This window comes from Bubalus bubalis, chromosome 15, assembly GCF_019923935.1.
Source record: "Bubalus bubalis isolate 160015118507 breed Murrah chromosome 15, NDDB_SH_1, whole genome shotgun sequence".
NCBI lineage: Eukaryota > Metazoa > Chordata > Mammalia > Artiodactyla > Bovidae > Bubalus > Bubalus bubalis.
The window spans coordinates 5,282,781-5,354,869 of NC_059171.1; the positions used below are offsets into that span (position 1 = coordinate 5,282,781).

The following is a 72,089-nucleotide window of genomic DNA, read 5'->3' on the forward strand; positions in this document are numbered from 1 at the left end:
TGTGAAGGGGTGTCAGTGACTTACAACAAAAAAAAGAAATTCTAAATGGCACATGTATTAGCTGTGATTATAATACTTCTTACAATTTTCATTTGTCATTAACATTGATCAGAAAGAGTTGCACAAATGATTCATGCAAAGAAATCCTTTGGTTTGAAAGGTCGACTTTACCTTGAGTAGAACCTAAGGAGGGTTGTAATTTAATATTTGATGACTTTAGTAACAGTAGAAAGATTTTAATTTGGTTCCTCAAATATATCTCAGGTTTCTTATTAGTATATAAACATGGAATTTAATTTTGAAATTGTCATATCAGGCAACCAGAGTTATAGTCAGGACATTTTTTTAAATGATTGAAAATATACTCACAGATTGACAGTCAGTTCTAAATACTAGCTTCTAATTTCCATTGTACCTTTTCTTCTTGACTGTGTGACATGACACTCAGGGCAGGGAGCCCGGGAATAGGGATTGAACTCAAGCCACCAAAGTGAAAGCACTGATTCGTAACCAGTGGACCAGCAGGGATTTCCCATCCATTGTCCTTTCCTGAAGCATTTTAAGAACTTCGTTTTTCCCTGACAGAATTAAGTATCAATCCTTTCTAGAATAACTCTGAAAAATCAATAAACCTATTAATTGGAGGGGTCTCTATTCATGGAAAAACAGTGGGTAATAGTTAGTGAGCGCCGAAGAATTGATGCTTTTGAACCGTGGTGTTGGAGAAGACTCTTGAGAGTCCCCTGGTCTGCAAGGAGATCCAACAGTCCGTTCTAAAGGAGATCAGCCCTGGGATTTCTTTGGAAGGAATGATGCTAAAGCTGAAACTCCAGTACTTTGGCCACCTCATGCGAAGAGTTGACTCATTGGAAAAGACTCTGATGCTGGAAGGGATTGGGGGCAGGAGGAGAAGGGGACGACAGAGAATGAGATGGCTGGATGGCATCACTGACTCAGTGGATGTGAGTCTGAGTGAACTCCAGGAGTTGGTGATGGACAGGGAGGCCTGGCGTGCTGCAGTTCATGGGGTCTCAAAGAGTCGGACGTGACTGAGTAACTGAACTGAACTGAATAGTTGCTGTAGTGTAAAAAACATTACAATGCATGTTATAAATGATCAAAAAGTTTAAAACATCTATCCTCTCTCTTTTGTAGAAAATTAAAGTTAGTTGGGGAAACGAATCCTAAATTCCTAATTTAGCTGAAATAGTCAATAACTGAAAATCAACTGAAATTTTAATTGCAATCTTATTCTGTGACTTCATTTGTTTGCACCATTGCTCTTAGGGTGGGAAGAAAGAGCTGACAAGCAGCTTTCTAGAAATTGTTTAGTAAGTAATTCATCTTTTCAAAAGTATCCAGAGCATCAGTGAGTGAGATAAATTCTTAGGATAGCAAAACTGAATTATAGATGTCTGCAGTGGGTAATCCTGACTTAGCTGCTTTCTTTTTCTCTGTGTAGAATTGGATTTTAGTCACAGCAGGCAACTCTGACTTGCCTTTGGCTCTGTTATTGAAATTCATTTTTGAAGGGGGTTATATAAAGTATAATTTATTCCCTGGCCTGGAATGCTTGGGATATAATGCAGACAAGAAAAAATAGTTTTGAGGATTGATTAATGTCTCTAAAGATACTGAAGAATATCTCATGGTGCTTTGTGTTCTTATAGTTGTATTTGTGAATGTGTTTTGGTTGTAATTGATCTGCATGTCTCATGTATAAAACGGTTCAAACTGACGATATTCATGCATACTAAGTCGCTTCAGTCGTGTCCGACTCTTTGCAACCCCATGAACTGTAGCCCACCAGCCTCCTCTGTCCTCGGGGTTCTCCAGGCAAGAATACTGGAGTGGGTTGCCATTTCCTTCTCCAGGTATAGTTTAAAAAATAGATTACAAGGCCATTGTGTGTTGTATTAATAGCTTAACTAAAATAAGGATATCACCCCCTCTCCCAGTTACCACTATTATATTCTCTACTTTTATGAGTTTGTCTAATTGAGGCATCTCATATAAGTAGAACCATGCAGTATTTGTTCAATAACTGGCATATTTCACTTAGCATAAAGTCTTCTAAGTTTGTCCATGATGTCGCAAGTGGCATGCTTTCCTTTTAAAATGCTGAATAATATTCCATTGTAGAATATGTGTATGGCACGATTTCTTTATCTGCTTATCTGTCAATGGGCATTTGATTTATTTCTGTAATTTAGCTAGTGGATAGTATTGCAAAAAACACAGAAGTATAGATATCTTTTGAAATTCTGATTTCAATTATTTTAGCTGTATACCCAGAAGTAGGCTTGCTAGATCCTGTGATAGTTCTATTTTTAACTTGTTGTGTACACATCATATTGTTTCCATAGCAACTTTACCGTCTTACATTTTCACCAACAGTGTAGAAGGATTCCAATTTCTGCACATCCTCCTCAACACTTGCTGCCTTTTGTTCTCTTTTTTTTGTTTGTTTGTTTTTTTTTGATAAAATAGCCATCCTGACAGATGTGAGATGATCTTGCACTATGGTTTCAATTTCCATTTCCCTGATGATTGGTTATGTTCATACCTGTTGGCCATTTGTATATCTTCCTTAGAGGAATGTTGTTTCAAGTCCTTTGTCCATTTCTTAAAATTGGGTTATCTGATTTTTGCTACTGAGTTGCAGGAGGTTCTTATATATTTTGGAAATTAACCCTTTATCATTGCATTCCTTTGGCTGCCCTGTTTTTTCCTGTTGCTTGTTTCCTTTGCTGAACAGAAGTTTTTAAATTCGATCTCATCTCACTTGTTTACTTTGTCTTTTGTTGTCTGTTCTTTCGGTGTCATAACAAAGAAGTCCTTCCCAACCCAATGTTTTCTTCCAATATTCATAGTTGTATATTTCAGGTCTTATGTTTAGGTCTTTAATTCATTTGGAGTTTATTTTATGTGGGCTTAATTCTGGCTTTTCTATTTTGTTTCATTGGTCTATATATGTTTATGCCAATACCATATTGTTATAGTTATTATGACTTTGCAATGTATTTTGAAATCTGAAAGTGTGATGTCTTCAGTTTTGTTCTTTCTCAAGATCACTTTGGCTATTCTGAAGTTTTTGTTATTCCGTATGAATTTTAGGGCTGGTTTTTCCCCCCTATTTTTGTTAAAAAAAAAAAAAGTGCCTTTGGGATTTTATTGGGGCTAGTATTGAATTAGTAGATTGGTTTGGATTATAAAAACATTTTAACAACATTATTGTCTAATGGGCATCCCTGGTGGCTCAGATGGTAAAGTTTGCCTGCAATGCAAGAGACCCGGGTTCAATCCCTGAGTCGCGAAGATCCCCTGGAGAAGGGAAAGGCTATACATACCATTATTCTTGCCTGGAGAATTCAGTGGACAGAGGAGCCTAGTGGGCTATGGTCCATGGGGTCACAAAGAGTCAGACGTGACTGAGCAGTTAACGCATACACACAAGTCTTTTAATAAACAAATACAAAATGTCTTTCCATTTATTTGTTTTTTCTTTAATTTATTTTTTTCCTTTCTTTAAGTTTTTTCTTTAATCTTTCATCAGGGTTTCATAGTTTTCTGTCTGTAAGACTTTCCCCTCTATTTGATGCTATTGTGAATAAGATTGTTTTCTTTCTTTCTTTTTTTTCTATACAGTCAGTTGTTAATATAGAGAAATACAATTGATTTTTGTATATTGATTTTGTGTTCTGGAGCATTTCTGAATTCACTTATTAGTTCTAACAGATTTTTGTTTGATGGCTTTAGGATTTTCTACATATAATGCTACGCCATTTGCAAAGAACTGGCATAGTTCAGATGCCTAAGATCCTGGGGGAGAGGACACTTCCCTGCAGGCAGTTTGGCTTTTGGAGGCTTGGAGAAGGTGTAGCCTTACTATAAAATAATTAAGAGTAGGAGGGGCTCAGTAACTTGACTAAGTGAGAAAGGTGCAGATACAATGAATTTAGCTGAACTCTCTCTGTTTGGACTAATCTCACATGTAAACTTGGCTGGCCCCACTTTGGTAGGTTGCAAGAATGTAAGCATTCTATAATCTTTATCTAGTTTGTCTCAATGTCTTGATGAAAAGCATATACTTCAAAATTCAGTGACAAAACCTTTTTAACCTAGTATGCTGCCTTCCTTCAATGCGATGTTTCTCTTTTGAGCAGCACTACTCAAAATTCTTGCAATGATTTATTGCCTTTCTAAATTTCTTATCTCCCTATAAAAAATTATTACTGTGTCTCCCCATATCTTTCTCTCTGACCCTCTTCTGCCAAGCCTCTTTCATTCAGCTGTTAAGACCAGTACTTTCCAGTTCAAAAACAGGTATATTACAAAAGGTTACTTTAAAGTTTGTTACTTGGAATCATAATGTACAGGGTCTAATAAAATTAATGGTTGGTTTTCCAAACTAGCAAGCAAATGTTTACTTAATCTCTAACATAGTTGTGGCACTGTTCATTTGCAATCAAATGGAGAATAAGGCAATGTTATTACAATATTAAACTACAGGAATAACTAAGCAAGAGAAAAAAACTAATGATACTGAATAATAAATAGTGATATATGCATTAACATTTAGTTTCATTAAAGAAGCATAAGGGAACATCTTTTGTGGAGATCATAATAAGGTTAAATTTTATTATTATGAATAATTTTATCTAAAAATAATTAGTTCTCTTTTCTTGATATAAATTGACCCAGGTCCCACTTTATATCACTCGGTTCCTTTTATTTTGGGGGGATCTACATGGGCTTGGAAATAAAATAAGCCTTCTCCCATAATTGTGGATTTCTAATATTATTTTCTCTCTATATTCCTGCACCCAAACCTGCTGTCTCAGCACAGCCTGAATCTGGTTTCCTTGAAAAGGCAAAGTAAAAAAGACACTCTGGGCAAGCATCTCTCAGGGTTCATGAGTTTCCTGAAGATCTAGAGGCATCACTGGAGAGTGATTCACACACTCTCACTGCCCCAACTCACTCTTCACAGTCTGCTCCCTTGAAGAGCTGTCTCTCTGCATAGGCGGATCCCAGGAAGTACCACGACCAGTCCGGTGGTCAGGTGAAACAGACCTCCCCGCGTGTCAACTTCCAGAACAACTCTCTCCTCCTCCCACCCTGCTCCTGCCAGGTGGTCCCCCACGGGCAGCCCCCTCTCTCTCTGGGATCGCATCACTGCTTGGGGTCCTTGCCCTGCAAGCCCAGGCTTGGTAAGAGCCCCTTGCTCCTATTGGCTCTGAGATATTACCCTCCCCGTGGACAGTCCACAGCTCACCTGCACTTTCTGGAGAGTCCCGTTGTTAAACTCTCATCAAATTAGTTGGCACATGACTCTGTCTCTAGCCATGACTCTGGCAGAAGTGGGATTATACTTACCAAGTGGCCTTTGGGTCAGAATTAGAGCAAATCACATCAGGCTAATGTGAAAAGACTTTTTTTCTGTAATAAATATCTAACAAATAGTTTTCTCAGGCTATTGAGCTTGATCTTCTCAGTTTAGCAACTTGGCAATGAAAAGGAATGAGGTAATGATACTGAGAATAAAGTACCATACAAGTGAACCTTGAAAACATGATGCTCAGTGGAAGAAGCCAGTCACAAAAGATCCATGTATTATATGACTGCATTTACATGCAAAGTCCAGAAGAGGTGAATCTATAGAGACAGAAAGTAGGTAAGTGCTTGCCAGGGTTTTTGGGGATGGAAGAATGGGTAGTAATTGCTAAAGAGTATAGGGTTTTTTTGAGCTTTCCTGGTGGCTCAGATGGTGAAGACTCTGCCTGTGATGCAGGAGACCTGGGTGTGATCCCTGGGTCAGGAAGATCCCCTGGAGAAGGGAATGGCAACCCACTCCAGTATCCTTGCCTGGAGAATCCCATGGATAAAGGAGTCTGGTAGGCTACAGTCCATGGGGTCTCAAAGAATTGGACATGACCGAAGAAATTTAGCACACACACAGGCGCAAACACACACACACACACAGAGTGAGCTGAACACCAATTAGTGACCAACACTTTCACTTTCACAGGGTTTTCCTCAGGGCTAGTAAAAATGTTCTAAAACTAGATAATGTTGATAGTGACACATCATTTGAATACACTAAAACCCACTGAGTTGTACACTTTTCAAGAGTGAATTTTATGTTACATGAATTATATCTAAATAGAGCTGTTATTTATAACTGTGTCTCAGCAGAGATCAAAAATCCATTTATTTCACTCCAGTCATAATATAACTGGACAATTTTTGGTTCTCTTAAATTATATTCTAACACAGGCTGGGTGAAAATCAGTATTCATATGTTTGATATTTTTTGTTCTTATGGCCAGTCTATAAAGGGCTTGAAGGTAGAGGCACTTATAAAGGAAGAATAAGTGGGAAAAATATTTTATTCCAGTTTTCAGTCAACTCTACCCTCATGTCCAGGCAATTGTTGGAATAAAACTTTAGACCCCTGGAGAAGATCTTTGACTTTCCTCCTGGCATTCACCGTTCCCAGTCCTCTGCTTAATTTGTGCAGTCTTTCCAAGACCATGCCTCTAAGGTTTGCTTCTGGGGAAAACCAACATTCTGAACTGTGATAGGAGTTTCAGATTCCAGCTTTAATCCTCACTTGGGCAGATGAATGTAAGCAAGTGTTACACACAGTCTAAGGCCAGGGCCAGGGCAGGCAATTCTTTCATAGCAAACTTTCTGAAAATCAATTGAGAGAAAACTCATTGAGTCCAGAATGTTGGTTTCTGCAGGAGCAAAGCAAGTACTCATCTAACCCAGAGGGAGACTCAATTTGAATGAACGTGTAAACAGTCTTGGGGGCTTTGCTGATAGCTCAGTTGGTAAAGCATCCTTCTGCAATGCGGGAGACCTGGGTACGATCCCTGGGATCCTCCCAACCCAAACAGTCTTGGAATGGAACATATCTGAGTTACCTGCCATTAACTGACTTTAAAAGTCATGATGAAAGCTGAGTGCTGAAGAATTGATGCTTCTGAACTGTGGTGTTGGAGAAGACTCTTGAGAGTCCCTTGGACTGCAAGGAGATCCAACCAGTCCATCCTAAAGGAGATCAGTCCTGAATATTCATTGGAAGGACTGATGCTGAAGCTGAAACTCCAATACTTAGGCCACCTGATGCAAAGAACTGACTCCTTTGAAAAGACCCTGATGCTGGGAAAGATTGAAGGCAGGAGAAGGGGATGACAGAGGATGAGATGGTTGGATGGCATCACCGATTGGATAAACATGAGTTTGAGTAAGCTCCGGGAGTTGGTGATGGACAGGGAGGCCTGGCATGCTGCAGTCCATTGGGTCACAAAGAGTCGGACAGGACTGAGCGACTGAACTGAACTGAAATATCATGAAAATGAAAGCCCATCTGACGACCTTTAAAAATTCAAGTCACTGACTTCAAAAGTGTTCTCTGTATTTTTATGGCACAGGTAACCCAGTGCTCAAATTGGGGGCAGGGGAGAGGGCTCTCTCAGGAAGGTTTTTTTCATCTTTTGCGAAACAGCTGAAAATTAACAAGCTGATTTCATCTGAGATTCAAGCCTGTGCACAGCTCTCGCAACATTCATTGAAAGGCATTTATAGCACAGAAGGACCATCTTCAGACCAACTGATAAGAAGAAAGCAAAAGCCATCACACCCCCTTCACGGGCATCACCGTCGCATTTAGCAGAGCAGCTGGAAGAGACGCTGGGCGGAGCGGCCGCACGAAACCTCAGTCCCTAAGCAAGAGCTTTGAAGAAGAGCTTTTGGGGAGTAAGAGGGCAATTTTGGATCAAGAAGACTTCAACAGTGCCTGTTAAAATTTTATGGAATATTTTGTTCCCCTTTAGCCACATCTAAGACTCCTAGGTGACTTTCCGTCATGAGGGATTTGCAGAGCAAAGGCAAATATGTTAATGGAGAAAAGATTTGGGGTCAAAGGTAACAGTGACCAAAAAAAGTACTGGAGAGCTTTCAGGCAAAAAATAAAACAGAAAATGACAGCTCTCATTTCCTGAACAGAGAATAGTGACAAGCCCCAGGAGAACCAAAAAGCGCTCTGGGTAGAGAAGATCATAGTTTGCTACTTTTTGTTTTGTTCAGGATTAAAATGCAAACTAAGTTTTGTTTAGCATTTTATTAAATCCCTTAGAGAGTTATTCCTTGCAATGTTTTTGATTCACTCAAAAAAGTCAAATAATGTTTTTTTTTTTTTTAAAGAGAGAACTAAAAAGCAGAGGCTTTATTCCATCAGCTACTAAATAAAGACTCCCCTTAGGGTACTTTTCAGGAAGTCTGATCAAACTGTCATCTTAACAAATATTTGAATGATAATATTTCCTTTAAAAGAAGAAACTGGTGGTCAGTTTATCCTTGGTATTATGAAGAGGTGAGTGTATGAATCAATAGATTGTGATACATATATTAGGAAAATTGGTTATCTTTGGGTTAAGGTGAAACATTACATTTTGAGTGTGTTTTAAGTTATACAAAGCTTGATTGTGATTTGCAACAATATGTCTCAGATTTTGTGTTTTTTGGGGAGGATCAAAATGTTTAATGAGTTCTGAGTTGATTTTTGAGACTTTAACAGTGTTTGAGAGTTAGGGTATAAACACCTGAAAAAGAAAACCATTTTATTTTGTCTACAAGTTTTTCAATTCACAAACTATTTTACCTCCAGTGGGCCAAGAGGTGGCTACATTCAGGATTCGGGAACACTGGAACTTCCTACATGATTATGATCTTTTCTTTGCCTGTAACAATTATGCAAGTTTGAAACAATCCCTAACCACTGCAGTACTTATCAACTTTCTCCCTTTGGAAAAGTGGGAATAGCCCTTGAGATCCTGCATTATTTTTGTGTGATCACATTCCAGTGGGAAACAGACACTTAGCCAAACTTACATCAGCGCTTCCTATAATAGTTATTAGAAATTAAGTACAGGAAAAAATGTTGCTATCTCTTGCATTTTTGTGGCTCTGTAAAAAAAAAAAAGAAAGAAAAGATATATTTTGACTCTTCCTTTCCACACTTTCCCCCGATTGCAAATATTTTGAGCAAATAACGACATGTTGGCATTTGATCATTCTTAAGACTCTACTCTAAAAGAAATTGTACCATGCTATACTCGTCTCCTAGGGCTGCCGTAGCAAAGTGCCACACACTAGGAGGCTCGACACGACAGACGTGGATTGCCCCACGGTGCTGGATCGAGCTCTCTCTGACGCCCAGAAGGGGGACTCCTTCTTGCCTCTTCCTGGCTTCTGGGGGTTGGCCAGCCACCTCAAGCATTCCTCGGCTGTAGGTGCATCGCTCAGGCCCTCTGTGGTCATGTGACATTCTCCCTGTATGTCTTATCGTCATCCTTCCTGTATATCTATTTCTGTGTTCAGATTTCCCCCTTTTATACACCAGTCAAGTTTGATCAGGGCCGCATCCTAGTGGCCTCATTTAAACTTAATATTCTGTGGAAAGATCCTACTTCCAGTTAAGGCCATATTGTGGGGCTAAATTGTCCACATATCTTTTTGATGGGGACACAATTCAACCTATAACACACATCAGCTATACAAATGTATGAATAACCACAGCACACAAGGTATTATGCTCAGATTTAAGGAATACAACGTTTGGTTTATAGCATCAAAATTATGTGTACCTATGGGAGCAGGATGTGAGTGTTGAGATAAGTGAAGACGAATCTGGTCTCATAAGTATCTATGCCCCCTGACTGGTGGTATCACTGGTGGTTCACCAGTCAGCTCTCCATCCCTCCCGAGAGTTAAGTAATTGGCCTCAGCTTGGAACTGGTCACTGGAGTCAGGATTCCGATTTGGACAGTCAGTCTGAGTCTTAGTGCTTGCTCATTCCAGAGTCCTAGCTTTTCATTTCACAACTTAAGAAACTACAGCTCAAAGAAGAAGCCTTTGGAGGAGAGTTACCAAGCCTCCCGAGGAGCGTTGGTCTTCGTTTCCAGGCTTTAGGTGTTAGCAGATCTCTGTGCATCTCAGGATTTCTGATCAGTCAATTAGTAGAAGTGAACAGTAGCTGTGAATGTTTCTTCATTCTATGTTTTTCTGTTCTGCCCCCTGATGACACAATGAACTGGCTTCAGTAACTATTTCACACACACACATCCCCACACACCCCACATACATGCAAATGCACACTTTCACTGCTGCACTTACACATACTTACAAACATATAGATGCACACACACACACACACACACACACACCCCTTTCCTTCTTCAAAGCCTCTGCCCATAACCTCTCTATCATCAAGAATATGCCTCATCGAGTCCTGGTCCACTGATGTCTCAGTTCAGTTCAGTTTAGTCGCTCAGTCATGTCCAACTCTTTGTGACCCCATGAACTGCAGCATGCCAGGCCTTCCTGTCCATCACCAGTTCCCGGAGTCCACCCAAACCCATGTCCATCGAGTCGGTAATGCCATCCAACCATCTAACCCTCTGTCGTCCCCTTCTCCTCCTGCCTTCAATCTTTCCCAGCATCAGGGTCTTTTCTAATGAGCTAGCTCTTTGCATCAGGTGGCCAAAGTATTGGAGTTTCAGCTTCAATATTAGTCCTTCCAATGAATATTCAGGACTAATCTCCCTTGGGATGGACTGGTTGGATCTCCTCGCAGTTCAAGGGACTCTCACCTCAGTCCAATTCCTCAGAAACGTTTTACCAGGTTGAACTAAGGGGTGACCTCTCCCTGAATCTCCACTCTGCAGCTCCTGCTGGGCCCGGGGCTGGGAGAGGGGCACCTCCTCTGTGCTCGTCCCCCTACCCCCAAGTGCCCTGGACAGGCTCTGTTCCTAGATCTATCAGCCTGCTTCTGTGAATCATTTCTTGGTCAGCTTCTTGAGGGCAGACAGTAGGTATTAAATCACTCCTAGTGCTTAACAGAGTACTTGGCACATAGTTCCCCTTAAACAGCATGTACTGAATAAATGAGTGAGTGAATAAATAAAGGAAGGGAAATGGAAAATGGGATGAAGCTGGGAACTGACTGCAACCACTAAGCTACCTTATCACACCTAGATTTTATTAAATGGGTCAGAAGCAATTGGTCATATATTTTAAGGGTATTTTTCCATCTGCTCAGCCAACAGACTCCATGGATGAGCAGAGACAGAGGGATTAGGGTGAGGACGGGGAGCAGGGTCTGTCAGAAGAGAAGCCCACTGGTCAGAGACTACATACAAACGTTCCCCTTTTTTGCGACAGTGTCCCGAGTCAGGTTGAGGTAAGAGTTAGATGGAGCCCTGAGGCAGACAGCTGGCGTTTGTCAAGTGGAGTAAAATTAAAGCTTTGCTTCCCTCCATTCTCAGAACAAAGCTAGTGGCAGAAGCTAAGCTCTGCTGAAGTAAAGAGGTAAGATGATCACTGCTGGGGTCAAGCAAAGCTTCCCTGGATGTACTTGCACAGGAAGGCTCCTTGGGGGTCAAAAAGGGAGGAGGCACCACCCTAGACTAAGTGTGGACATACCCCCACAGGGCTTCCCTGGAGGCTCAGGCAGTGAAGAGTCCACCTGCAGTGCCCGAGACCTGGGTTCGATCCCTGGGTCAGGGAAATCCCCTGGAGAAGGGAATAGCAACCCACCCCAGTATTCTTGCCCAGGAGTCCCATGGACAGAGGAGCCTGGTGGGCTACAGTTCATGGGGTCCCATGGAGTCAGATATGACTGAGCCACTTACACCAACCCCACAGGCTTCTGTAGTGGAATCCATCTTAGCAAAAAGCTGCACACTCATGTTGGGGAGGGTCCTAGGCCCAGCCAGGTGTGAAAAAAGAGAATATAGTTGGTCAAAGGTAAACAAACACCTGGAAGGATTGACCTATAAAAACGATTTATTTATGTAGGATATTTTAAAAATCGGAGTATGGGCTTCCCTGGCAGTTCAGCAGTCAAGAATCTGCCCGGAATGCAGGAGTTGTAAGAGATGCGAGTTTGATCTCTGAGCTGGGAAGATCCCCCGGAGGAGGGCATGGCTACCCACTGCAGTATTCTCGCCTGGAGAGTCCCGTGGACAGAGGAGCTTCGTGGGCTGCAGTCCCTGGGGTCGGAAAGAGTCAGACACAACTGAAGCGCTTGGCACACACACACGGCATGCACATGCTTGCTTTACAGTGTCGTGTTCGCTTCTGCTGCGCCACATCGTGAACCAGCTGTGTGTATACATACATCCCTTCCTTCGTGGGCATCCCTCTCGCCTCCTGCACCCCTCGTTTAAACCTCAGGGGTACCACACTCCTCATTCAGGACGCCCGCGGTCTTCTCCAAGTGTGTATTTCTGCCTTATTCTGCCTTAATAAACTGTTTCTCCGTGTGCTCTAATGAACTTTGATCTGTTTCTGCAGCTTTTGCCTCCTTGAGACATTTTTGCTTTCAAACCCGGGCAGGAGCCAGGGCCCTTTGCTTCTAGCCCTTGCTGGACCCGCAGCTGGATTCAACTCCTCGGCAGGAAAAGAAGCACCTGCTTCAGGACCGCCATCCCTCTGAGAGCAAGGCGAGAGGGCACCGGACCCAAAATGCGGGGTCCCACGCGGCTGAGGAACACCTGGAGGGCTACCCGACAGTTTTCCTGTCTTACGGGGAACATTTCATCTCCACGTGTATGAAAATAAATGATAGGAGAGGAAAAAAAACAAACAAACATTATGTAGTGACGTTTGGAGCTGTGAAGTAGAACGTTCTGAACTGCGGGAAGAAAGCTCATATAACCTTCAAGCCAACCTCCTCTCCACTGCTTGGCAAAGTATGTTAGAGACATTTTTTTTCTTTTCCAAGGACTTTTACAAGTGGATTGATGTTAGACTAAATCAGACTCTGGACTGCGCTGCCAATTTTTGCTGCCTACTCATTGTGGGGGGTGTGCAGTAATTCTAATAAAAAAGACTGTCTATTGAGAAGTAAGGTTACAAAAAACATTTTGAAAAATTGATCATGCATTAGAAAAAAGCCTAGTTTAATGTATTTTTTAACCACACAGAGAAAGGCATCCCTTTTAGTCTAGTGAGGAGGAAACCGCTCTGAACATGGACTCAGAAATCTGGACATGAACCTGAGTTTCTGCCTTTACTGGCCAGGACCTTGAATAAGTTATGAATGTCAGCTTCCTAATCAACAAAATGGTGAAATAATGCCTATTTCACAGGAGTCTTATGAAAGAAAATAATTAACATAAGGAAAAAAGTAAGTGAGAGTAGTATCTTCATTATTTATTGGAAATGAAAATTACCTGCTTTAATTGCTTTAAAACTACAATGTTTACCAGAAACATTTCTCTTGTATTTTGTTGGTAATCTCAACCACAGTTTTAATCACCAATAAAATTAAATATTAATTTCCTAATACGTTTCTAGTGAAATTAAAAAAAAAAAAATCTCGCAGCAGAAGGGGCTGAGGTTGGTGAGAAATCCATGAACTGAAGAGCAATGACATCAGTAAAACCCAAGATGGAGTCACCAGCAGGGTTATCGCTCAGCTGCAGCCTGATTTTCCCTGGCATTTTTCAAAATATAGCAGAGGAACAGGAGCAAAACACAGCTAAGTCGTGTCCAACGCTCTTAAATCAGTGACTTTCAGATTTAAAAAAAAAAAAAAAAAAGACAACACAACCAAACACCAAGTGCAAATACCTTGGTGGTCCCCTTCAGTTCTGAAGAATCAGAGGCTGTGGGATAAAGGCCAGGATATATGTGGTTTACAGAAAGCTCCCAGGTGATTCAGCCAAACTGAGGAGCTACCATCAGAGGCAACACTTTCATATTTATAGGGATTTTTTTCTGACATCATTAATTATGATTCCAAAGTGTAAAGTGTAGTGCTTGCTAAGTCATGTGTTGTGTCTGACTCTTTGCACACCTATGGACTGTAGCCCACCAGGCACCTCTGTCCATGGGATTCTCCAGGCAAGAATACAGGAGTGGGTTGCCATTTGCTTTGCCAAGGGATCTTCCTGACCCAGGGATTGAACCCACATCTCTTATGTCTCCTGCATTGGCAGCTGGGTTCTTCACCACTAGACCACCTGGGAAGCCCTAAGGTGTAGTAGAGTATAATATTTATCAAATACATAAAATTCTACTATAGCTAAATTGTGAAGAATATTCATCTGTTATATAAGATGCCCTTCTTTTCTTTCATCAATAACATGTGATCTTCCTTTGAATCTGAATAGACCGTTAGTAATCTTGTGAACATTTTCTAATGTTGATGTACTGCCTTCTTCATTCAAGAAATACATCTGTGAGATGGATTCCTCATTAAACTGTTTGCAAACACCATGCCCTGCTGAAGCTCTCCTGTTCTAGCATTTTGTCTGTACAACAACACAGTGAAACAGGTACTAATGTTATTCTGAGCCAGCGCATACTAAGAGCTTCATGACTTGCCTACAGTCACACAGTAAGTATCAGTGCCAAGATATGAATCAAGGTAGTCTTGATTTTAGGGCCCTTCAGTATCATTGTCTTAGAGAAATTAGTTGCACCATATTAAGCATGACCAATTCGATGGACATGGATTTGGGTAGATTCCAGGAGTTGGCGATGGACAGGGAGGCCTGGCGTGCTGCTGTTCATGGGGTCGCAAAGAGTCAGACATGACTGAGCGACTGAACTGAACTGAACTAAGCATAAGCCTTACAGCCAGGCCAGCTGAAGTCTCACCCACAGGACACATAGCACATTGTGCCTCAGTTTCCTCCATTCTAAAACGGGGTTAAGTCATGAAGTTGTTATGAGAATGGAATGTGATAGCACATGTACATTTCAAGGCATAGAGTGAGTGCTCAATACACACTGACATCCAATCACCATTGAATGGTGTCTAAACTGAGGCCTGGAGATCGTCTAAGACAGAGCCCTGTGAACGGAAAGGATCAGTTAGGTCTGCTCAATCTGGCAAATTTTTGTGTTATTAATACCCTTTTGAAATGCTAAGAGCTTCCCTTACTAGAACCACGCACATAATCCAAACCCAGAAAAAAATTAAGTTACTAGTCTGCACACAGAGCTGAAATAATCTCATCCACTATTGATAGTCAACTGGCAAAGTGAAATAAATAAGAATGAAAAGCTATTGAAGTTTTCTTATAGACTTTCCTTTTATTTATTTCTTGAGCCTTGCATTTTTTTTCTCTCTGAGAATATTTGCATGAGACCTTTGCTAGACTTATTGATTTAGATAAAGAGAACACATCTTGTAAACCCAAAAATCTCAGGGCTTCTCTTGCAAAGCATTTTCCCCTCCTACCTCTCTTCCCCTCAAGGTCTATTACTCCAAGTTTATATTTAGTTCCAAGCTTAAATCTCCAATTCACAGAAAAAATTATCTAGATTTTTAATATCTGTTTGAGAAAAGTCCTGATCTGCATTCTCCTCATTTTGTTACAGTCATTTGTTGGAGACTTTTAAAACTCAGTTTCTAGTGTGACTGAGAGGGCAAACACTAATCACTTGGGCTTACCTGGATCAGAAAAGAAGTGAAAACTGAACATTTGGATGACAACATTGTGCTATTACTTAAATATTACTGACATCTAATAATGTAGCAGGCTTTATATATTGAGCAAAATTAGGTAGAGCACTTGTCTGATAGATTTATTTCTCCAGGACTGACAGATTGGTGAACTGAAATCTGAGATGTAGTCAGTGATTTTCACAGATGAGACCTAATTGTCAAGTAACTAAGGTTCTGTAAACCTAAACTCTATCCTCTCTAATCTCAGGCAAACTGTGCCCCAGGCAAAATGAAGGAAGGGGGAGACTTTGTCATTGGTGTCCCTTCTTCCTTCTGGCCTCCTTACTCCTCTAGATGTCAATTAAAATGGATGGTGTTTATTCCTATCAATCATCATTTAAATGATCAGTAACTACCAAAATTTAGTTGTGGTGATGGGTAGGGAAGGCAGCTATGTTACCTACTGAGAGAATTTATTAAAAATCCAAACCTCTCCAAGACTCCCAGCAAATATGTTGTAAAAATTACAGTTTCAGTTGTGATCAAAGTGATATTCTTCAACAGGAATCCCTGCCCTGCTTCCCACTCAAATTCCTACTCAAACTTCTTTAGTTGGCTCACTGTCTGCTTCTGGCATTAGTTTTATTCAGAAAATAGGAAACTGTCTTGAAAAAAAAGTGGCTCAAGAGATTATCTCAAAGATAGGCATTTTGAAAAGAGAGCACAGAGTTATTTGATACAAAAATATTAATTGTTTGTTCAACAAATATTTATTGTGCAAATAACATGGAACAAGCAAAATCCCTGCCTTTAAGAAATTCATTCTAGTAGTTCGATAAAGGTTGTTTGAGGCAAATGGTTGGGTGGGACAGCTCCTTGCAGAAAAGCACAAAGAATTATTTGAATTTTTGCCTCTAGGCACCCTTTCCACAGGGCTTCCCTGGTGGCTCAGTGGTAAAGAATCTGCATGCAATGCAGGAGATGCAGGTTCGATCCCTGGGTTGGGAAGATCCCGTGGAGAAGGGCGTGGCCACCCCCTCCACTGTTCTTGCCTGGAGAATCCCATGGACAGAGGAGCCTGGTGGGCTACAGTCCACGGGGTCTCCTCCCCACTCTGGGCAGCAGGAGGTCTGACAGGCTGCTTCAGGGCCCTGCCCTTCCTGGAACCACCCTTGTCACCTTCCACCAACTGCTCCCACCTTTGCTGCGATAGGGACAAGAGCCATGAGAGGCCTACTGCCCGTCAGGGCCCCAGACAGGACGTGGGGAGTGAGTCGTCTCCACGCTCTGAGGACACAAAGCTTATCTGACGGTCTGCATGTCTACTGTTCTTCCCTGAGGTGGACTGTCTTTGCAGAAGATAGACACAGGCCTGTCTCCCAACCCGCTTGCTTTTCTTACAGGGAGACTTTGACATTCTGCTCACTGAGACGTCTGCTGAGCCTGGGTCATCTCATTGTTCAGGAGATTATATTGGGAAATCTCAATCAGAATGTGCAGATTAATAAACTGGATCCTATATAAAGAAAGTGAAGTCACTCAGTCCTGTCCGACTCTTTGCAACCCCATGGACTGTAGCCCACCAGGCTCCTCTGTCCATGGGATTTTCCAGGCGAGAGTACTGGAGTGGGTTGCCATTGCCTTCTCCTGCTGTTAGCTCTGCCCAAATTTTATGTTTGAGTATCACGTGAAAGTGTTAGTTGCTGAGTCGTGTCTGATTCTTTGCAACCCCATGGACTGTATCCTGCCACTCTCCTCTGTCCATAGAATTTTCCAGGCGAGAATATTGGGGTGTATTGTCATTCCCTTCTCCAGGGGATCTTCCTGACGCAGGGATGGAACTTGTGTCTCCTGCATCGCAGGCAGACTCTTTAGCATCTGAGCTACCAGGGAAGCCTTGAGTATCAAAACTAAACACAAAAGCAAAACCCATTTTGTCAAAAGCAAAAAGTGACTTTTAAAACTTTTTTGGCCAGGATTCCCCAAAGCTTACTTAGAAACTTAAAAGTTAAGAAATTGACTAAGTCATTGGGTGTGTTAACAGTCCTCTGAGGCAAGGAATGCTGCTAACTAAACAGAAGCAATGGTCAGGGGATAAATGTCTGTGGGGGAAATATGTTTATTACTATCTTAATATTTTATCTTTTTGCTGTTTAAAAAAAATAAACTACAATGAGCCTACTATAAATTAGTAGGCATCAGATAAGAAGGGTGAGGTAATTCGATGTGAATCTTGGAAAAATTGTTAAGAAAACATGTTGTGGAAAATAATTACGGTACCATACTATTTAAATAAAAACAGTTTTAAACAAAAAAGCAAAACAAATATATATATGTCTATATTTATTCACAAATATATGTAGGTAAACTCTAAAGAAATCAGGAGAGAACACCAGTTTGTGAAAAAGTTAGGAGCTTTATTTTATCTGATTTGAATTCTTTATTTTTCACAATGAGTAAATATTAATTTTGCAATAATTTTTAAAAATTATATTAAATTTAAGGATAAAAATGCCTTGAGAGAATTGAGCTATCCATCTGAAATCTGTATTAATAAATATACCTTCATATCCACAGACATTCAGATATAGTTTATGGAGAGATAAAGCAAAGATTAAAGTTCAAATCAATTTTTGGAATAATATAAAAATCTTGTATATCTAAGTTTTTGTTATAAGAAAAAATTATGACATATTTTCCAAAGTGTCATGTCTTTTAGATATCATCAGAGTTTATAAATATTAGTTGTGTAGCCAGAATAATCATTTTTCTCCTGACACTAATTACCCTAGAATTCTTAGGATAGTTGTAATATCTTATAAAACTAGCCATTGATTAAGTCAACATGTATTTAGTGACTGGCTACTATATGCCAGGAACAGAAGTTGGGCAGATTTTAGATTAGAGATGATCCTGCCCCGGTGGAATTTACTTTCTAGTGGAAGACACAATATTAATAATCATGCTGGGGGTGGGGAAGGGAGTGTGTAATTTCCTCGGTTATGTCTCACCGCAGAAAAGATTTGAAATGGCAGACCAATGTTACAGCTCAGTTTGACTTGGCAAGCAAAGGATAGTATCTCCTCAAAGTGTGAGGGTGGGCCAACCCCAAAGGAGAGGCTCAATCTTGGCTCCTCTTTTTGTATGTTTTTTCTCCTCCGCCTGAGCCTGCCCTGTGTAAACTGGACTAGCCAGGGGGGCTGTTTGCGTCACCTGAGGTTCTCACTCTGGTCCACAGATTTTCTTTTGTTCTATTTTCGCAGGCTTTTTCCTTTCTTTGTCTTTCAGCCACCACCGTTTTGGACTCCTTTTTCCTATTCTAACTACCTAACAATCACATAAATAAACATTAATTATAAATTAATTGAGTTCTTTAGACAGATGGTTTACAATCTCAATCAGGGGTGATTGTATTCCCCAGAAGACATTTGGTAATGTCTGGTGACTCTGTTGTCACAAATAACTAGGGTGCTCTTGGCATCTAGGATGGTTTCTCAGCACCCAAAAATACATAGGACAGTGCCCTCCCACACACTGAGTCCCCCAGTCTGAAATGTCAATAATGCCAAGGTTGAGGAACCCTACTAAAAAGAAAGACACAGAGGGTTTAGCAGTGAAATGATGAGGGGGTTAAGAATTTAGGTAAGGCCTCTCTGCCATCTGTATGGAAGTTCACACAGAGGTGAATTACCCGACAAAGGGCATATTTGTTTTATCCTGATTTCTTTACTGGTTAACATACACAGCAGTGTAGGCTTCAAATAGGGATGGCATGGCATTTCCTTCTCTAATCAGGCAGTCAGAAAATGAGATGATTTTTGCAGAGCCACATCTTGAGGAATGAAAGCAGAGGATGGAACAAGATCATCTTGATAATGTAATCAGGGTAAGAAATGTGATGTTAAGAAAATTGACTCTGCTTCATATTTATCTCTTGTCCCCAATTTTCTCAGGGTTAGAAGCACAACAAAACAAAGCAAAAGTACGAATCGCCTCTCTTCCTAAACAGTGACAACCCAAAAGAGCCTACCTGGTGTGCTGACGTTGAAAACAGCCCGGCACAGGGGAGCCAGGCAGGCTGAGCCCCGCTCTGCAGCCAGTGCTGGAGGACAGCGTGGCAGCAAAGAGCAGTTCTACGGGCACGTGACGGCTGACCAACGCCAGGAGTTTCTGGGACAGGAGAATGGGAATTGACCCAGGGCTAACTAGACAGACATCCACCCAGGGATGGATGTATTTTGCCCGTGGAAAGCAGTGAGCCCATTGGCCTATCAGCCTGGTCTCTTTCTAGCTGGTTTGGTAAGTTTGCAGTGGTTAATGGTTAATGACTTCACCAACTCCCTTATGCAAGACTTCTCTGGTGCCTTTCTAGAATTATCCATCTGTACAGGAGGAGAAGTGTGGAGGAGTAGAGCCAGAAGAACATTCCTAACTGGAGAATATGGTATAAATCCCTCCAGAGGTCATCACCAATCCAGACATGAAATGACAAGTGCTGTCTTTGTTCCTGTATGGTCAAAATGCCAAATTCCATACCAAATTCCTGCCATGAATCTATCTTGGATAAAGGAAACTCTAGACTTTCCCCCCTTTCTTTGTACATGTAGTTCATCACCTCCCGGGCTCTCCATACATGGCTTCTTAACCTAAGGCATTAACATCCCTGGGAAGAGGCTAACTTAGGATAAAATCTAATGGTTGATTCTTTTTCACTGTGATGGAAAATTCTCCACAGGCATGAGCTACATCGTAACAATTTTTCATAATAACCATATTGCACCACATTTTAGTTAAAAATGGTTACCGAAGTGCTTTCTTTCTAATTTGACCTTTAAAAAATGATGTATAGTGTAGGATTGTTTGTCATAACAAAAATGACATGAAAGAACTGTAGAAAATTTGGAAAGTTCCAAAAAACACAAAGAAGAAAATAAAAGCTCCTTTAATTTCATCCCAAGGCAATAACCACTGTTAGTATTTTGATTATATCTTTAGTTTGTGGATATATTAACATACATTTTAGAATGAGATGGAATAGATCAAAAGAATTCATGTTCCAAGAACATATGAAGGATTTCATTTTTGAAAGTTACAGTTTACCCTGGCATATTTCTTGTGCCCTAACACTTAAATAAGTAAAGAAGCGTAAGATCTGACCTAGAATAAAGAGTAGTGAAAATCAGTCAGATGATTTCCAAAGTTCTAAAACTATGGCTAAAATTATTTTGTGTATGATTAATTTTGGATTCCGGGGTTTTAATATTTGACATATCTATAAATGGACTGTTATAGAAATAGAGAATTCTGTCTCCTTTTCAGAGAGAATTATTTATTGATTAGCCCTAGCTTTGCAACTAAGCACCTGGTACTTATTTGCAGCAAATGAGTCACTTAATAGAACCACCTACACATACTTCAGTTGTCTTTGTTTTCCACAGAGAAAAATCAGTGAAAAATGTATTTGTGCTAATCTGTAACCTATTGAAATTTGTGTGAGTCTAAAAATATTCGTGAATAGAATGGCATTCTATTTCTCAATTATTTCACTTCCTGATACTGGGTGCCTTAGGTGCCTCTGGTGCCCAGATTCATTCCTGCTCCCAGCTTCTTCAATTTCCTCTGTGGCTGTTCCACAAGGTCTACGCAGGCTCTGACTCACAGAAGGGAAGGAGAAGCCCTTGACCAGGGGCTTTGTGTGTGTGCTGCCTGTTCCTGCCTCCTGCCCTGGGGCCCTGCCCAGGTGCTGGCAGGGCTTTGCTTGGTTATTACATATGTTACAGCTCAGAAACTTGGGGGCAATTAACATGCCTGAGGACAGCTCCCAACCCATGGGGCCAGAAGCTAATGGAGAGTTTCTTCTGTCTTTGACCCCTCAGGTAGTAACTCTAGGAGGTACCCAGTTCCTGCTCCTGGGAGAGTTGAGCCTCGTTGTCATAGTATGGAGACTATTAACGGATACTTCTGCTGGCTAGTCTTCCTTCTGCGCCATGCTCCCTGGGTTCACCTCCCAAAGAAGTCGCCTGCACACAAATTCTTCATCAGGACTGTTTTCAGGTGAACCCAACTAAGATAACAGGTAAGGGTGGTCTGGTAATTCATACACAAGTAATATTCTCATGGGATTGGCCCATCACCTGTATATGAAATCACAGGTATGCTAAATGGAACCCTAGAATTTCCTCTCCCAAGGAAAACAAATTCAAACCAAATCAAATCTCTAAACACTTAATTCAGACTTCTAATGTGAATTCAGCTCCAACACCATTCATTCCTGATTCTGTGACCCAAACCAGGGCTTCCAACCTCATGGAAATTTAATTTGATTATCTCTATATTAAGTGTGATAAAATCTACCTCGGAGAGTAGAATTCAAGAGAAGAATCCATGGAAGAAATCATGAAGTATCTTGTAAATCAATATACTATCATCATGATTTACTATGTTGAAGTGGAAGTGAAAGTTTGAGTAGCTCAGTCATGAGCAACTCTATGTGACCCCATGGACTGTAGCCCACCAGGCTCCTCTGTCCATGGAATTCTCCAGCCAAGAATATTGGAGTGGGTAGCCATTCCCTTTTCCAGGAGATCTTCCCAACCCAGGGATTGAACCTAAATCTTGCAGGTATATATTTTTACCGTCTGAGCCAGCAGGGAAGCCCCAAATCATGATAACAAGATTGGGTTGGATCCTGAAGCAATGGAGACTAATGAAGGGCTTGAAACTTAAGAATAAATGACTAGAATCATGTGTAAGAAAGACGACTGGCAGTAGAGAAGACAGATGTGAGGGAACCAAGAATGGGAGGTGATACGAGACTGTCGTTAAGCAAGTGAGAGAGGCTGGTGACATCATCCTGATGATGTCCACCTGAAGCAGAAGGCTTGTGAGGGGCTGCGTGTGACTTAAACTCAGTGATCAAACTGATGTTGGGAACAGGAAAGCAGAGGCAGCAGTGGCACCCTCGTGTCTGCCTAGGGCCACAGCCCACTGTGCAGCCACTGAGGCGGGGAACACAGGACGTCCATGAACAGGTTTTGCAGCCCATGGGGGCCTCTGATCTGTGTGTGTTGAGTCTGAACTACCTACGACACTTTGCAGTGGAGAAAGCCAGTTGGGAGAGAATGGAACCAGAAAGATTTTCTGTGGGAAGAGACAGCTAAGGCGAGACCTGTGGAATGAGTAGAGGCTATCCTGATGAACTGGAGAGAAGTGGAAATTAGAAAAGAAAGATCTGGTAAGGACCATGCAGGTGCATTCGGTGTGAATAAGGAAGAGACTCGTTAGCAGTGCCAAGGAACCGAAGGCTGGCTGTCATCTAGAAGGGCTGAGAAATGTCCTTCATTTTTAATACTAAAGCAAGAGACCTACCTTTGTGATGTTGTCTAAGTTTTTTCAAGTAATGATTGCACCCTAGATACAGCCTATTCTTTTTCATCACAGCTTCCTTAAAAACATGCTTCACTCCCCAAACAGCAGCATTGTAGTCCTCTTTGATGCCTCTGGCTTTGTCAAGTGTGTGCTATTGAACTGTCAAATGCAGGCTGCCAGGGCGGAAACGGTCTTTTGAGCACTTTCCAGAGACAAACACAGCAATGTCCTTCACCTAGAAATTTCTTTAGGAATTACACACCAGCAAAAGTAGCACAGAGGGGGAACCCTGAGTGGCACACTCTGAATTAAAATTAGAGTTTGGTTGTGAAATGGCTCCCTTGTTTAAAAACCACATCCTCTCAGAAGCACTCAGAGCAAGCCAAGAGCTTCTACCATTTTCTTCATAAATTAAAAAAAAATTGACATTTGTCTATTTGTCTTTTGTGATGCCCCCTGCAGAGCTGGAACCTGCTGTAGACGTTAAAGCATGTCTGACCCTTAGCTATGTGAGGGATCGCGGAAGAATGACACGGCAGTGAAGCTGCTAGAACCGATGCAATCAGACACTTGACAAGGGGGAAAGAAGTCTCCCAAGTGGCAAATCTAAATAACGAGCTGAGGGACAGTTGCCTGAAAAAGGCCTGCAATAAGGAGAGGCATCCAGCACAGCCAATAGGAGGAATTCTTGTTTCACTTTGCCTTAATACAGCTGCAAGCATTGTGGAGACTTAATTATTCAGATGTGCGATCTTTCTAGCTGGAAAGCACTAATATGCTAAGGTTTCAGAGTTAGGATGTAATTCTGCCCTAAACAAACACTGGATTTGATTTTTTTTTGTTGTTTTTGTAGTTAATGATATTTTTAAATATTAAATATGTACATACACATGTATATCTATACACACATAATTATACCTATACATTGACATACATATTCATATGTACACATATATACACACATAAATGAAAAAATATATATGTAATCTCATGACTTCTAGGCAAATACTGGAAGTGGTCTCAACATAGTTAAATCATTCAGAGAATTTTAATCTTGAACAGCTTGAATGTATATCTATTAAAGAATTAGTTGAGCTAATTACTGGTCTATAGTGATTTCTTAAAAATAGCATAAAATAATTTCAGAAGATCACCAAAAAAATTGACTAAAACTCTTAAAAAGGTATCATAATTTTGGACACATAGGGATTTTGTCAAGGTATAAACAAGCTTGGTTTGGTTGACCTAAATATGTTGTATGATCTCTTGAAGTTTCTTATTTGCTTGTCCTTTCCAGGTTTTCAAGAGTTCCCTGATTTTGTCAACACGGGCACACTCCAAAAGGTCGTCTTGATAGACTGGCAGTTTCATTAATGTTTGAACTTGCTGTTATGAAATACATTTCCTCCCAGTAAAGAGTTTTAGATGGACACATTTTCTATGTATGTCTCTGAGCTAATTAAAAATTATGGGCTTTTCTGGGGAGTTACTTCATGTTCACAAGATCATTGCTTGCTGTTGTTTTTATTTTAATGATTGCAAAATTACTGGTTAAATAAAAGATGCTCAGCAAAGATGTCTGTCTTTGCTCAATGCTTGTTCCCTGCTACCTTCCAGGGTAGTAAATGATTCTGTAGTATATGATTTTTGTGGATATATTTTCATCTATATAGTTTTCGTTTCTGAAGGACAAGGTTTCATCCTCCAAGACCCCAAGTCTTTCTTTCTTTCTCTGTATTTTGAAAACTCTTCTGTGATGCATTTTCAGCAAATCAGGCTATTGGTTGGTGTATATCTAGGGGGAAAAGATATTGTTAGAGCGATAAAGGAGGAAGATTAAGAAAAAGAGAAAATAAAATGTTAGAAAATGAGATGTAGAGTTTATATTTTTAAATGAAAAAGTATTTTTAAAAACAGGAATCCATTCATGCAAAAAAATCTATATTTAGTATTTCCAGACACAAATTCTTGCCCTCTTGGTATGGTTAAGCTACATTAGTGGTATTGGTTCAGGCAGGACTATCTCTTTTTTTGAGCCATCTTTAGGACCATGTAATTATATTTCCTACGCTTTTCTTTTGTGAGCCAACATTTCTGTCAGTAAAAGGAACTTTGGCTTGGCCGAAGAGATCACAGTTGTGGAACCTAAAATTCCTGATCAGATCTATCGCCAATGTAAAGAAACACATCTATTTGTAAGAGGTTCAGTGACATCCTCTTAGAATCTCTCTGAATAAACAAAATCTCTCTAGCCGCTGGTCCAGATTTTATAATTTATTATTAATAACAATAAACATTTGAGTGTCAGTGTGTATTCATCTGCAGATTGGCAGAGGTTAGTGATGAACATTTAAATCTAGCACTTTGGTTTGGTTGTTGGTTGGACAGTGTATGCAGACATGAGGGACTAATGTACATTAGCCTCTAAAAACCTAGCTAGTTTCCAGGCAAGACTGGAGACTCATGGTTGTAGGATAGCTTTCAGTTGTCAGTACCCCATTAATAAAGAAAATGAATTGCATACGTTGATCCTTCTCCCATTCCACCAGACCTGGAGTGGGTTGTCATTTCCTTCCTTGGGGAATCTTCCCGACCCAGGGATCAAACCCACGCCTCCTGCTTGGCAGGTGGATTCTTTACGTGAGCCACCTGGGAAGCATATGGAAGACTTGGGCGTTGCGTTAGTCACTCAGTCATGCCCGACTTTTTGCGACCCCATAGACTAAATCCCCCAGGCTCCTCGGTCCATGGAATTCTCCAGGCAAGAGTACTGGAGGGAGTTGCCATTTCCTAATCCAGGGGATCTTCCCAATCCAGGGATCAAACCTGGGTCTCCCTCATTGCAGGCAGATTCTTTACCCACCAGGGAAGCCCCAAGGAAGACTCAGTGGCAGGAAACCCATTGGTCCTAAGAGGAGATTTCAGGACTTTATGAAAGTGAGCCCAGTGCTGTATGATGCCACGAAGGGCACAACCGACTGAAGCCTTCACTGTAGAGAGGTCCTGAGCGCGAGGCTATCGAGGTGCAGCAACTAGCAGAAACCGTTTATTTTGCTGTTCGCGAGAATGGCATTCTACAAGTGGGGCAGCCCTGTCTGGTGGTGAACAGAGGTTTTATATGTCACAGGAACTGAGGTTGGACAGGAAAAAAGAACACAGGAACAAAGAATGTGACCGAGAGTGAGGCAGACGTTCGCAGACACAGATGGCCACGGACAAGCAAGATCGTTCCTTGTGAGTTAAACGAGAAAAATGCGCCGTGGTGGGCTTGAGTGAGTCAATTTAGGTTCTGCGGTTTCTCAAGAAAAACTAAGGCGAGGGGCTTGCAACTCTTGGTGTAGGAGTTAGGGGGCTGCGTGAAAGATCTTGAGCCTTCACACTGCCGGCTGTAGGTGCTGACACGGAGCCCAGGGCCCTCCTCCGTCTCAAGGTTCATGACGGTTCATGACCGGGAGCGACCATGCTCAGCATTGAAAAATGAATAAAACATTGCTAAATAAATGAAAGAAATAACATCATGATGTCATCTTAGAAAGAGCCAAAGTACTTCTCGTGATAAGTATTATGAAGCAAAACATTTAAGAAGGGCCAAAAAACCCTCCCAGGTAATTATTGGGAACACTTTCCTGTGTGGCCCCTGTAACATTTGGAGAGTGGGACAGGGAGAAAAAATAGCAACAGTCTACATGTCCTTGGCTTCTATTCCAAGTGGTGTGCAGAGTTTAATGCACTTTTGTAAGAAATGTCTTAGGATTTGTAGAATAAATTTAGTGAAACTATTTTTGGTGGTCATTTTTTTTTTTAAGATGGTCATTTTTCAAATGGCTCAGTTCCCCCAAACTGGACACTAAGTTTAATTTTTAGCCCTCTGTTGGATATAAATAAATGCGTCTCTTCTTGGACTTAGGCACAGTATCTTGACACATTCAGTTCTGGTGTTTTCTTAATGATTTGAAAGTTCACTGCTTGGGAGGAAATTCTACCACACATTCATGCTTCTAATAAGCTGGGGATTTTTGTTTGTTTTTGCAAATGCTTGCCCCTACTTTGCAATGATTTTCTGTTTGTAACTGTGAAGAGCCGAGGCAGGGAGCACTGCAACACATGGAATAATGGTATAAAGAAGCCTAAGGGCAGTAAGCTTTGTTAACCAGAATAATACTTGGTTGTGGAAGTGGCTGATGCTAAATAAATTCTGATTATTTTTATTTAATAATTTCTCACCTATGAACTGTCAGCTTGTTGGTGTCTGTTCATTAAACTTTGCAGTATATATATATATATATATATATATTCCTGTTTTCCCCCAAATGTAAATTGAAAGAGAAAGATGTACCATTTCTCTGTTGTACGTTGGGTTATGTAGGAAATATTTGTGAACATTTCAAAAATAGATGAAAAACATTCCAGTGGATGTTTTGTATAGTACTCTTGGCATTTGTATTGAGAGTTAAAAGTTCACTTCCAAATAAAACTACCATAATGTTAGATTTGATGTGTGCCCAATTTGAACAAGGGTTGATTGACACTTGTAAAATATATGAAAATGTCCCTCTTATAAGGAAATACAGTAATCTTAAGTTATATTAAAAGAAGCAGTCGTTATACTCAGACTATCAGTTTTGCTAATCTACTGCCTGTGAAAGTTTGAAGCACTCATAAAAAGTATCAGTGTTAGAGTGTCTCTCCTATTATGTTTACTTTTTAAATAAAAGTCTCCTTAACACTAACAGCATAAAATAATAAAAGGAAGCTTTTTCACTTACTTTCATCACTCAGTCACAGCAGTGGTCACTTCTTTCTACATTGTCTTTGGCATGCCTACATTGCTGTGTCATTCTTGCCCGTGATTTTTTCTTTGCTGTAGTACAGAAATCACGGTACGTTGTCTCTTCCGGAACCTTATGTGGAGAGTTGATCATGCCTCCCTCTATGACACTCCCTCACACTCTGTAATCAAGACCTTTCTAGTCCCCTTTCCTTCATCCACACTTTTCCTGATCCCCCGAGGACATCTTCCTCTCTGAGAAACACCTAATTTTTGACTAGGTTTGTATACAATATTTGTAAGAGTTTTAAATGTACATCAAATTGCCAACATCTGCTGGATCATAGAAAAAGCAAGAGAATTCCAGAAAAACATCCACTGCTGCTTTATTGATTATGCCAAAGCCTTTGACTGTGCAGATCACAACAAACTGTGGAAAATTCTTCAATAGATGGGAATACCAGACCACCAGTCAATCCTGAAGGAAATAAGTCCTGAATATCCATTGGAAGGACCAATGCTGATGCTGAAGTTGAAACTCCAATACTTTGGCCACCTGATGCAAAGAACTGACTCATTGGAAGAGACCCTGATACTGGGAAAGATTGAAGGCAGGAGGAGAAGGGGACAACAGAGGATGAGGTGGCTGGATGGCATCACCAACTCAATGGACATGAGTTTAAGCAAGCTCTGGGAGTTGGTGATGGACAGGGAGGCCTGGTATGCTGCAGTCCATGGGGTCGCAAAGAGTCGGACACGACTGAGCAACTGAACTGAACTGAACTAAATGTACATAGTGGCATTTTGTTGCAAACAAATAATATCTGATTTCCAGGAAACAAATAATGCTGCAATAAATACCCTGGCAAATGTTACAAAATGGACTTTGAGAGCATTTCCCTGGGATTTATAGCCAACAGTGGGATTGCTGGGTCTCTAGGCTTTTTGCTGATGGCTATCACTAAGTACCGGAGAGGTGACTTGACTCTTCTGCTCTCATCAATAATGCATGAGGTATGAGGCTTCCAGTTTATACATGCCCTCATCAGTATTGGGCAGTATCCAAATTTTTAAAATTTTCTCATTTGATGCCTCTAAAGCGATGTCTCATTGTTTAATCTGCGTTTCTTTGGTTACAATGAATTTAAGGATTTCTTATCCATTCAGTTTCGTTTTTCATGTGATTCTTATTCTAGTGTTTGTCCATTTTCTTTTTGTTTGATTTGCAAAAGTTTCCTATTTTTAAGATGTTAATCCTTTGGCAGTTTTAGATATTACTGGTATCTTCTACCATTCTGTCATATATTAACTTTGCCTATAGTATCTTTGTAAAAGAGAAATCCTTAATTTTGATATAGTCAAATTTATAAATTTGATGGGCATATCTTATACGTCTTTATCTTGTTTAAATGTATATATTTTCTACCACAAGGCCATAAACATCACCCCTACACTTATTATATTGACTTTATAAGTTTATGTTTATAGCTTTGGTGGCCCAGAGGTTAAAGTGTCTGCCTGCAATGTGGCAGACCTGGGTTCAATCCCGGGGTCAGGAAGATCCCCTGGAGAAGGAAATGGCAACCCACTCCAGTATTCTTGCCTGGAGAATCCCATGTACGGAGGAGCCTGGTGGGTACAGTCCATGGGGTCGCAAAGAGTCGGACAGGACTGAGCGACTTCACTTTCTTTATATAGGATCCAGTTTATTAATCTGCACATTCTGATTGAGATTTCCCAACATAATCTCCTGAACAATGAATTGTTCCTCACTGGCTTTTATGAGTTTACATGCATGTAAAAGTATATAGATATGAAATATATGCATATTAGCTTTCTTGACATGTACATGGTTTATTTGTCTGTTTTCTACCACTACCGTTTTTTATTATTAAGGCATTGTAACTTTGATATCTAGCTGAAATGGCTCCTCTCTTTGCTCTTATTTTAGTCTTGCTGAGCTGTTCATGGATTTTACATCCCATATTAAATCTAGAGTAAGTGTGTATATATTTTGAAAAATGTTGCTAAATTTTTTATTTGGCTTATAATAAATTCAGAGATTATTCTGGAGGCATACTGACAACCTTACTATGAAAGTCACCCAATTGTGACATGGTATATTTCTCCACTTATTTACATCTTTCTTAATGTTCTTAGGAGCATTTTAAAATGTTCTCTGTGAAGGCACTACACTGTATCATCTAAGTTAACGCCTAGATATTGTAGAGCTTTGCTGTTATTGTGAAAAGCACTGCATTTTCTGTGCCATTTTCTGCTTTGTAGTTGCTGATGTAGTGCAGAGGTTGGCAAACTGCATTTGGTAGGGGCCAAATCAGACCCACCACCTGATTTTGTAAGTAAAGTTTATTGGAATGTTGCCTTGTCCATTCATTTACATACTGCCTGTTATTTCACACCACAAAGGCGTACTGACATTAAGGCCTGCAAAGGTGAAAGCATTTACTAACTTGCTTTTTATAGAAAAAGTGTGCAAATTCACAGTGTAGAGAAAAACATTGATCTTGTATTCTGCAGTTATTCTAAAGCCTTATTAGTTCTAATGGATTATTTCTTACTTTTCCATTCATACACAATATATTCCTTTCTCTTGTTTTATACTATTGGCCCTGATCTCTAATATTATGTAATAATTGACACTGCCCCATCCCCCCACCAAGGTCTCTGTCTGACCTCCCCAGTCCTCTTAGGTTCCATCTCTTTTCTCAGGCCATTTGCACTTGCCTTTCTTGCTGCATGAAGAACTCTCTTTTCCCAACAGCCACCTGGCTTTCAAGTCTCCCAGGTCTCTGCTCAAATGTCACTCAGCCATGAGGCCTTCCACCACGGCCGGCTCCCCTTTCTCCTGGGAGCATGCACCGCTTTCTTGGTGCTTCTCACCACCTGATACAATTCATTTACATGCTCATTACCCATCATCTAAAGTGAACTATAAAAAACAGGATATTATGGACATGGGGCAAGGGGAGGAGAGGGTGAGATGTATGGAAAGAGTCACATGGAAACTTACATTACCATATGTAAATAGATAGCCAAAGGGAATTTGCTGTATGTCTCAGGAAACTCAAACAGGGACTCTGGATCAACCTAGAGGGGTGGGATGGTGAGGGAGATGGGAGGGAGGTTCACAAGGGAGGGGATATATGCATACCTATGGCTGATTCATGTTGAGGTTTGACAGAAAACAACAAAATTCTATAAAGCAATTATCCTTAAATAAAAAAAATTAAAAAACAAACAGAATATATAACTTGCATGAGAACAGGAAGGAATATTGAAAGACTTGGAAGAGAAAAAGGCGGTGGACTTGGGACATGTGGAGTATGGGGTGTGGTCAACAGTTAGGAGAGAACACCTCCTTGTCTCCATGTTGTACACAGGTCTGAAGCTCAAGAGAGAACTAGGAGCTGAAAAGACTGATGTGACTGTCATTAGCCCATTATTTGGCATCAAGCATCAATAGGGTCTTGTCTCAACTGCTTGCTATTTAAAATGTTTGCTAATAAAGCTTCATATTTTTCAGAACATTTTGCATTTTAATTCAGTTTTTTTAAAGACCCCCGTCCACCCCCAAAAAGTCAATAAACATTAGAGACCTAGAAGAGGATCTATTTTAGGAAAGTGAAGGTATAACTAAGTCAGACACTTAGTCATGTCCCACTCTTTATGACCCCATGGACTGCAGCCCACCAGGCTCCTCTGTCCATGTAATTCTCCAGACAGGAATACTGGAGTGGGTTGCCATTCCCTTCTTCAGGGGATCTTCCTGACCCAGGGATCAAACCTGGGTCTCCTTCACTGCAGGGAGATTCTTTACTGTCTGAACCTCCAGAGAAGCCTATTTTAGGAAAAAGATGGTCAACAAACTGGGAATTATTTTAAGGATAATATTCTCCAAAGAGGAATGTGTATGAGGAAAGTGCTCTAGAAAGTCCTTTACGTGATTAAATCAAACCAGGGAGAAAGTCAAGGGTAGCCACGTGGTCGGAGCAAGAGGATAATTCAGCCAAGGATAACCAGCCTTTCTACTAAAATATTTGTACTTATTGATGGAGGTATGTTTGGGGTAGGGTGGGGCGGATGAGAGGGTCAGGATGGAGGTAGCACATGAGCCAGGAAATCCAGTTTATGTCATGGATAAAAATAGAGGAGACAGTTCAGAATAGCAAGTGGACTGCAAAGTGGACTGTTACTAAATAAAGAGTGAACAGGTGCCCACAGCTCTTGGGCTAGCTGGAATGAGTGACCTTGCTGGAAAGGTGAGCCTCCCCTGCCGTGCTCCAAGGGGGATCTCAGTCTCGTCACATTTACACAACAGGAAAACGTCCTCATCTGAGATCCGGGCTGGCTGGGAATCCTGACTCCTCTTCAGGTCCCCTTCTCACTTTGAAAGGCCTGCTGACTAGTGTCTGACATGAGTGACCGTCTGTCGCTGCCTAAGCTTTATCAGGGAAGTGCATTCTGTTCCCAGGCTCTGGCCTTCTTACTGGATTCCTTAACTGATGAAGGTCACGTGGCATCTCAGCGGAGTCTCTGGAGGTCACCTGGATCCCTGTGAGTTTCATGTAAACAGCCACCAATTCTCTACACTCTCAGACAATTACCTAGGGACTTGATGAAGGAGTCTTCAAAAGCATGCTTTTGACCAAGACCCTGCGTTCCTCTCTAGGAATCCCTGGCTGGCAATGGTGGATTTCCGGATGGTTTCATTTTATACCTGGGAACTGACCAATATTAAAAAGACTGAGAGAGGATTCTGATAAAACATTTAGGGTAATTGGGACCTGCTTTTTAAAGACTTTTTCCCCCCTTTTAGGTTAAAGTTTGCGTTATCCTTAGCTCATTCACCCTTTGGCTCTGTTTCATGTAGGTGAGAGACAGTGAGTCACTCATCAGCTAGCAGGGAAAGTTAAGCTATAAACAGGAGCTCTGGTTTTCACTCTGTTTTATTTTAATTATGGACTGTTTTTCTCATTTGAAGGTTTCACAGGGGAAAATTTTGTAAGCCAAAAGTCAATGAAGAGAAATATCTTAATAGAATATATAGATAGATATGAAAGCAGACAGACGGATGGATGGATGGAGTGATACATGGTAAAAGACAAAGAAAAGAGACACAGAGAGAGAGTCAGAAAGACAGACTAGTGCTTCTTTTTAATCCTAGGAGGGACTTTTGTTAAGAAGTATTAGCTGATCCACAAGACTTTGTGCAAAAGTCACATTTTGTGATCTGAACAGTTCCAAATTTTTCTTATTGGTTAACAGTAGTTTGCATACTTGAATCCTTACTCTCACTTACTCCTCAGTGAACCCAAGGGAAAACAATTGTAATTCAAATAAAACTGGACCATTTCATGACCAGTACCAGTCTGATATGACATGTGGGAGAAAGCAAGAAAGAAAGGAAAGGAAGAAAAATGAAAGAAAGAAAGGCAATTCCAACTCCAAAGTCACTGAAAAGTAATGCCGTCCCCTATTGAAAAATATGTGAAGACACCCAAGTTGGAATTACACAGTGGAGTTTATTTTTTTTTATTTTATTATTTTTTTTTTTTGAAAGAAAAAGAGTTGATGTTATGGCTTTTACATTTTTTTTCTTTTTTTTTTTTTTTTCTTTTTTTTTTAAATTTTATTTTATTTTTAAACTTAACAGTGGAGTTTATATACTAGACTTATAAATAGATTATAAACTAGACTTAAAATTCATTATTAGATATCCTTTCCTGTCCTGCAAATTCTCTGTGGTTATTCAAATCTCTGTATACCCCCAACCCCACAATAAGCTTATCTTTTTAGATGACTTTTTATATGTAGAGCAATGTATTTCCTCCCTAAAAAGACATAACAGCATGTATGACTTTAGGGAGGGGGTGTTCTGTGTTATTATTACTTATTTTTATCATATAGAGATTGACCCTTTCTTTTTCATTAGGAACAAAAGTTAAGGATGTTTAAGTATACGAATTTGTCTTGTGACATTAAAGATTTCTTTCAAAAGTCATCAGGTATATGCCTAGTTGGCTGTCCTCCCTGTAGTCCTGAGAGCTGGAATCTCCCTGGCAAGCTGGGAGGAAGGAAGTTAGGAATCCCTGGGGACTGCAGAGGAAGTACATACCTTTCTCTCATGGGGCAGTGGGAATGTCACAAGGTCAAGTCTGAAGATCTGCCTTCAGTCCCCGGCAGGCTACTCCTGTTGGGCATTCCTTGGGCAGGTCACCTCAAACCTTACCCTCCGTCAGGCATCAGGAATGTGGAGTACTTGTCTACCCATGCTCTTCAACCTTAGCTGTTGCCTCGTGACTGAATCAAGAGGCTTGGTGCCTATTTAATCTGCCATCTAGCAAAACTAGGCTCTCCTCTCAGCCTCAATTCCATTAAATGGGACTGTTATGAGGCACACAGGAGATGGTAGACATGAAGATGCTTTGCAGATTATAAGCACAATATGAATAGAATCCATGATTCCAAGAGAGAGTCATGATTCTCCCGCCTTTGTATGAGCTTTGGGGGAAAATCTTTGGTGTGGGAGTGTATTCATTTGCTAGTGTTGCCATAAAAAATACTACAGACAGAGGGACTTAACAGAAATGTATCTCGTCATGATTGTGGAGGCCAGAATCCCAAGATAAGGCATCAGCAGGGTTGATTTCATCCTGTGACTCCTCTCCTTGGCACGCAGATGGCCACGTTCTCCCTTTGTCTTTGTACTATTGAAGAAGGAATTCATAGGGCCTGGACTCCATCTTAGGCCTGTTCGTGCTGATCATGCTCGGCCACCTTTCCAATGGACTCTGAACTCTGTTTAGTGCCTATGAAAACAACAACAGAAGGATAAGACCCCCTCCAGACAGGGGAACCTTGAAGATCGTATCTAGGTTGCTCATCACCTAAGAAAAAACATACACTAATCACCCCTTCCTCCAGACAGGCCATAAATTTTTCTGTATCTATCTGAGTATAACCTTGGGTTTATTGATTATTGGCTAATTGTTTGACTGTTTGAGCACATGAGCACATAGCACGTGAATGATGGGATTACTGGGATTGCATTTTCCTTGGTTTATGTAAGTCTCAAGGAATCTGGAGTGGTGGGTTCAGACATGTACACGTGGGGTATAAAAGATTTTCACAAACGCTGGTCGGGGTCCTTGGCTAAGAGGAGACTCTGCCCTGGGCCCACCGGTGTAATAAACTGCACTCCACTATCTGCATTGTCCTTCTGAGTGAGCTCATTTCCTGGAACGCGTGGCTAAAACACTATCTTCCCTCTGTGCGTGTCTACGTGATATTCTCATTTTCTTGTACGGACACCACTCATATTGGATTTGGCCTCACCCCAGTGACCTCATTTACTTTGTGTGCTAAGTTGCTTCAGTTGTGTCTGACCGGGACCCCATGGACTGTAGCCCTCCAGGAGCCTCTGTCCATGGGATTCTCCAGGCAGGGATACTGGAGTGGGTTATCATTCCCTCCTCCAGGGGTTCTTCCTGACCCAGGGCTCAAACCCATGTCTCTCATGTCTCCATTGGCAGCTGGGTTCTTTACCACTAGCGCCACCTTACCTCAATTACCTCTTTAAAGGATTAGTGTTTAGGTACAAATTCAGTCACATCCTGAGATATGGGTATCAGGATTTAACATGTGAATGGGGCGGGGGGGGGGGGCAATTCAGTCCATAATAGAGACTGTCATCTCTCTTTTTTGAGATGTTAGTTTTGCTTTCAGGATTTGTTATATACTGACTTACTGTCATTGCTTTAAGTTGTTCTGTGAGCAGTTAGGCTAAAGTCAGGCTAAAGTCCTGATATCTTTCACGTTTGTCCACCTGCAATTTGAGGAAGCAGTGAAATTCTGAGTTGCATATTTTCAGGCTTTCAGTTGGTTAAAGTTTCAGGCAGGAGCAGTAATGTCCTTGAAACCTTATTCATCTGTCTCCTTTGAGATTTGTTTATGATTTTCCTGTCAATTCACAAAGAAGTAAACATTACTAGTGACTCATCTTAATTGATAAGCAGCTACCAAAAAGGAAAGACCAGTTCTCTTATATAAGATCTACTTTAAAGAAGCAACTCCTTGTTAATTGTAATTGCCTAAACCATTTTTTGGTGATGAACTAAACCTGGTACTTTCCTATACTTTTGTAGACCAAAGATAAAGAAATGGAAACTATAATTTTCATTAATCTAAGCCAAAATTGTATAAAGTGATGAAACCCAGGGATCATTTCTTAGGGGATGTTTACCTTCTGTATCTGTTAGGGCGGTGAATGTAAAACATATCTAATATGTATTTCTGGGATATATAAATACATCTGAATATATGTAATTAATTTTCCAAGTCTCACCATTTATGGTACAGATGGGGTCATTTTAACAGAAGTAATTCAAGTTCCACTAGCTTTTTAAAGTCTGTCCTGATCAAGAAGAAACTTGTGAGAATGTTGTCTCCAATGGGGACCCAATAAGGGTCTATGCCTGATTAACTAGGAGAGAGGGAAATAAAGTGAAGTCACTCAGTTGTGTCCGACTCTTTGCGACCCTATGGACTGTAGCCCACATGGCTCCTCCATCCATGGAATTTTCTAGGCAAGAGCACTGGAGTGGGTTGCCATTTCCTTCTCCAGGGAATCTTCCCAACTCAGGGACTGAACCGGGTCTCCCGCATTGTGGGCAGACGCTTTACTGTCTGAGCCACCAGGGAATCCCAAACCCTCCAGGAGAGGGGGAAATAGCAGAAGACAAATTCTAAGGAGGAGCTGAAGGGGTCCTTGGGAGGATTGATCCAACGTGAGAACTGGAGGGGAGGAGGAGACCTGGGTCTAGGGCAGGCTGTCAGTGGCCCCTCCATCCCCGTCACAGCAGACAACCAGAAGCTCTCCTCACATTGTGGGGATGAAGGTTTGGACCGGAGATTAGTGAGCTCTCACAGTGGGGTCACACACGTCTCTGCCAACCCCAAACAGGAAGAGGCCGTGCCTCATCTTCCAAAGAGCCGTCAAGTGATGACCCGTGGTAAGCAGTATCACTCAGGAGTGTGATGGTCCTGGACACTGCAAGGCTCTCTGCTTATTTAAGTTGAGGCCTGGGCTGTTGTACATCATGGGGATGATGCGTCTGGACCTGCTCACGAGCCCACAGGGATCATCCCTGGGGACACTCACAGGAAAGAGGGAGGGAGAGGGGACCCAGGATTTCTCTGAATGGTGTCCCTGAACGGAAAGGTGAGTCTAAGTAATACAGTGACCTCATTTGAATCCCTGGTTAATGAGGTCAGCAGACAGACATTATTTCTGGCTTTAGGAATAACAGTTTGTTTGTTCCTGGTCAATGAGTCCAAGGATGAGGTTAGAATGCACCTAGCATTCTAAATCAGAGAAGGCAGTGGCACCCCACTCCAGTACTCTTGCCTGGAAAATCCCATGGACGGAGGAGCCTGGTGGGCTGCAGTCCATGGCATTGCTAAGAGTTGGACACGACTGAGCGACTTCACTTTCACTTCTCACTTTCATGTATTGGAGAAGGAAATGGCAACCCACTCCAGTGTTCTTGCCTGGAGAATCCCAGGGACGGGGGAGCCTGGTGGGCTGTCTATAGGGTCGCACAGAGTTGGACACGACTGAAGCGACTTAGCAGCAGCAGCGTTCTAAATATTAATTTTGTTTTTTTCTAAGTCTTAGCATGACTGATAGACTCTCTACTTGCATGCTTACATTCTCTCTCTACTTAATTTTTCCCATGGTCTAGGCTGATCTGAATGCTTGGTCTAACAGTAAAATAATGTTTATTCAGAAATATACATTCATGTATTTTTATTTTCAGAAAGAGCATGTCTATGAATCCAAAATGTCCATTGGGAAGGGTTACACTTCAGATGGCATTTGAGATGTGTTGACATTTGCTTATTGAAGATTTAGGATCTGAGAATTTCAAGATTTTTCTTCTCTTAATGATTCGATATTGACGGAGACCCGAAGACCACTTGGGCCCAGAGCTCCAGAATTTACATCTGCGGGAAGCAGTTGCCTCCAGATTGCTGCCTCCGCTGGAGAGATAGTCTAAGTATCACTCTGAGTTCTAGGCCCAGAACATCTTTGAGCAAGCTCATTTCTTTAAGGGAAAAAAAGTGAAAGCATCTCTTCCTCCTGTTGTCCACCGCTGCAGGTACCCAGCACTGGGAGCAGTTAGATGGTTTTCAAGACGCATTTTCTTCACCAAAGTCCTGAGCTATTTCAGCGAGCTTCACGAAATAGTTCTGTTTTATTCTTGTCTGAGGGAGAAATAAAAGTTGTAGTACAAGTATCACATATTCTGTGAATTTTTCTCCCCCAGGCAAAACCTAATTGTTGGGCCTCTAACTTAACTCACTTCCGCTTCTGGGAAGGGGAAGTTCAAGAACAGAATTAAGCAAACCTCTTCTCTGCCCTATTTGTTAACAGAAGTGGAGAATGAATAACCAGGAAAAAAAATCTATTTGTATACAGAGCTTTGAATTTAGAAAAAAGATTTTGTTAAATTTTCAAATGTCTTAAATTAAGAAAATCTTTAATTAAAAAATATTGTTATTTGCCTTAGGGAAAGAACTAAAAGATCACAGACAAATTTTAGAAATCAAAAATTTTGCCACTTATGAGACTAAGACTTCAGACGAGAAGGAGGAGAGAGCTCACTATTTAGAGGAGTTAGGACTCAATCCACCCTGGTCCTTAATACTTAAGGATTACGGACTTTCCTATGCCCTAGGATTCACATGTCCACCTTCCCTCCCCTTTTAACCAACACACATATTTATTACAGGAATTGCTTTATGAGAATTGCTTAATGATCTCCACAAGATGAAGGGTCTACTTGTGCTTGCAAGTAAATAAACTTTGAAAGTGAAAATGAATAATATACATTTGAAAATATGGCAAGTCATGTTTGTTTAAAAAAAAAAAGAGAACTTCTGCAGTGAGTTCCTGATGGTGTTTCAAAGGAGTATAACATGAAGGATATCTTTCATGGGTTGAACGTTTGTCAGAATATGTAACATAAATCTCTGCTAGTTATGGACGGACTTCCTCAATCACTTACTGAGTCTTTGTTATATATCAAACCAATCACTGACTCATCTTAATACACTTAATGACCCAATGAGGTAATACTGTTGTCATCCTGATTTAAAAATGAGGAAACTGAATCACAGGAAGATGAAGCACCACACTTAAAGGCACATAGCTTGTAAGATGGAGGAAAGATTTAGACAGGGGCCAGAGTTGCTGGAATACCCTGCTTCAACATCAACCCAGAAAAAGCTCTCATCTTCCATGGTACTATTAAAACTCATACACATTTTCAATAGCAAATGGATTGAAATTGCATCAGTTAGTAGTAGAACTGTCTCAGAACTAGACAAATATAAGAAATCATGCAGTATATTTAATGAAGAAACTTGTCTGTAACCACTTAATTATAAGTAACTTCATAAAAATTTGGGGAAGCCAATGGCACCCCACTCCACTACTCTTGCCTGGAAAACCCCACGGGCAGAGGAGCCTGGTAGGCTGCAGTCCATAGGGTCTGAAAGAGTTGGACATGACTGAGCGACTTCCCTTTCACTTTTCACTTTCACGCATTGGAGAAGGAAATGGCAACCCACCCCAGTGTTCTTGCCTGGAGAATCCCAGGGATGGGGGAGCCTGGTGGGCTGTCTATGGAGTCGCACAGAGTCGGACACGACTGAAGCAACTTAGCAGCAGCAGCAGCATAAAAATTTATAGTATCAAGCATATTGTTTTACTTTTATGTCAAAAATCAATACTAAATCATTCCAAGTACTTCAGATGTATCTCCTATCTACCTACCTACCTATCTATCCATACTTTACTCAAAATTTCAAAAAATATTAGATTGTAAGCTTTTATAAACTAAGCACTTTAAACGAGAACATTCTCAAGTGTTGGCAATTCCCTGGACTGAGAAGCCAATATTTTTATTGTTCACACAAATGATTTCATAAGAACAAGCAGCTCATGATTCATCATTCCAGTTTCTCACATTTTATGCTCCATTTGCAGAGATAAATTTCAGAATTGTATCTACTTGCTTTTTTGGTAAAATAAATTAATTTTTTTTAATTTGTAAAATAAATTTTTTTAAATGGAAACTTATGGTTTCAGAATTAGGAAGATACTAACTTGATCAACAGAGGGATTTTTAGAAGTAGAGGAATCAGTGAGTTTAATGAGTCAGATACAAATCAAAGAAAACTACAAGTGGTTGCTATTTCCTTATAAAGTGAGATTCCAAGGAACAACTATTTCAAAAATGTTCATCCTTGTGAAAAACAGGACATAAAACACAGCTCCATGAATCAGGAAATTAAAGGTTATACTTTTAGTATGTAAGATTTTTTGAGAAAAGCAAGATTTGTTTTTATAAAGTAGCACTTAATATAGACCAATTGATTCACCAAAGGCCAGTTTTGGGAAGGAGAAAGGATCGTATTAAGAAAGCAAAAAAAAAAAAAAAAAAAATCACATGCTAGAAAATATTAGAAAGAAAAGAAGTATTTGAATGGAAGAGATAAGTCTAAGAGCTGGGGTGCTGAGAATAGTACTAACAAAATAATCAGAATATGAGGGAAGGAGAAATGAGATTAAAGCCTTAAAAGCTACAAACCCAGATTTCTTATGGTTTTGAAAGTGTACTTTTTAAAATTATTTAAGAAGTAGGATTTAGTTCTGTTTCTTAATACAAATATAAGGAGCTAAAAATAAAACTTTAATTGTAAAATAGATTTTTAGCACTAATCTACTTATTGAAAACTGTTATAGGAAGTATTTTAATGCAGCATTGCAATATTCCATGAATTCAAGAAGAGTATGGATGCAGTGACTTTGGCAAAGAGTCACCAGTTGGCTCTCACCGCTAAGCCTGAGAACACTACAACTTGGACACAACACAATTTCAGTTTCCTCAACAAAAAGGAAATTAGTCAGTAATGTTTAAGTTCCCCTATGTGCGTAGAAGAGGCTTCCCAGGTGGCTCAGTGGTAAAGAATCCACCTGCCAATGCAGGAGATGCAAGTTTGATTCCTGGGTCGGGAAGATCCCCTGGAGTAGAAAATAACCCACTCCCACATTCTTGCCTGTAGAATTCCATGGAGAGAGGAGCCTGGTGAGCTACCGTCCTCAGGGTTACAGCGAGATGGACATGAACAAGCAAATGAACACACACACACGTGCCTAGCTCTGAGGGAGACACGTAAGTATGAAAGAAAGAAGTAAAACACACATTTTGTCTCACGGATCTTGTGAATATGGCAGTATTTTCTATGGATAATCACCTCTGTCTTATTTCCTCTAACGTGCTTTGAGAAAGACAGAAAAGATTCAGGTATTATGAAAGACAAAAGGAAAAAAATGGAAATAGTTGCAGTAAATTCTTCTTGCTTATAATTTCGAGCAGAAAATAGTTCTTATAATCTTTGTTATCATTACGAGGGCGCGTAAGATTTCCACTCAACTTTGGTCCATGCTAACCCAGGACCCCGGCACGGCTTCCCACAAGTTTGGGGTGCTGTAGAGTGAGGGGCGCTCAGAGCGTCACTGGCCGGTTTGTCTCACCCGCAGTCTATCGCATCATGTTCCGAGTGAGCTGAGCTCGGTCCCCGCTCCGCGCAATCTGCTCCCGGCTGGCTCCGCAGGGCCCTTGTTCTGTCATGGCCTCGTCTACCCCTCAGGCCACTCTCCCAGATGCTCTCTGCCTCGTCTCCTTTGCGGCTATTGCTTTTGTTTGTTTGTTTGTTTTGTTTTCTGGCTTGCTTTTGGTTTGGGGTTTTTCCCCCCCCCAGGTTTTCCTTCACCTTTACCTTGATTTTGATCCTCTCTTCTTGAAATCCTCTAACACTCGTACTTCAGTTGCTCCTGAATCAGAAGCAGAATTCTAGCTAGGTCCACATCTGCAGATAACTTTATTCATCATAATCAGTTCAGTTCAGTCGCTCAGTTGTGTCTGACTCTTTGAGACCCCATGGACCGCAAATAACCCCTTTATTAAAAAAAAAAAATTTGCATGCCTATGATCTTATGTTTGCAACTGGTCTCAATGTCTCTGCTTTCCTTTTTCTTCCTCCCCCCTTCCTCACATTGATACAGAGTTTATTTCCAGAATCTGTAATCACCCTGTTGTGGGAGAAGGGACAGTTTTCTCATAGCAGATGACATTACATAGTCTGTGTGGGCAATGCTTAAGTAGAGCAGAGCCTTGTATAATTATCTAAAAGCACAGTCTATCTAAATAATTCCGCCCCAAATCTTTCATTTCCTGAATTAGCGGGTTCTCCATTTGGACTCTAATGCTTACCATTAAAAATGAAGAAACCAAATGCTAGGAAAGAGAATTCCAGCATCCAGGCTCCTGTCCTGTTCCCTGTCCCCCCCACCCCCCACCCCACCCCGCCCAAAGACAGTCACAAAGATTCTTGGTATTCAAGATAAATGAAATGCCTCAAAGCCTAAAATAATCTCTGTGATGGAAAGATGCGTGGAGACGAGGCTTTTCTCTGCTCCCTTGTGGAAGGACAGATTGCCAGCTCCACACCGTGTACCTCTTCCAGTCTTCTGTCCCCTGAGACCAATCCCTCTTCTCACTTAGAGGCCTTGAGACATCAAGTCAAGTCTGCTCTTAGGTGCAACTGCTAGGAGACTGGCTCTTGCTTTGCTGCACCTCACTGCCAGTATGCAAATGCCTTGTTTGTCCAGGCCTGGGGCACTGGGTGGATTACCAAGCCGCAGATTAATCTTCTCTGTGATTAATGCCTTGCTGTACAGTTTAAAGAACGAAACAATCCTCTCAGGGACAGAAGTTCTGTTCCTGAATGCTGAGTCTGAACGTCTTGCTCATGTGCCCTGCCCATCTCAGCAGTAAGCCCAGAAACATTCATCTTCCTTTGGATTTCTGAAGCTCTGCTCCCCAGATGGCTTCATTTGTCCTTCTGTTGGACTCCTCAAGGCATCAGCTGCTTATCCGGACTTTCTGCTGCAGGGCTCTCTTAGCTCCGGTCTGACTTTCCTTGCTCTGTCCATTTTGGGTCAGAAAGGCCTCATTCAAGTACCCAGTGATGGCTGTATCTATCATGCTCATGGTTCTATAAATCAGGAGAAATACAGTCACAAATTTTACAGGAAACTGAAAGTCGTAACGCATACACACTACCCTGACCAGTGATGCAGTGTTTCCTTCTGCACCCAAAGGGGATGGATATTGTTTTCAGTTGAATATCTTTAACGTGCTTGTGCCCATTTGTATGTTTTGTTTCATTTCCCTGGTTTAATGAAAGTAAGATTCATTTCTTTTTTTTTTTTCCCCAATGAGCCTTTGTCTCCGCTAAGTCAGAATGTTAAAAAAAAAAAAAACCGCATTATTTCAGGTAATTGGATTTCATAGTGAGAGGAGGGCTGAAAAAAGAAATCACCCTTTTACTTGTCCCCTTGTCAAAACATTTGTAAGGTATAATAGATATTTTTTGCCTCAGCAAACAAAACATAGTAGTCCCTCCTCACCTGCAGTTTCAGTTACTCTTAGTCACATGAAGCACAACATAGTAAATGGAAAATTCCAGAAATAAACGATTCATATGTTTTGAAGTGCATGTCTCCTGGCTGCTCTGAGTAATGCGATGATCCCATCCTGCCAGGGATGCGAATCATCCTTTTGCCCAGAATATCTACCCTGTATATGCTACCTGCCCATTCGTATAGAAAAAAAATTATATATATATATATATGTAGGGTTAGGTATAACTGTGGTTTCAAGCATCTGCTGGGGATCTTGGAACATATTCTCATGAATAAGGAGGAACTACAGTATAATAGTACTTCCCTGATAGTTCAGATGATAAAGAATCTGCCTGCAATGTGGGAGACCCAGGTTTGATCCCTTGGCAGAGGAAACGGCAACCCACTCTAACATTCTTGCCTGGAGAATCCCCTGGACAGAGGAGCCTGCTGGGCTACAAGTCCATGGGGTCACGAAGAGTCGGACAGGACTGAGTGACTAACACTTCCTCTTTCACAGAATAATGAATGGATCGACTCTTGTTTGGGGGATTTGGGTTCTTGCCATGTTTTGAGGCACTGGATCATAAAGGTTTAACATATTCTTTCAGTATTTACTAGACCATGCCCATAATGATGAATAGGTTCTGCCTTAAGAAATCTTAGAGTCCATCAGGGGAACATAATCCTTGTATAGAGTAACACTCATGGGACAGAATGTACTAAGTGCCTTAGTAGAGAAATGAGATTGTCTTAAGCATAGGAACCTCAGAGGTTATAGGTTACTGAGATAACCAAAGAACCATGTCCATCCATTCGCTCAACAAACAATAACTGAACATTTACTGTATGTCAGAACTTTCAAGCCCTGAGATACAGCAGTGACAAAAATAGTGTTTCTGCTCTCAAGGGGATGACTTTCTAGAGTGGGGGGGGGGGGGTTGGACCGTCAACAAATACACCTAAATGCACAGATGTTAAGTGAGCTCTGCAGAAAAACAGAGCTGAGGAAGAGAAGTAGGGACTGTGGGGTGAGAGTGAACTGGTTGCTGACACTAGATGGTCAAGGAAGACCTGGGGGACGGTGTTGTTTGAGCAGAGAACCGAAGTGAGAGGTGCGAGCCTGTGAGTAGGAGAGGGAAGAGCCATCCAGGAAGAGGGAAGAGGAGCAGAAGTCCTAGGATGCTGCTGGAGCTCCCTGGTGGTGCCTGGGGAAAACAAGGAGGTCGGGGGCGGGGGTGGGGGCCGGGAGAAAGGAGGCTGGAAGCCTGGTGCAGGCAGGGACGGACCCAGAAGGATCGTGAGTGGTTTGTGCCGTGCGAGCCTCAGATACCTTTTCTCTCTTCTTAACCCTCCCATTGTGTTCTCTTGTGGTCATTCTCCTATAGGAAGAAATTGGAAAGGGAAAATGCTAATTAAGGGTTCTGGTGAGCTACATTCCATTTATTTGAGGTGGAACTCTAATATATTGTCCTGTATTTCATTCTTAAGTCCTTTCACATGGGTTATTTTTCTTGACAATGTTCAGTTCAGTTCAATTGCTCAGTCGTATCCGACTCTTTGTGACCCCATGAATCACAGCACTCCAGGCCTCCCTGTCCATTAGCAACTCCCGGAGTTCACTCAAACTCATGTCCATTGAGTCGGTGATGCCATCCAGCCATCTCGTCCTCTGTCATCCCTTTCTCCTCCTGCCCCCAATCCCTCCCAGCATCAGGGTCTTTTCCAATGAGTTAGGTTGGTGAAAAAGTAACCATGGTTTCAGACTGTGAGTTTTAAATCATTATAATTAGACTCAAACACATCTTTATTAATCAAGATAGGAACCATTACAATACACACATATTTGTCAATGAGAAATGTTTATTCCTGTAGCATAAAAATCCATGGTTCAGGATTCGATGAACTTTTGGAAAGCATTTTCTGCCTCCTGTTGTTTGTGGAAGCATTTTCCCTGCAAAAAATTGTGGAGATGCTTGAAGAAATGGTAGTCAATTGGCCAGAGGTCAGGTGGATCAGTGGTAGAGTCTGCCTGCAGGGCAGGAGACCGTGTTCCATCCCTGGGTCAGAAAGATTCCCCGGAGAAGGAAATGGCAACCCACTCCATTATTCTTGCTTGGGAAATCCCATGGACAGTGGAGCCTGGTTGGCTACAGTCCATGGGGTCACAAAGAGTCAGGCATGACTGAGGGATTAATGCTTTCACTTCAGGTGGATGAGGCAAAACTTTGTAACCCAATTTGTTCACCTTTGAAGCATTGGCTATGAGACGTGCTGTTGGGTATTGTCATGGAAAAGAATTTGTCCCTTTCTGTTGAGCAATACTGCCTGCAGACTTTGCAGTTTTTGATTCACCTCACTGATTTGCTGACCATTCTTCTCAGATGTAATGGTTTCACTGGGATTCAGAAAGTTGTAGTGGGTCAGACAGGCAGCAGACCACCAAACAGCGACCACGACCTTTTTTGGTGTAAGCTTGGCTTTGGGAAGTGCTTTGGAGCTTCTTCTCAGTCCAGCCACTGAGCTGGTCATTGCCAGTTGTGGTATAAAGTTCACTTTTTATCACATGTCACAATCTGATTGAGGAATGCTTCACTGTTGTTGCACAGACTAAGGGAAGACATCGTTCAAAATGAGGACTTTTTTTTATTTGCTTTTGACTCATGAAGCACCCTGGAGAAGGCAATGGCAACCCACTCCAGTACTCTTGCCTGGAAAATCCCATGGATGGAGGAGCCTGGTAAGCTGCGTGCGGTTCATGGGGTCGCGAAGAGTCAGACATGACTGAACAACTTCGCTTTCACTTTTCACTTTCATGCATTGAAGAAGGAAATGGCAACCCACTCCAGTGTTCTTGCCTGGAGAATCCCAGGGATGGGGGAGCCTGGTGGGCTGCCGTCTATGGGGTTGCACACAGTCGGACACGACTGAAGCGATTTAGCAGCAGCGGCAGCAGCAGCAGCATGAAGCACCCACTTACTGAGCTTTTTCACCTTTCCAGTTTGTTTCAAATGCCAAATGACCATAGAATGGTTGACGTTGAGTTCTTGGGGCAACGTCTCTTGTACTTGTAAGACGATCAGCTTTGATGACCTGCTCAATTGGTCATTGTCAGCCTCCGATGGCAGGCCACCATGCTCCTCATTTCAAGGCTCTCGTCTCTTTTGCAAAACTTCTTGAAACACCACTGCACTGTACATGCATTAGCAGTTCCTGGGCTAAATGCATTGTTGATGTTGCAAATTGTTTCCATTGCTTTACGACCCAGTTTGAACTTGAATAAGAAAATCATTCGAATTTGCTTTTTATCTAACATCATTTCCCTAGTCTAAAACAAATATAAAACAAACAGCAAGTAATGTCATTAGCAAAAAAAAAAAAGAAAGAAATGTGCATTAAAATCATATATAACATAACCACACTTATTTAAGAATGTATTCCAATATGAAACAGCAAATTTCAACAATGCAAAACAGCAATTACTTTTGAACCAATCTAATGTGTGATCAAAATCACAGAGTCTTCAGATTTTTTTCGTATTCTCTAGGAGCTCTTAGATTCTAGAAGGGTTCACAGTGCTAAAAGAGTCAACTTCTAATACTGTGTTTTACCCTAGACAATGACTCTGGAGACTTCACTTTTCTGTACCACCTGTGAATCTTATCCTTGGTCTCCAGGGCTGGCTCTTCTGTGTCATTGTAAGCTGGCCAGGGATTACAGTGAGATTGTAGCCAGTTGTCATCTAAGAGAGAGAGAGAGAAATCTGGGGATATGGAAACAATACACATTAACACTTTTTCTCTCTACATGAGTCTTTTGTCTTAGAAGTGTTTGTTTCTGGGTATATTTCCAGGTTCTGCTAGTTATTCGATAAAGCTCTCTAATACATCAAACATTACGTGAGGAAATGAACCAGAGTGCAGGAGTGGGCAGCCTTTCCCTTCTCCAGGGGATAGTCCAAACCCAGGGGTCAAACCCAGGTCTCCTGCATTGCAGGTGGATTCTTTACCTGCTGAGCCACCAGGGAAGCCCTTACTAAAGTTGAAGCATTTCTTTTCATAAATTGGTCTCAGCCTATTTGCCATAAAATAAGCAAAGTTGATTTTTCCCAGGGAGAGAAATAGCCAGGTTGCTCAGACAAATATTAAAGTGCTCCCAATTGTCCAAATCTAGGGTAAGGAATGGCATTCCCCAAGGGTTTTTTTTTTAATTTGAAATAATTTTAGACTTACACAAAAGTTTCAAAAATAGTATGAAGTGTTCTTGCATAACCTTCACCCAGTTTATTCAGATGCTAACATCAGATGTGAACGCAGTGAAGTGAAAGTGAAGTCACTCAGTCGTGTCTGACTCTTTGCGACCCCATGGACTGTAGCCCACCAGGCTCCTCTGTCCATGGGGTTTTCCAGGCACGAATACTGGAGTGGGGTGCCATTTCCTTCTCCAGGGGATCTTCACAACCCAGGGATCAAACCTGGGTCTCTTACATGGCAGGCAGATTCTTTATCATCTGAGCCACCGGGGAAGCCCCTACAATTACTAAAACCAGGAAATTAATGCTCTTCACTAAATACAACACCATTAACTCATCTACAGATGGATTAGAAGTTCCCCAGCTTCCACACTTCTGGTCTGTTTCTGTTCCAGAATCCAATCCAGGGTCCACACACTTCATTAGTCATCATGTCTGCTTAGGCACGTCAACCTGTGACAGCTTCTCCTTGTCTTTCATGACTTTGACCATTTTAAAAAAGATAGAGTCTTTATTTTGTAGAATAACCTCCGAACTGGATTTGTCTGAGCTTTTCTTGATTTAGATGAAGGTTGTGTCTTTTCAATGAACATGAACTTGGGCAAACTCTAGGAGATGGTGAGGGCCAGGGAGGCCTGGTGTGCTGCAGTCCATGGCGTCGCAAAGACATGGCTTGGCGACTGAACAACAGCAAGATGTATTTTGGGCAGTATTATTATAGCAGTGGTGTTGTGTGCTTCCTCGTGTATCAGGAGGTGCAGAATGCTGACAGGCCTTCGTACTGGGGATGTTGACCTGAATCCTTTGGTTATGACGTTGTCTGCCAGGTCTCTCCAGTGTAAACATTCTCCACAAAGAGCACTGAGCTTCCACTTGTTTTATCCTTTAGCACCCTGCCTGATCCATGCTGGGTGAGCAATAGATGTTAGTTTAAAAAAAAAAAATGAATTAAAACTAATGCATCAAAATTAGGTTAAATTATTTCACCAAATTTTTCTGACTTTTAATTATTTAATTTGTTTCAGAATTCACCACCAAATTCCAACAAAGCTAAACATGAGACTCTGTATCTAAATCACTGTTCTTTGAAAGGTGCCTAAGCCAACCTAAGCAGTTTTGATATTGGATAGTCTTTCCCGTGCTATTGATTGTCTTTGCTGGTATCATATTTAAAGGTTTTCTGAAATGATTTTTGTATTTTGAATAGGAGATACATACAAATAATTTTTTAAAAAGCATAAAAGTATACAGTAAAAAGCAAATCATTGCTATCTGCTTCTTTGTATCATACCAGAAACAGTCTATGCATATATAAATATATATATTTATATGTTTATATGTGTTTCTGTATCTTTTGTATTACTTTTTAAACACAAATGACATCATACTCCACACACTGCTCTACATGTTAGTTTTACATAAACAATATGCCTTGGAGATCATTCATTATTTATTTATTGAGTTTTACCTCATTCCTTTTAGTGGCCAAATGACATTCTATTGCACTTACACACTATAAATTTTTCATGAGTCTTATTGATTCAAGAGCTTACTTATGGTTATTTCTAATATTCTGTGTTTTAAACAATGCTTCAGTGAATATCTTGATATATACTTTTGGTCTTTTTTGGACTTTTTCTTCTTGATTACTGAAGAGTTTATATGTACAGGAAGTTATCAACTTGGCAATAATATATGTTTCAAATATTCATTTCAGCTTGTTTTATGTCATTTAGCATTGTGACCTTATTTTACCACGTTTTCACTAACAAGAAATTTTCAATTTTTACATATTAAAACTAATGATTGTTTTATTTTCTGATTTCCAAGTTTGGTTAGCACACAAAAATGCACTCCCTACTGCAAAGCTAAAAAATTATTTTCTCTTGCTGAGTTTATTTATTTTGTTTCCATTGAAATAGAAACCTATAAAATTTCATTTTGGTATAAGAAAGGAAGTAAGAATTTTATTTTATTTTCTCCAGAAGTTTTCACTGTATCTAAAGCATTAGCTGAGCCATTCCTTACTGAATACATGGGTGCTCTCTGAACTTCGGCAGATTTCCAAAAGACAAAAGAGTGCCAAGTAGTCACTAAAGTTGACTTAGTCGTGCTGCCATTGATTTACCCAGATTGAAAGCATTATTAACTTTTATAAAATGTTTTCTTTCCTTACTCCCAGGAATGATCCACCCACATGGTGCTAGCAACTAACCAAATCATAGTGCTCTTGAGAATGGAAACTGCTTGTGGAATTCTGTGGTTGTCGTTTACAGCCACGCTGACGTCCATGTCACAAGCTTCATGCTTACCCGGGTCAGTCTCAAGTGTGCTCTGTTTTATTGTTATTGTGACCTTTATTGTTTTCCATTAAAAAAATTAGGCAAACAAGATGTTTATCTTCAGGTCGAACTATAATACAGTCTATAACCAGCATGGTCTTTAACTCAGATGATAGTGCTCGCAAATGTCTCTATTTTATCTTTATCTCCCAAGCACAAACCACGGGGGGGAGAACAATCATGGGAGGCTACTCCTAAAATGACTCCTAAGGCCCCTCCCTACTGGTGTTCACTCCTCTTAGGTGTGGGCTGGACCTCGTCACTTGTTCTAATGAATACACAGGGCGGAAGAGATAGTATGTTCTTCCTGAGATAAAAGGATACAAGCTAAGACTTTTGTCTGCCTGGTGCTCTCTTTCTCTTGCTGTCTTGTCTAGCTCATTTTGGTGAGGCAAGCTGCCATGTTGGAAAAGTCTACGCTGAAAAGAAATGAGCAGCCTTTGGACAGGTCACAAGGAACTGAATCCTGCCAACAAGCACGTGAGTGAGCCTGGAAATGTATCTTAGCCCCGTTGAGCCTTGAGATGACTGTACCCCAGCTAACACCCTAATTTTAGCCTTGAGAGACACCCTAAAGCAGATCAGATCAGATCAGATCAGTCACTCAGTTGTGTCCGACCCTTTGCGACCCCATGAATTGCAGCACGCAAGGCCTCCCTGTCCATCACCAACTCCCAGAGTTCACTCAAACTCACGTCCATCGAGTCAGTGATGCCATCCAGCCATCTCATCCTCTGTTGTCCCTTTCTCCTCTTGCCCCCAATCCCTCCCAGCATCAGAATCTTCTCCAATGAGTCAACTCTTCACATGAGGTGGCCAAAGTACTAGAGTTTCAGCTTTAGCATCATTCCTTCCAAAGAAATCCCAGGGCTGATCTCCTTCAGAATGGACTGGTTGGATCTCCTTGCAGTCCAAGGGACTTTCAAGAGTCTTCTCCAACACCACAGTTCAAAAGCATCAATTCTTTGGCGCTCAGCCTTCTTCACAGTCCAACTCTCACATCCATACATGACCACTGGAAAAACCATAGCCTTGACTAGACGGACCTTTGTTGGCAAAGTAATGTCTCTGCTTTTGAATATGCTATCTAGGTTGGTCATAACTTTCCTTCCAAGGAGTAAGCGTCTTTTAATTTCATGGCTGAAGCAGAGCACCCAGCTAAACCATATCCAGATTCCTGATCTGTGGAAGTTGAGACAATAAAGGTTGTTGGGGTAATTGGTTGTGCAGCAATGAATAACTATTACAACAAATAAGAAAATGGGTAATGATAGTAAATAATATTATAATTAATTATTAATATAATAGAATATATTATTAATGTAATATATCAATATAATGTCAATAATTTAATTTATTAGAATTATATCCTGGGAAAGATTGAAGGCAGGATGAGAAGGGGATGACAGATGATGAGATGGTTGGATGGCATCACCAGCTTGATGGACCTGAGTTTGAGCAAGCTCCTGGAGTTGGTGATGGACAGGGAAGCCTGGTGTCCATGGGGTCACAAAGAGTCAGACACAACAGAGTGACTGAACTGAACCGTACTGAACAATGATATAAAAGAATACAATGTAAATTATAATATTAGAAACCTTATTACTAGTGAGTTTCATATGTTGAAATCACCATTCTAAGAATAGATAGCATATTATTCTATTTAATAGCATGTTATAAGATTAAACAATCTTATAACCCGTGAGAGAGTTAATACATTTATTTGCATCTTATAAGATGAGGAAACAGAAGTACTGAGATATGTGTGTGTGTGTGTGTGTGTCTGTTAGTCGCTTAGTCGTGTCCAACTCTTTGCGATCCCATAGACTGTAGCCCACCAGGCTCCTCTGTCCATGGGATTCTCCAGGCAAGAATACTGGAGTAGGTTGCCATTCCCTTCTCCAATTGAGATATACAGAAGCAAGATTTGAATTCAAAGACCATGCTCTGAACCACTGTATAGTAAGATTGCAAAGACAAAAAAAGCATTTTCATTCTGCTAGCATCACTGGGGTTCCAAAAACACAATGTCTTTGCATTTTGGGTCCTGCTCACATCACCCATGGAGAGGTTTGACTTGACTCTGGCCTTGTTCTGCAGATAGAGTACATTCATTCTGAGCTGGCTGCGGGTGTGTCTCACCAGACACCCGGCAGGTATGAAACAGACGTCTCTGAAACGCATGGATGGACGCGTGGTCGCATATTCCGTCTTTGCTGAGTGATGGTGCAGCTCTCACAGCTGGTAGCATGGAAGGGGTGTGGGAGCTGGAGAAGCGTTGGATGTACAAATTCCTCCAGCACAGGGGAATGTACTCATCTATGCCTCCTCACAATGATTTCTTTGCATAGATCTAACTCTAGGCTCTGCTTCTGACAGAAAAATACATGAAGGCCATTTATCATCTTGCATTTTTACTCCATTGCCATTACAGAAGAAGATAATGACTGCAATTTCAGATCCTTTGAACTGAGAGGCAGAGAGAAGTTTTTTTTTTTTCATCTAAATGAGGCTTTTCCTGCCATATACTGCTTGTGGGGGAACAACTCAGACAATCTTCTATGAAGGAAAATCTTGCAGTATATATCAGAGTCACAAATGCACAGATCTTTTGATCCAGCGATTCTCTTTCAAGTAATTTATTCTATGTGGATGTGTACATGTGTGAAATGATAATATTCTGGGGAACAAAAGAATAGAAGCAACTTAATTGCCCATCAGTAAGAGGCAAGTTTGAATAAATTATGGTATATCCATCCTCATAAGAAAATACTGGGTAAGTAAAATAAAACAAAGGGAACTCTAGACATGCAGATTTGGAATTATCTCTAGAATATATTAAATATAACAAATTAAAAAGAGGAGTATTTTTGTACTAAATTTGTATTAATTAAAATAGATTGTATATATAGGATGATCTGAAAGTTTATAGACAAATTCTTTGACCATTTTCCCTTGAAAAGGCAGAGCACAGTTAATTCTCCTCTCTTTGAGAGTGGGAATACATTAGTTACTTGCTTTTACAAATATAAAATAAGTTTAGACTAATATTTGAGAAACTGAAAACTTTGAGAACCTCTCGGGAAGAGACCTTGGTCATCCGGAACATGGTAAGAATGTGCGTGTCTCTTACATACACTCTTTGAGCCTCTTGGATTTTGCCATCACCTATTTAAAACCAAAATACAAAGAAGCACTAAGCTAGGAACTCTACATTTCATAAGATAAAGTGGTATAAACCAGTTTTTACTTTCAAATATACCTATAAATTCCTATAGGTAGTTCACCATCTTAGAACAGATTGAATGCTTCTGTTGAAATCCGAAGAGCCGCATGTAGGTAGAAACCATCCGGGGAAAGAGATGTTTGAAAAATACTCCCATCACTTCTTAGGTTCAGATAAGGAGGGAAGAGGGCCACTGCAGGGGAGAAAGGACTGGTGGAGAATGGTGAGGGGGGTCTTACCTTGCTGGCTTCCGGCCCCCCAGGTGTGGGCAGCCGTCCACCAGGGTTACTGAGGTTGTTGTGGCTGCCACATGGGACCCCTGGCCCATCAGAGGCGGGGCTTCAAGACAGCCTGGTCACCCGAAAAAGACTTGGTGGGAAGCACTGAGCTGGGGTAACCGGGCTAAGTGTGGGGAAGCTGACAGCAAAAGTGCAGAGGGAGAAACAGCACGCTGCATGCCCTCATCACGGATGGCAACAAGCTATTAAGGAACAGATTTTCTTTCTGTTTTTTCCTGTTGGACACATATAACCCATTTGCTTTGCAAAGCAATTTTAGAGTGCTGTTTATGATAAGACATAAGGTGTGTGCTTAGTTGCTGCTTCGTGTTCGATTTTTTGGACCCTCTGGACTCCTGCCCGTAGCCCGTCAGGCTCCATTGTCCATGGGATTCTCCAGGCAAGAGCACTGGAGTGAGTTGCCAGGGTGCCTTATGGCAAAAAGTGTCTCCCAAATTCATGTGTGGATTTAAAGCTATTCCGTCTGAAAATGGTGCATTTGTTTTTAGAGGTAACTGTTCCTCCATTTGTAATTTCAGAGCAATGCAATCTTCCTCGTGGGCTTCTTAAATGGATTTAATGAAACAAAACCTCAGCTGACTGAGGGCCAGCCTTGTCCCTCCTCCCCTCCGTAGCCCAGGCACCCTTGTTTCCTCTCCTCTGCCCCTCACGACCGTTCTGCCTACCACACAGCAGAGCGATCTCTGTGCCTCATTCTACTAAGTGCCCAGGGTTGTGTGAAGGAATCTTGGAAGGTGACTCCTACTCAATTTGTGGGGTTTGTGAGGGTCATCTGGAGGAAGGTTCATACAACTGACTCAAGGTGGCACAGTTAGCAAGAGGCAGCGTCATCACGGGACAGTCAGGCTGCTCATCTCCGCCCCCTGTTCCTCTGTGGTCCTGGATGAGGGCATCTGGAGGTTGCCTAGGCAACTGCAAACATCACTGGAATGCTTTTGCTTAGGACTGCACCCTTAGCTGTGTTTTTCTGTGGAGGCATCGCAGTGAGGTGGGTTAAGCACTTATGCTCTGGTGTTAGACATCCGGGTTCAAATTCAAGTTCTACCATTTAATAACTTAACATTAGGCAAGTAAGCTAACCTTTCTGTGCTTCCATTTAAAATAGGATCATAGGGTCGTCATAGGGAGAAGTGAATGAAGCAACACACAGGAAGTCTTACAAAAATACTAGATACATGGTTCAATTTACATTCAATTAATGAAATTCACAAAGACCATCTCACTAATCTTAACAATATCTCTGTAGGTAAATAATTTACAGCTCAATTTTATGCCTAAAGAAATTGTGACTTAAGCTTGCTGTAAATAATAATAAAACAAGTGCCAGTTTCTTACTTAAAATGCACTTGGTAGTATACATATGTTAACCCTTTCAATCCTGAAAATATCTATAGGGGAGATAATATTCTTATTGCCATTTTACAGATTGGGAAAGTGAGGCGCAAGTTATATATTTTAGTCAAGGTCACATAGCAAATGAGTGTAACCAGAATGTAAATCCACACAATCTGGATTTGGAGCCCCTACTGTGTTCACAGCCCTATCTGACTTCCCTCAGGCATTGACACCTATTGTATTCACATCCTTATCTGACTTCCCTCAAGCATAGACACCTACTGTATTCACAGCCCTATCTGACTTCTCTCAGGCACAGACAATAAGGCCAAAGGGGATGCTCCTATGCAGATCCAGCAATTACCCTGTCAGAAGAGTCAGCAAACTGGGGTCCAAAATAGATGTAAAACCATCATGACTCTATGCATCCATGTTCCTATGTCGTAAGTCTTTACTGAATGATTAGACACTGATACATTTTTTTGTAATTTTATTTATTTTTAATTGGAGGATAATTGCTTTAAAATGTTGCGAGCCTGTGTGCTAAATTGCTTTTCGACCCTATAGACTGTAGCCAACCAGGCTCCTCTGTCCATGGGATTCTCCAGGAAAGAATACTAACGTGGGTTGCCATGCCCTCCTCCTCCAGATCTTTTCGACTCAGGGATCAAACCTACATCTTTTACATCTCCTGCCTTGGCAGGCGGGTTTTTTACCACCAGCACCAAATGGAAATCAGTTATAAGTATGCATATATCCCCTCCCTTTTGAGCCTCCCTCCCCCTCCCCCAACCTACTCCTCTAGGTTATCAGAGAGCATCAAGCTGAGTTCCTTGTGCAATACTGCTGCTTTCCGCTAGTTATCCATTTTGCACATGGTAGGATTAGTGTGTTAAGTCACTCAGTCGTGTCTGACTCTTTGCGACCTCATGGACTGTAGCCCACCAGGCTCCTCTGCCCATGGATTAGACACTAACAAATTTTGATGAACTGTATCAGAACAATCACTTAGTAAAACCTGGATTTCCTCCCAGTCAGACAAGTTTTAAGAAACTGAAGTAAGGCCAAGAACAGCAAGGTGTTTATGACTAATTTTACCATTACTTGGATTTTATATTTTTCTATAGCCCACATGCATTCTGTGGAGATAGAATTAAAATCATTTTGATAGGAATCAGCAGTTCTTGTTACAGCAAACCTTTAGGGAACAGACACTCTGAGCTAAGAGATGTTGTCCGTGGTAGTTGTTTAAACTTCAAAATTATTTTACATGTAAAAATCTGAACCATGATCTCAAACAGGTATAAATTAACTAAAGGCATCCCTTAAGTCTAGTCATGTGACATGTGTGTATCCTGTGTAAATGTGTATACACATCCATACCTGTATACAGGGATATGCACAAACACAATTTTGAAGTTAGAATGACGTTTGGAAGAAGTACATTAAACAACATGCATAAGCATTCAGTGTATCTTGATGATGGCCTGGTGACCAATACTTAAAACCAGTGTAGGCACAGACATACAGACGGTACTGTGTGTCCAACACTTATCCCATCATCCGGAAGCAATCATGGCGAGGCAGGTGCTTCCGGGTGACCCCAGCACAGCACTTCTGGCCCCACCCAACAGCCCAACTAGGGAGCGGTGTTGTGTCTGCCAGTCCGGACCTTTCCTCAGGCTTTTCATGCTGAAATTATAAGAAAGAAGCCTCTTTGCTCTTAATTTATGAGACTGTTAGGATATGAAGTCAGAAGTATGTTTTTTATTAACCACCAAGAAGTGGGCTTGTGGAGAAGGGCTGATCTAGGGGTTTCAAGCTGAAGACCATGGGGTACAGGGGTGCAGGGTGTGAGTGAAGTCTGGTGACATTAAAATCCCCGGTAATAGACCTCCCTAAAGCCAGTATACCCCTGTCTTTCTCAGATGGTTCAGTAAGTTCCTCCTGTTAGGCTTATTTTAGTTCTTATTAAGATTCAGGAACTTCCTGTAAATACAGAGCAGTGCAAATGCTAGCCTTGACAGTGTTGGAGAGAATTCTCACGTTCACTGCTGTTGGGTGTAGGCTTTTTTTTTTTTTTAAACCAAAATTCACAATGGTAAAACTCTTTGTGTCAGAAATTCTCGTTGTCAGAAATATTCCTAAGAAATACTTAGGAATCTCTTCTATAGAAATTAGGGCTTCCCTGGTGGCTTAGAGGGTAAAGCGAGACCTGAGTTGGATCCCTGGGTTAGGAAGATCCCCTGGAGATCTTCCTAACATGGCAACCCACTTCTGTAGTCTTGCCTGGAGAATCCCATGGACAGAGGAGCCTGGTCAGCTATAGTCCATGGGATTGCCAACAGTTCACATGACTGAGCAACTTCACTTCTATGGAAATATTAGCAACCCTCTTAAAGGATGTATGAAAAACATTCCCACTGAAACATTTTTATACTAGCCCAGAATTGATGACAATCTAACTCTCCATTAAAAAGGGAATGTTGACAGTAAGTCATGGCCTGCCCACATGGAATGCTCTGCAGATAAAGAAATAATAAGTTGTCTGTATATGGAAAGATTCTTATGTTATATTATTGGGTAAAAATTACAAGAGTACAATCCCATTTTGGTAACAAAAAACAAATGAAATAAGTATACATGTATTGTATATACTATATAAGTTTAGTCGCTCAGTCGTGTCCGACTCTTTGGGACCCCATGGGCTGTAGCCTGCCACTCTCCTCTGTCCATGGGATTCTCCAGGCAAGAATACTGGAGTGGGTTACCATTCCCTTCTCCAGGGGCTCTTCCCAACCCAGTGATCAAAGCTGGGTCTCTTGCATTGCAGGTAGACTCTACCGACTAAGCCACCAGGTAAGCTATATACATGGGTGAAAAAAATGGCTGTAAGAATATAAATTGGGAGTGAAGAAAGCAAAGCTTAGAGCTTTTGTATTTTACCTTACAGATTTTTGCATATTTCTTTGTTAGTTTGTTAAAGCAATTTTAAAAAGAAAACAGTTCTATCTATTTTGTCACACTGTCTCCTTAGAAGAAAAATTCCTTAGGAAAGTCAGGAAAGTACATATTGGGCAAAGATCTCTAAATTTGACTTGGGTTTGAGCTCTAACATGCTTGACGACTTGGATTAAATAGATCTATCTGTCCGCCTTTGTTCAGTCATCTGAAAATGAGGGGTTAGAGCTATATGGGCATTAACATTAGTTTCAGTTTCAATATTGTAATGAACACGGATCTTTTTAATTTTAGGTTTTATGATATGCACAAACACAATTTTGAAGTTAGAAGGGCATTTGGAAGAAGTACGTTAAGCAACATGCATAAGCATTAAATGTATCTTAATGATAGCCTGGTGAGCAATATTTAAAACCAAAAGGATTGTTTTCTCTTTATTCTCTAGATGAATTATTCCAGGTAAAGTGATTACTGCATAAACTTTTATGTAAAATCGAAACCTATAATACCTTTACTTGTCTTATATTTTGAGATCTCCCGGGATGGGGGAGATTTCTGAAAAAGAAGGAAAGATGGCAAATGGTCAAGTCCCTGGTGAGGCTGAGAAGTGTGCAGTGGCTTCCATCTACCAAGACAGCCTTCTGATCTACTGGGAGATCCCAGTGCCCTTTGACATTTTTTAATGCTTGATCGGGACTAAGAAGCTGATCACGAGCAGGCAGAATCAGGAGTACAGACCTTTCTTTGGTAGAGCAGGTTTGCATATTCCCCCTCAGGGTGATGTGAATCCCCCTCGGCAGGATTTGCCCTGACTCTTTAATTAGGCTCAGCTCCCAGCTACTGTCGCCCTAGGCTGGCTGGCAGGCTAGTCACGCCACTTATTGCTCTGTCTGTCAGGCTGTAGAAGTCCTTGTAACTCTTTTAGGAGTTAAAACCACCTGCAGGATAACACAGCAGGGTAGGGAAATGGAAGGAGAGACAGGGGAGCGATTTCTTCAAGCTTAGTCATAAGAACAAGTAAATGCAACGACCCTGGGTCTTAATCAAAGGCCCAGGCCTTTTGAAACAGATTTATCAATCTTAGACCAGATTATAAGTCAGCCTGTGGATTACTTTCCAATCCATTCACTTCCTTTCATGCATTGCCATTGTAAGTTAGTACTTTTCAAAGCAGAACACTGTACTACAACAAATATTAATTTTATCAGATAACTCTTTCTTAGGCATCACTTACTAGCTTATTTTCATAGGCATCTATCTGTAAGTTGGGGTCACCCACTAGACAATGACATTTTTGCGGACAATTTCTCCATCACACCTAGTCCAAGGTCAGGCTTTCGGAAGAGTACATAAACGCTTGTTGAGTGACCTAATGATTGGGATTGACATATATGCACTATTGATACTATGAATAAAATAGATGAAACAATGAGAACCTACTGGTCTAGCTCAGGGAACTCTTCTCCGTGCTCTGAGAAGAGCTGACCTAAATGGGAGGAAATCCAGAAAAGAAGGGATGTATGTACACGTCCAGCTGATTCACTTTGCTGTACAGTAGGAGCTAACACAGTATTGTAACTGTACTCCAATAAAAATTAATTAAAAAAGAAGAAATAGTGTCCTCCTGATTCTAAATCTGAACTGTGAAAGAATAAATCAGTAACTGCCACACAATTTAAACTACTGGGTTTTGTTCACAATGTGAAGTTGATCAAAATTTCTAGCGCATAAACTCCACAAATGCAAGGATCATTGTCCCTTTGTCTGCTGGTGGCTCCCAAGTGCAGGAATTACCTATCCCATCTTCACTCCCAGGCACAGCTTCCAGACCATGGTCACAGGACCTCACCATCCCATTTTCTTCATTGTCCTCCCTTTCTTCATGTCCTCCCATTTCCTCCCATTTGTTAAAGCACACAACTTAATTCTTCATTCCATTAACTTCCAAAAAGACCTCTAAACTTGTAGTGAGGAAAAATAATTTTTTCTCTACATTTCTGTGTTCCTGGTTGAGACCGTCCTGTAATTTTTTTTTTAAAGCAGGTGAACAGGAGCAAGACAAATTCAATTATTTACATTCATGCAGGAGCCCCACAAAAATGAGACTCAAAGTGGCCAGAGAAGGGAATTTATTTAGACAAAGAAGCAATAACTCTGTGAAAGTTGATTGAACAAGGGGTTTGGGCTTGGGGTAGTGAAATGGTAAAAGAGTAGCAAGGTTTGTTTATATGGTCTCCTTGGGCCTCAGTTCCCTGTCATCAGTGATAAGGATACCTTCTACTGCCCTGGTACAGGAAAGGTACCTTTCACATGGCAGATTTATCCCTGGCTTCATAGGGGTCAAAGTGGGGGTCAGAGTGTTATTTTTGCATTGCCTGATTTTCAAGTACCTTGAATAATCAGTATGACAAAGTGTCATACTTTAGGGTGATGTATTTTGAGCACCTACAAACTCTTCACTAGAAAACACAGACACCTGGCCTTAGGAATCCTCACCTTACTCTTTCCACCAATTCTAAACTGTTACATCACAATTCTTACCCAATCCTAATCAAGGCCCCACCTCTCCCCACCTCCCCAATATCAGTTCAGTTCAGTTAAGTTGCTCAGTCGTGTCCGACTCTTTGCAACCCCATGAATTGCAGCACGCCACGCCTCCCTGTCCATCACCAACTCCCGGAGTTCACTCAAACTCATGTCCATTGAGTTGGTGATGCTATCCAGCCATCTCATCCTCTGTCGTCCCCTTCTCCTCCTTCCCCTAATCCCTCCCAGCATCAGAGTCTTTTCCAATGAGTCAACTCTTCACATGAGATAGCCAAAGTATTGGAGTTTCAACTTTAGCATCAGTACTTCCAATGAACACCCAGGACTAATCTCGTTTAGGATGGACTGGTTGGACCTCCTTGCAGTCCAAGGGACTCTCAAGAGTCTTCTCCAACACCACACTTCAAAAGCATCAATTCTTTGGCGCTCAGCTTTCTTCACAGTTCAACTCTCACATCCATACATGACCACAGGAAAAACCATAGCCTTGACTAGATGGATCTTTGTTGGCAAAGTAATGTCTCTGCTTTTGAATATGCTATCTAGGTTGGTCATAACTTTCCTTCCAAGGAGTAAGAGTCTTTTAATCTCATGGCTGCAGTCACCATCTGCAGTGATTTTGGAGCCCCCAAAAATAAAGTCTGACACTATTTCCACTGTTTCCCCATCTATTTCCCATGATGTGATGGGACCAGATGCCATGATCTTAGTTTTCTGAATGTTGAGTTTTAAGCCCACTTTTTCACTCTCCTCTTTCACTTTCATCAAGGGGCTTTTTAGTTCCTCTTCACTTTCTGCCATAAGGGTGGTGTCATCTGCATATCTGAGGTTATTGATATTTCTCCCGGCAATCTTGATTCCAGCTTGTGTTTCTTCCAGTCCAGCGTTTCTCATGATGTACTCTGCATATAAGTTCAATAAGCAGGGTGACAATATACAGCCTTGACGTACTCCTTTTCCTATTTGGAACCAGTCTGTTGTTCCATGTCCAGTTCTAACTGTTGCTTCCTGACCTGCCTACAGATTTCTCAAGAGGCAGGTCAGGTGTTCTGGTATTCCCATCTCTTTCAGAATTTTCCACAGTTTATTGTGATCCACACAGTCAAAGGCTTTGGCATAGTCAATAAAGCAGAAATAGATGTTTTTCTGGAACTCTTTTGCTTTTTCAATGATCCAGCGGATGTTGGCAATTTGATCTCTGGTTCCTCTGCCTTTTCTAAAACCAGCTTGAACATCTGGAAGTTCACGGTTCACGTATTACTGAAGCCTGGCTTGGAGAATTTTGATATACCTGCCTTAAATCAAGCTTCCAATTCTTACTAAATCCCAACCTTGCCTTCCTCATCAGAGGCACAGCTGTAGTTTGGTCAAGCTGGTGATGCCTCTTCCCAATAAACTAAGTACACTGAGGTTGGTCTTGTCAGCAGATTTGTGTTGGTGATATCTGGGGTGCAGAGTTCAATACATGTGGAATAGCATTGGGCACAGAGTAGACAACTCAGTAAATATTTGTTGAATGAGTGAGTGGATGGTGCATAATCATACATCAAGGGATTTTAAAAGTGCTATTAGGCCAAAATCACAAAGGAATTAGTCCATGTAAATCTCTCTGTAAGCATGACTAAATCTGGGAGTAGAGACATGTTACAATATAAGCATTGACACGTTACTGGGTGACTTCTTAGCCACAGTTGGTATATTTACATATCTTCTTGACCTTAAGTTACTTTCTTAGAGTTTGAGCCAAACAAAACACGTCAATGGTTCATGAAAAAGCATGAATATTTTTGGACCTCCCTTCCTTTAAAAAGTGCCTGAGGTGCCAAAAGGGATCCTAGTTTATTCATCATTGAAAACGTCTGTCCATTGACTTCAGGTTTCCACAGAAGAAGTTTTGATTCCCTTCAGTGTTCCCCACCCCCACCCCACCCCCATCCCTCCCCCCTCCCACCCCTACCCCCCAACCCTCCCCCTGACCCCCACCACCACCACCACCCCCCACCTCCGGGAAAAATAAGTTTTCCTGGAGGGTTTTCTAAGCTCCAACAAGGCTTTCCTTGTTTTATCTTTAGGGCACTCAGATGACAGTGAGAAGCCAGCCTATCTGGTTTTACACAGCAGTTGCTCCCACTTGTAATTCAACCCATAGCTGTTTACAGCCAGCCGGTAGAACTCTCAACCATATACATTATTTAATAGAGGGGAAAGAAAATGAGCCATTTTATACCTAAGAATTTAAATATAGGCACATTCCACTGCCCGTTCAGCTACAATATCAATCAAAGAGGTATGTAAGTATAATCTCAGAGGCTAAGTCGACGTGTTAAATTCGAACAGTAGTGCTAACTCCCAAATATAAATAATAACAGTGGTGAATGTGTACATAGTGCTAATTAGGTGTCAAAAATGGTAGTTCAGTCCAGTTCAGTTCAGGGACTCAGTTGTGTCCGACTCTTTGAGACCCCATGGAGTGCAGCATGCCAGGCCTCCCTGTCCATCACCAACTCCCAGAGCTTACTCAAACCCATGTCCATTGAGTTGGTGATGCCATCCAGCCATCTCATCCTCTGTTGTCCCCTTCTCCTCCTGCCCTCAAGCCTTCCCAGCATCAGGGTCTTTTCCAATGAGTCAGCTGTAGGTGTTAACAAACCTACAGGGCAAAGTGTGTAGGAACGAGTCACAGGCCTAATTTATAGTTTGCAGTTCAAGGGCAGGGGTCACCAGCCAGGATTGCAGGAGGCCAGCGGGACAGACCATGCGGGCCTGGCTGACCCACAGCCACCCTAACGCTCTGCAGGGCTGCAGACGTCACCGGACGGGGAGCAGGGCATGCTCCCCCCAGTATGCTTCTTCGGCGTAAGGATTCTTTTCAGCTGATAACTGTTTTCAGCTGATAACTGCTGACCCAGGAGGAGCTCTGAAAGCTGAGTAAAACCTAGCTTTTTCATAAAGGAAATTTACATTTGTAAAAGACATTTATGTGAGAAAGGGGGCCATACCAGAAGCAAGCCATTATCAGAGATAAGTTTACCCTGGAGGACTTCTCCAGGGAAATCTTGGTTTACCCAATACTTCCTCTTCTCCCCTTCCAGGTTGGTCATCTCCTTGTTCTGTCGCTCCGGTACTATCGCTCTCCTTAGCTCTGGACGGTATCTGCATGCGTCTGTGCTCAGTTGCTTCAGTCGTGCATGACTTTTTGCCACTCTATGGACCATAGCCTGCCAGGCTCCTCTGTCCATGGGATTCACCAGGCTAGAATACTGGAGTGGGTTACCATGCCCTCCTCCAAGGAATCTTCCTGACCCAGGGATCCAACCCGCGTCTCTTATATCTCCTGCATTGGCAGGTGGGTTCTTTACCACTAGTGCCACCAGGGAAGCCCTGGATGGTGTATAAACCTCAAATATCTGGCTACCTTTCAAGTGTCATATCTTGTGGGGTTCCCATATATCTGTGCCTTATTACATTTTTTTTCCTCCTGTTAATTTGTCTTTTATTATACAGGGATTCTCACCCCCAAACTGGGAAGACTGAGCAGAAAATTATTTTTCGTCTCTTACAAACCATACTTTGGTCTCTGAGTTCAGTTCAGTCGCTCAATCGTGTCCAACTCTTTGCAACCTCATGGACTGCAATATGCCAGGCCTCCCTGCTCATCACCAACTCCCAGAGTTTACTCAATCTCATGTCCACTGAGTTGGTGATGCCATCCAACCATCTCATCCTCTGTTGTCCCCTTCTCCTCCTGCCTTCAATCTTTCCCAGCATCAGTGTCTTTTCAAATGAGTCAGTTCTCTGAGACTTTCTGCATAAAGCACAGCAGATGGAACCTACTTCTTAAAAAATATTTTCTATAAATCTTTGCAGCAACTATAACCTGGAGGAAAGCTACAGGGTACAAATGAAAGCATTCACCTTCTGTGGCTACAAGCAAATTAATCCTACAGACCACTTTTGCAAGACAAAAACAACATTATTAAATTATTAGCTGCTTTAGAACTGCCTGTACTGGCAGAGGATTAAGCTGCCTCAAAATTTCCTATGACACTCTGACAGCCATTATTATTTGAGTAGCCTTAGAATTCATGGGAGCTAAAGGCAGCAGTGAAAGCTCTAATGTGGTTTCTACTACTATTAAGAAAAAAAGACTAAAATAAACAAATTATTCCCCACCCCCACCAACTTGAATAAGACACAGTCCCATATCACCTTGAAAAGCTGATTTCAAAGAGAATTGTGACTCCCAGCATGCATTTGAAACAGGTTGAAATAACAATCAGAATGGAGACGCCTTAGCTGTTAATTTTCACTAGTTGATGGGTTATAGTCAGCTTCAATGATTTGAGGTGAGAGATGAAGAAGGGAACAAATGTGACCTTGCTCCTATGTGCGTGTATTTAACACTCTCTCTCTCAAAATAAATAAATTAAAAACCTAAATGTCGTTGACTGAAAAAACACACAATATAAGAGTGGTGAATTAAGCTCTGTTTGGGGCAAAATGAGAACTGTATTCCAGGAAAGACATTTCAGATAGCTCTGAGAAACCACTCCAAAGAGGGTGGAGGAAAAATCAGTATATACGTGATTTTGGTGCTGGGCGAGTACATGCAATCAAGTATATATATATGTATATATATATGTATATATACTTTTTTTTTTTTTTTTTTGCAGAAGGCTGCTGCTAGTCTCATGAATGTACTGTAATTCATGAGGAGCAGACATCACTGTCAAAGATTTTAGTGCTTTTCTAGATATGAGGAGATGCAAGAATTGGGCTCATAAAATCTCCTCCTGAAAGTATCTAACTGAAAACCTTTCTGCCAGTTTTTCCCAAAGTACCTCACTCTTGGAGAAGCAGCTGATGACGAGTCATGAGGTCTACTCAAGAAAGACAAAGGAATTTTCTTCCCCTCCCCACTTTTCCTTTGATTGTAAAACTGTAGCCCAGGAAGTTCCCAGGGCGGGGCACCCCTGGCTCAGCTGCTTGTAAGCCTCACAGGCATCCTGTTCTAATAAATCGCTTCTTACCTATCACTCTGCCTCTCACTGAATTCTTTTCTGTGCTAAGACTTATAGGACTATGCTATTGGAGGTCTTCAATAGCTCTTCAGAGCCCCCGAAATGACACCCAAATGTTTTCAATGTGACATTTGTATAAGACACTGTATGCAGAAAATCCAGACTCGAGGTTGGGCAATTCTGTAAGGGGATCTATGCTGCTGCTGCTAAGTCGCTTCAGCCGTGTCCGACTTTGTGCTCCAGGCAAGAACACTGGAGTGGGTTGCCATTTCCTTCTCCAATGCATGAAAGTGAAAAGTGAAAGTGAAGCCGCTCTTAGCGACCCCATGGACTGCAGCCTACCAGACTCCTCCATCCATGGGATTTTCCAGGCAACAGTACTGGAGTGGGGTGCCATTGCCTTCTCCCAAGGGGATCTATAAAATATGACAGATCATGATGTCTTTAAGTTGCATAGTTTACAAATGGGAAGTCAATAATGTGCCTCTGTTTGGTAGATCTAGATAAATGCATGATGGTAAATGAGATGCACAGCAAGATTCAAATGAAATTGCAATTTAATAACCAAGTGTTTCATAATGATTTTTTTTCTGTCACTTCCACTGCATCTCAGAGGAGTTGTAAAGCAGGAATAGAATCTTAAGAATCTCTGAAATCTTTGTTATCTGAACTCTCACTTTCAGATAAAAATTCAGAGGAGGAATGAACATTCCCCTTAGTATTCCGTCTCCATCTCTAACAGCCTGTAACTGGAGCAGGATATTTAGTAAAGCGTGTCACTTCTCAGCCACCATGATTCCATGGTAGAGTACACCTCCTGCAGCCCCCTGGTCCTTACTGGGCAGTATGCTTGGTGCTTTAGACAGCATCCCAGAGCCACCTCAGGCAGCTGTGAACCTAGCTTAACCTTACGCTATAGCCTGGAATTTCCCTGGAGGAGGACACGGCAATGCACTCCAGTATTCCTGCCTGGAAAACCCCATGGATAGAGGAGCCTGGAGGGCTACAGTCCATGGGGTCGCAAAGAGTTGGACGTGACTGAGCACTGAGCACAGCCTGGGGTTTACTTTCATGTTGAGAGAATAGAAAGTATCGCTAATTTTAATGGCTAAAAATGGTGTCAATTTTTTTCATCCACAACTTCTATATTAGCAGCTCTCAAGCTTTTGGGCTTTAGGACTTCATTTATGCAAAAATTATTAAGAAACGCCCCCAGATAATTAATATCCAACATGTGTAAACAGCTCATACAACTCAACATGAAAAAACAAACAATCTGATGTAAAAATGGACAGGAGGGATTTCCCTGGCACTGAAAACTTACCTTATTAGAAACTAACGCTAAGAACTTTTAAAATTATGAATTTATTAATTCGTTTAAAAGCAAAAGGTTCATTACATAAAAGACATACTTTTATGAAAAATGATTTTCCAATTTAAAAAATCCAGGGAGGAAAGTGTAAAGGGGATTTTTATAAATCTCTGTAGCATCTGGCTCTGTAGATGACAGCTGAATTCTCATGTCTGCTTCTCATTTGGTATGTTGTAATATTACATATGGAACCTCTGGAAAGCACCACTCTAAACTCATAAAAGAATGAGAGTGCAAAAGAAAACTAACTTCTTTGTCAGATGAAAGTGCTTTGACTCGCAGAGCCCCTGAAAGGTTTTGGAGAATTCCCTTTGTAACTGCTATTCTATATGATGGAGTAGTTACTGTAAATTTTAAGGACTTCCCTGGTGGCTCAGACAGCAAAGCGTCTGCCTATAGTGCGAGAGACCTGGGTTCAATCTCTGGGTCGGAGATCCCCTGGAGAAGGAAATGGCAACCTACTCCAGTATTCTTGCCTGGAAAATCCCATGGACAGAGGAGCCTGGTGGACTACAGTCCATGGGGTCACAAAGAGTCAGACACGACTGAGTGACTTCACTTTCTTTTTCCTTTCTGACTTTATATATATATACACATAACATGCATAATTATATACATAATTTTAATTTTTTTACTTCACTTTCCTTTTCCTTTCTGACTATATATATATATCATGCTTAATTATATATATAATTTTAATTTTTGGCTGCACCATGCAGCATGTGGAATCTTATTTCCCTGACCAGGGATTGAATCTAGGCCCTTGGCAGTTGAGAGCATGCAGTCCTAACCACTGGATTGCCAGGGAATTCCCATGCATTTTTGAAGCAAGGATTGTATGGTTATGTTCATTATGAATGAAAATAGCTGTCAGCAGAACTTTTTATTTTTTCTGATTCGAATCCTTGGAATGACAATGACAACAAGACCTAACACTTACAGAGGGCTCCTTGTATCAGGCACTGCACTAGGAACTTTGCAAATGTCATTTCATTTACTCCTGAAAACAATCCTGGAAGACTGTGCCACTGATATTATTGTGCCACTCAACAAGGGATCGGGGGGCATACGTGACCTGCCCAAAGTTATACCACTGGCAAATTCTAGCCTTGGCTTTTGTGCTTAGGTAGGAGCCTGGCGGGCTACAGTCCATAGGGTTGCAAAGGGTCAGACGTGACTGAAGCAACTTAGCACACACAGACGCACACACAGTCTGACTTCTGGCCACACCAGATCCTAATCATGGTACATTATTGCACCTTCAGAAAAGGTTGCTCAGCACTGAAATAATTATCCCATGGAATCCTCGCAAAAATTCCATGAGGACAACCTCATAATCTTCCCTTTTCAGATGAACAGAATATGTACCGTGGTTGTCTCTTGTCTTTCTGTGCCCCTAGCCATTGGACTCCCATATAGGACTGGTCCATTCAGGGACTGCCCAGGTAGTTCCCCAATCGGGGGAGCAAGAACATTAGTACTTATTTTTCTCTTTATCTAAAAAATGAAAAGTATCATCTTTAAAAATATTTAATACATAGGTGGACGCTTACCCTCCATTGAACCACTTAGGAGATGAGATGGGGCCTGAACAGAGAGTTGGTGGTCCTCAGCAGAGGCTGCTACTCTCAGCACAGAGCATAAGTGCCAGTTATTATTGTCTTATTTTACAGAAAGTATTACAGAAAGAACAGTAGTTTACAAAGTTTTCTGTGAGAAACAGAACAGTTTGCTTTAGCAGACTGAAGCAAATACGAATAATCCAGTATTAAAACTAATAATAAATTAATACTTAGTTCTTACGCACAAATCAGAAAATGGCAGAAATGACCCTTTCTCTGAATTGTTACTAGCTCTCTATTAGCAATATTATATGATATTTTAAAAGTCTATTTAAGCAATACTGGGAATAAACTGGCCAAATATGTGAAATTATCAAAAGGACATCTGGACTATGGATTTTCATCCGCTATTGTTAGTGAGTCTCAATGAACTCCGGGAGTGGGTGATGGACAGGGAGGCCTGGAGTGCTGCGATTCATGGGGTCGCAAAGAGTCGGACACGACTGAGCGACTGATCTGATCTGATTTGATCTGATTGTTAGTGATGACTCTTGCAACGTGACTGTTGTACAAATGATAACGCGAAGCAGTCATGGTTAGTAAGACATTATAAAATATTATCTAATTCATCTTCAAAATGTTCTTCTGTGATTCTAGTGTTGATGTACATTTAATATAAGATGTACAATATATTAAAACAGCAGTAGAGGATTATAGTTCATTAGTAATACACACAGATTCAACAGTTTTCTATTCATAGAAGACCTTGATCAAAATGGTTTGGAGAATTCTGCACCATGGTAGCTATCTCTATAAAAAAGTTCCGGAATCTTTCAGGCTCTAGTATTTTAATATTTTAATTTTTGATCAAGTATACTGAGTTTTAAGTATCAGTCTGAATTGAGTGGGAGAAAAAAAATTGTTTAATTATATTGGTTACTGAAACATAGAGAGACAGAAAATTGCTTTCTTTTGAGAGCAAATGCAACATTACTTGTCAACTAGTAAGTGCTCAACATGTTAATTGATGGTTAAGTGACAGGTTATCACTTATTGAGACTTCCCTGATAGCTCAGTTGGTAAAGAGTCCGCCAGCAATGCAGGAGACACCGGTTCGATTCCTGGGTTGGGAAGATCCTCTGGAGAAGGAATAGGCTACCCATTCCAGTATTCTGGCCTGGAGAATCCCATGGACTGTAAAGTCTGTGGGGTTGCAAAGAGTTGGACACGACTGAGCAACTTTCACTTTATCACTTATCAATAGATGGGATTTGTTTTGTGATGACTTCCTACTATCCCATTTCATCTTTTTTTGCCATTTGTTAATAATGCCATACATTTCCTGTGTAAGCCATCCTTTCCCAGTTGTCAATATTTAGGGCTCAGAGAAGAGCACATTGTCTATGCCCAGGTGGGGCTCCCCCCAGCCTAACCACATGACTTGACTCGGGTCAGTGAGGAGGCTGAATTTCTCCCGCATATGGGAGGAGGCAGGGCTGCAGCTGCTGGCAGCCGTCATATTACCACATGGACCCTGATATTGAGGTCAGTGGAGAGAAGTCCAGAGGGATGAAAAGACTCCAGCTAGTACCAGAGCAAAATTACTACCACGTGGCTTCTTTTTCATGCAGTGTTAAGCTGAAGACTAAGCATGTTCTCAAGACCTCTTTTCATGAATGATCCAAAACTGATTGATGTTAGGCTCTTTAAGAAAGTAAGTCTTTTCTTCCCTCAGATTCAGGGCATTATTTGCAGTGGGAATAGTCCTTCAGTTTTGGTGAGATGTTTCTAGCACATGAGTCCAAACTTATCTGTTACCTCGCAGAGAAAAACTTCCGTTGACTTGGTTGGAGTTTATACCTTTATCATACACATGGACAGTAGCTGTAAACTTTTACATTCCTCTCAAAGAGGAAGACAGGGCAAGGAAAAAGCATTTCAAAGCAAATCTGAACTGAAAAACAAGAAGAAAGCTAAAGAGCAAATAGAATAACAGAAAAACCAAGCAACGTCTTTTACAGTTTCAAATGCTTCGAATTCCAGTAACCAGAACATTCCACCAATCATCATATCTACAGAACCGAGTGCAGTAATTATTACTTTATGTAATGACAGTTCTGTGCACCACTGTGAAACCCCCAACACATATCAAGCCTGCTTTGGTTTTGATGACTTTGGTTTTGATGACTTTGGTTTAAGCATTCCTGACTTCCATCCTGATAATACACTACTAAAGAATGGGTATCTGGTTTTGGATTTTTTCTCAGTATAGTCATAGAAAAAGAAATCAAAATGGTAGGAACAGAAGGACCAGGGTGCACAGATGGGGTTAGTGAATGTGAAGAAAGAGCACAGAAATCTTGAGCGCACGCAACCTACTTAGACTCAGTCTGAGGTAATGGCAGCAACTTCCTCTGAGGACAAAAATACACAAAGAATTACTAGGTGCTGGTAGAAGAGGTGTGAGCCAAGCTGTGAGAATAGCACCTTTACAGGGAGACTGTTGTGATCTGCCGTCCTAATTAAGCATATTTTCTGCCTTTATGAAGTAAGAGCCAAATTTGCTTTTATTATCACAGTTGAATGAATTTTTACGAAACCCAGAATAAATAAAATGCATCTAATTCATTTATGATCAAAACAAAGCCATCCCTTTAAGAGAATGCTTATTTTCTCTAGTAGGGTTTCCTCTTCTTTGTCAATATTTGTTATTCCAATCAGATAATTAAGTGATTGTAGAGCACCCAAGTAAATATATTTTGCTAACTCTATCAATTAGGTGATCATTTGTTTAATTTGTTTAATGTTCTACATAAACAAGCCTGTCTTCTACTCCCATTACACATGATAGTTATGTCTATCAGCACTTACCGTGTATATTGTAATTATTTGTTACATCTCGCTTTGACTCCTATCAGACTGTGAACTCCAGGGAGTAAGTAGGTCCTCATTACTAGAAGGGCCAATACTTATTGAGTGTTCAATTATCTGCCAGATTTTGTTTTGTGAAAGATGAGTTATTTAATTTTCCTCACAAAACCTTATGACATGGGTGCCATCAGCATTTTCATTTTAACAATAAAGACATTTAAAGTCAGAGATGTTAATTTGTTTGCGCTCACAAAAGAAGCTGGAAAGTAGAAGCCTTAAAATATAAACCCAGGCAACCTGACCCCAGGGAGCTTGGTATTAATCACTATGCTGTGTTGGCAGTGAAGACTCTGCTGATTATAACCAAAAATATTGAAAGAGTTAATGTTTCCTAGATGCTTACTATGTGCAGGGAAATTACACAAGCCTTCTTTATGTACTACCTTTTAGTAATCCTATGAAGTAGATATGAATATTATCCCTCATTTATGGATGGGGGAGCAAATATGATACGTGACAGAACCAGGATTAGAAATCCGACTCTCTGGCTCCAGAGTTCTCAGCCACTTATGGTAAAGCGTCTGCCTGCAATGCTGGAGACCGGGGTTTGATTCCTGGGTCAGAAAGATCCTCTGGAGAAGGAAATGGCAACCCATTCCAGTTCTCTTGCCTACCAAATTGCATGGATGGAGGAGCCTGGTGGGCTACAGTCCATGGGGTCGCAGAGTCGGACACGACTGAGCGCCTTCACTCACTTCACTCACACCACTGCGATGCAGAGATACACAGCAAGATGGCCCTCTAGACACCAGGACTGTAAGAGATCCTGGGATTAAGACTGGCACTCTCGTGAACTCCTCCTTATAACTGAGGCCGTGCTGTGTTCTCATCATACGTATTGCATGGAGTCTTTTTTCTTTTTGGCTACCTCTCACAGCTTGCAGGATCTTAATTTCCCAACCAGGGATCAAACCTGGGTTATGGCACAGAAAGCCCAGGCTCCTGATCACCTGGCCACCAGGGAACTCCCCACAGCCACGTGTGGTCTTAACTACACCCCGATGGGAAGATATTAGCACCTACATGTACAGTTGAGCTGCAGCTGGAGTTAACAGTGGAGCCTTGTTTTACTTCTTG

At 41.2% G+C, this 72,089-nt stretch overlaps 1 long non-coding RNA gene across 1 annotated transcript; it reads right to left on the minus strand.

Annotated features, from left to right (window-relative positions):
• Positions 1–7,275: 7,275 nt before the first annotated feature.
• LOC112579119 lies at positions 7,276–19,711 on the minus strand. The gene is made up of 3 exons (XR_003103518.2): positions 19,503–19,711; positions 9,940–10,086; positions 7,276–8,976 (listed from the first exon to the last, which is right to left on the minus strand). It is a non-coding gene; the product is annotated as an uncharacterized LOC112579119 (long non-coding RNA).
• Positions 19,712–72,089: the final 52,378 nt, after the last annotated feature.